The 61602-nt window shown below is 58.5% G+C and overlaps 3 protein-coding genes across 16 annotated transcripts; 2 read left to right on the top strand and 1 right to left on the bottom strand.

The window, feature by feature from the left end:
- Positions 1 to 4362: 4362 nt before the first annotated feature.
- Positions 4363 to 11222, bottom strand: HNRNPA1 (heterogeneous nuclear ribonucleoprotein A1). 8 transcript variants are annotated; one of them, XM_084500042.1, is made up of 11 exons: positions 11045 to 11222; positions 9600 to 9716; positions 9194 to 9340; positions 8051 to 8261; positions 7420 to 7512; positions 7219 to 7338; positions 6830 to 6901; positions 6450 to 6623; positions 5156 to 5360; positions 4970 to 5034; positions 4363 to 4789 (listed from the first exon to the last, which is right to left on the bottom strand). In XM_084500042.1, the coding sequence occupies exons 1-11, from the start codon at positions 11216 to 11218 to the stop codon at positions 4776 to 4778; spliced, it is 1392 nt and encodes a 463-aa protein (XP_084356168.1). In that variant the 5' UTR covers positions 11219 to 11222; the 3' UTR covers positions 4363 to 4775. The 8 variants fall into 8 exon arrangements, with proteins under 8 accessions (XP_084356168.1, XP_084356172.1, XP_084356169.1 ...); XM_084500046.1 differs by having other exon boundaries at positions 5238 to 5360; XM_084500043.1 differs by having other exon boundaries at positions 7219 to 7311.
- A 320-nt stretch (positions 11223 to 11542) lies between these two features.
- CBX5 (chromobox 5) lies at positions 11543 to 18058 on the top strand. 2 transcript variants are annotated; one of them, XM_084499827.1, is made up of 5 exons: positions 11543 to 11644; positions 16350 to 16527; positions 16655 to 16835; positions 17519 to 17616; positions 17829 to 18058. In XM_084499827.1, exons 2-5 carry the CDS (start codon positions 16391 to 16393, stop codon positions 17977 to 17979), a joined length of 567 nt encoding a protein of 188 aa, XP_084355953.1. In that variant the 5' UTR covers positions 11543 to 11644; positions 16350 to 16390; the 3' UTR covers positions 17980 to 18058. The 2 variants fall into 2 exon arrangements, with proteins under 2 accessions (XP_084355953.1, XP_084355952.1); XM_084499826.1 differs by lacking the exon at positions 11543 to 11644 and adding an exon at positions 11777 to 11867.
- A 3086-nt stretch (positions 18059 to 21144) lies between these two features.
- On the top strand, positions 21145 to 33204 carry SMUG1 (single-strand-selective monofunctional uracil-DNA glycosylase 1). 6 transcript variants are annotated; one of them, XR_014686128.1, is made up of 5 exons: positions 21145 to 21944; positions 22612 to 22731; positions 23354 to 24652; positions 24716 to 24757; positions 24796 to 24996. XR_014686128.1 is itself a non-coding variant. In XM_084499823.1 (3 exons), exons 1-3 carry the CDS (start codon positions 21153 to 21155, stop codon positions 32042 to 32044), a joined length of 918 nt encoding a protein of 305 aa, XP_084355949.1. In that variant the 5' UTR covers positions 21145 to 21152; the 3' UTR covers positions 32045 to 33204. The 6 variants fall into 6 exon arrangements, 3 of the variants coding, with proteins under 3 accessions (XP_084355949.1, XP_084355948.1, XP_084355947.1); XR_014686126.1 differs by having other exon boundaries at positions 23354 to 24404; positions 24464 to 24996; XR_014686127.1 differs by having other exon boundaries at positions 23354 to 24463; positions 24527 to 24996.
- Positions 33205 to 61602: the final 28398 nt, after the last annotated feature.

Genomic DNA, 61602 nt, shown 5'->3' with positions numbered 1-61602 from the left:
GGGGAAGCCGGAGGGATGCGGGGTGCGGCCGAGGTGAGTGGGGGGGGGCATGGGGGGGTCTGGGGGGGTTTGGGGGATATGGGGGGTCTGGGGAGGGACATGGGGGAGGCTGGGGGGGTATGGGGGGAGATGGGGAGGTTGGGGGGGTTATAGGGGGGTCTGGGGGGGGAGATGGGGGATTTGGGGGGGATATGGGGGGATCTGCGGGGGTTGGGGGGATCTGGGGGGCAACATGGGGGGTCGGGGGAGGTCATTGTAGGGTCTGGGGGGGATATGGAGGGGTCAGGGGGGTCATGGGGGGCATCTGGCAGGGTTGGGGGAGACATGGGGAGGTCTGGGGGGGATATTGGGGGGTCTGGGGGGGTCTGGGGGAGGGGGTGAGTGGTTTGGGGGGATCTTGGGGGGGTTTGGGGGGATGGAGGGAGATGGGGTTGGGGGATATTGGGGGGATGGGGGTATTGGGGGGCACTGGGGGGTTTGGGGGGATATTGGGGGGGTTTGGGGGGATGGAGGATATTGGGGGACACTGGGGGACACTGGGGGGTTTAGGGGATATTGGGGGATGAGGATTTGGGGGGGCTGGGGGGATATGGGGGTGGAGGATATTGGGGTGCTGGGGGATATTGGGGGGTTTTGGGGAATATTTGGGGGTTTTTGGGGAATATATCGGGGGCTTTGGGGGATCTTGGGGGGTTTAGGGGATATTGGGGGGCTTTTGGGGGTGTTGGGGGGATACTGGGGAGCACTGGGGGATATTGGGGGGGGCCAGGGGATTTGGGGGGTCTTGGGGACTTTGGGGGGGGCTGGAGGCTATTGGGGGGCTTTGGGGGTCCATGGAGGAAAGGGGGGGGTGCCAGGGGGTGGGGGGGCTGGGGGCGGGGCTCGGCTGGGTCGGCGCAGCCAATGGGAAGCGAGGGGGAGCCGCGCTCAGCCAATGAGAGCCAACGGGGCGGGGCCTCCCGCAGACGCTGGCGGCGCTGGGGGAGCTGGAGGGGCGGGGCTCCCTCGTGGCCCCGCCCATGGCCCCGCCCCCGCCGGGCCCGGCCGAGGTGGAGCTCACGTGGCAGGAGATCACGTGGCAGGAGATCCTGTCCCTCAGCGAGCTGCAGGTGGGCCACGCCCCCTCCCGCCAAGCCCCGCCCACCTACCGCCAGGCCACGCCCCCTCCGCGCCGCAGGGTCCTAGCGCCGACTGCCGGCCGCCCCGGGGCACCCCTGGGACCCCCCACCTCCACGTAACCCCTTGGGAGCCCCCCCGTGTTTCATGCCCTGGGACCCCCCCCAACTGCCCCTTCTGTGGTCCCCATTCGCATTTCCTCCCATTGGGAGACCCCCCCTATTAAACCCTATCTCCCCTGGGACCCCCCCCCTTGAGCTCTGCCTCCCTGGGACCCCCCCCCCATTAAACCCCATTTCCCCTGGGACCCCACCCCATTAAACCCCAATTCCCCTAGACCCCCCCCATTAAACCCCTCCTTCCCTGGGACCACCCCCCATTAACCCTCCCAGGCCCCCCTCCCATGCCCCCAGCCCCCCCCCATTAGGGAGACCCCCCACATTAAACCCCATTTCCCCTAGAACCCCCCCCATTAAACCCCTCCTCCCCCCATTAACCCCCCCAGGCCCCCCTCCCATGCCCAGAGCCCCCCTCCCATTACAAAGACCCCCCCACCCCACCCTCCCCTTCCACCCCCCACCCCCTGACCCCCCCCACCCCCCTTTCCTAACCCCCTTTTTCTCCCCCCAGGGCCTGGACGTTGCAGCAGACCCCCCTTTCGACCCCCCCTTCTACCCCATCCCCCCCCCCCACCCCTTACCCCCCACCCCCCATCCTCCCCCAACCCCCTTTCCCCCCTCCATTCCTCCCCCCTTTCCCCCATCCCCAACCCCCGGAACCCCAAACTCCCCCCACAACCCCTCAATTCCCTCCCCAACCCCCTCAACCCCTCCGGGACCCCCCCAGAGACCCCCCCAGGGACCCCCCCAGGGACCCTCGACGAGCTTTAGCCCTGGCGTTGCCCATCGGTCCCGATGCCATCGTCAACCTCCCCGTGGAGGATTTCAACGCCCTTTTGGGCCGCGCTCGCCTTTCGGCTCCGGAACTCGCCCTGGCTCGAGATATCCGCAGAAGAGGCAAAAACAAGGTTGCGGCCCAAAAATGTCGCCGGAGGAAACTGGAAGCCATCGCCGGGCTCCAGGCCGAGCTGGGGCGTTTGGGGCGCGAACGGGAACGGCTGCTGAGGGCGAGGGGCCAAGCGGAGAGGGCGCTGGGGGCCCTGCGCAGGGACCTGGCCCGCGTCTCCGCTCAGGTGCTGGGGGCGCTGAGGGATGGGGCGGGGGGCGAGGAAGGGGGGGAGGCCCAGGGGGTGCCCCCCACCCAAGGGGTCGGGGTGAATGCGGAGGGTAACGGGGGGTTGGGGGGCGGGGGGGGTGGAGGGGAGTGGGGGTGAGCGATGTGGGGTGGGCAGGGGGGTGGGGGGGGGAGGCTGGAGGCACCCTTGGGTGCTATGGGGCATCCCGTGGAGCCTAAGGACACCCTTGGGTGCTTCCTGAACCCCATGGGGAGCAGCAGGGCCCTCTGGTGCTGTCCTGCACCCCACAGACCCTGAAAGCACCCTTGGGTGCCTCTTGAACCCCATGGGGTGTGAGGACAACCAGGGGTGCCATCCTGCACCCTACAGAGCCTAGAGGCACCCTTGGGTGCCATCCTGCACCCCATGCGCCCTAAAGACACCCTTGGGTGCCTCCTGCACCCCATGGGGAACAAGGAGGACATTGGGTGCTCCTGGTGCCATCCTGCACCCCACAGACCCTAAAAACACCCCTGGGTGCCTCCTGAACCTGATGGGGTGTGAGGAGGACCATGGATGCTCCTGGTGCCACCCTGCACCCTACAGAGCCTAGAGGCACCCTTGGGTGCCCCCCTGCACCCCCTGGCTGCCAGCAGTGTCCCCGTTGTCCCCTGGGTGCCCGCGGTGTCCCCAATGCCACCAGCCAGGGGGTGAGGCCCTGGGGACACCCCCGTCACCCCGTCCCGCTGCCACCCCTGTAAATAAACCAGCTCCAAGTCCACCAGTGTGTCACCTCTGTCACCCTAGGGTGCCACATCCCTGTCACCCTGTGTCCCTGTCACCCTGTCCCTGTCACCCCGTGTCCCCAGCCCAGGGCCGGGTGTCCCCATGTCACCTCTGTCACACCCCAGTGACCCGTCCCCATTATTCTGTCGCCCCAGGGTGCCACCGACCTGCCCCCCCCACGTCTCACCCGGTGTCCCAGCACCCTGGGGTGACATTTGGGCCCTGGGGGGCTCTGAGACCCCCCCCCCATCCTCTCTGTCCCCCCCCATGTCCCACACCCCCAACCCTGTCCCTTGGGGCCCTGGATCCTGCCCCTTCTACCCCCGTCCCCTTTGTCCCTAGCTCCTGTCCCCAACTGTCCCCCCCTGTCCCCATCCCACCCCCCCCAGCAGCCACACAATGGGAGAGAATCACAAAAACGACCGGATTTTGCCAAAATTACAAAAATACCCTTTTATTTCTATATTTTACGCCCCCGACCCCCGGCACACGTCCCAGGCGCTGTGGGCTCCCGCGACGCTGCAAGGAAGGGGAGAGCCGTGAGCTGGGGGGGGGCCCTGTGTGTCCCCCCCCGTGTCCCCATGTCCCCAAATATCCCAAAATGTCCCCAAATGTCCCCAAATATCCCCCCGCTCACCTCCACCTGCGGCCCCGGGGGCTCCTGTCCCTTAGGCAGCAGATCCTACAAAAGCGAAGGGAGGCGTTAGTGGGGGGGGCTGGGGGGGTCCAAGGGGGGGGGAACGGGGTTGGGATTAATCCGTAACGAGGGGGGGGGGAAAAAGGAAAAAGCTGCTCTTACCTACAGCCGCCCTGCCCTGGCTTTGCTGCGGTGCTGCGGGGGGGGCGCGAAAATTGGGGGACAAAGATGGGGGCTGGGGGGGCGGGAGGGGGTAGAGGAGGGTGAAATGGGGGGAAAATGGGAAAAATGGGGGAAAATGGGGGGAAAAGGGGGGAAAAACAGGGGAAAAACAGGGGAAAAACAGGGGAAATGGGGGGAAAACGGGGGGAAATGGGGGGGAAAACGGGGAAAAAAGGGGGGAAATGGGGGGAAAACGGGGAAAAAAGGGGGGAAATGGGGGGAAAATGGAGGAAAAAGGGGGGAATTGGGGAAAAAGGGGGGAAAATGGGGGGAAAACAGGGGAAAAAGGGGGAAAAAGGGGGGAAAACAGGGGAAAAAGGGGGAAAAAGGGGGGAAACCGGGGGAAATGGGGGGGTCCTGAGCTAGCCTGAGCTGGGGGGGGGGTCTGCGCGCCGGGGGCTGGAGAGCAGAGGGGCTGAGACAGAGGTTAAAAAAAAAAAAGACACATTTATTCAGCGTCAGGTTGTGGTACAGTCAGCGATCGACAGCACGGGCGCGCAAATAAAACCGAGGCTCCGGGGAGAGCCCTCGTAGGAATGCTTTTTTTTTTTTTTTTCCTGTTTTTCCTGTGTTTTTTTTTTTCTCCGTTTTCTGTTTTTTTTTTTCTTTTTTTTCGTTTTTTTTTGTTTTTTTTTTTTTTTTTTTTCTTTCCACGGCACAGAAACTAAAAAGAACCCGGGGTACGATTAGTCACGAGACACAGTCCTGGTGGCCGAGGAGGCTTCTGGCTAACGCCAAGTCTTCGGGTAGCAGCCACCCCCCGGCCACAAGTGGCACTTGGCTGAGTTCACAACTTGTAACCTGCAGCTCCCTGCCCCTCCTTCTGGCTCTCCTCTCCTGCTAAGCTTTGTTTCCTGTTGGAAGGGAAGAAATTAGCAGGATTTGGGTTTTTTGGGGTTTTTAGGGTTTTTTTGGGGGGTTTTTAGTTTTTTTTTGGGGGGGGTTAGGGTTTTTTGGGGGTTTTTAGGGTGTTTTTGGGGTTTTTAGGGTGTTTTTTTGGGGTGTTTTGCAATTTTGCTCGGGGCTGTGCTCACCTGCGGGTGTTAAAACCTCCTCCCGCCGCCGTAGCTGCCGCCGCCGCTCGAGCTGCCGTAGCCGCCTGCGTGGTTTTTAGGAAAAAAAAGGGAAAAAAAAAGGGAAAAATGGGGGTTAGGGGGGGTTTCTGCACCTCTGGAGGGTGGGGGGAGCGCGCCCGGCCCCCGCCGAGGAGCCCCGCGGACCTGGGTGGTCGGAAATGCTCCAGGGAGAGCGGCGTCGGGGTGCACCCGGCCCGGGGAGCACGGAGCCCGCGGGGGGACTCACCGCCGCCGTACGGCCCCGAGCTCCGGCCCCCGAAATTGCCCCCCTTCATGGGGCCGAAGTTGGACGATTGGTTGTTGTAACTGCCGAAGTCGTTGTAGCTGCCGCCGCCGCCGAAATTGCTGCCTGAGGGGTTGTTTTGGGGATTTTTTTTGGGGGGGGAAGGAGATGGAGTCGGTTTATGGGGTTAAAGCCAACCCCAAAAGACTCGGGGAGGGGGATAATGGAGAGATCCGAGGCCAACGGAGGGGATTTAAGGGGGCTGGGGGCACCCAAGGGGGCTCAACGGGGGTTCAACAGGGGTTCTAGAGGGGCTGGGGGCACCCAAGGGGGCTCAATGGGTGTCGAGGGGGCTCAACAGGGGTTCAACAGGGGCTGGGGGGGGGCTCAATGGGGCTGAGGGCACCCAAGGGGGCTCAATGGGGGCTCAATGGGGGTTCAGTGGGGGCTGGGGGCAGCCAAGGGGGTTCAATGGGGGCCGAGGGGACTCAATGGGGGTTAAATGGGGCTGAGGGCACCCAAGGGGGCTCAATGGGGGCTGAGGGGGATTCAACGGGACCAAGGGCACCTAAAGGGGCTCAGTGGGGGCCAAGGGGACTCAATGGGGGGTTCAACATGGGCTGGGGAGGGGCTCAATGGGGGATGAGGGGAATCAATGGGGGCTGGTGGGGGGCAATGGGGCCAAGAGGGCTCAACGGGGGGGCTGAGGGGACTCAATGGGGCAAAAGGGGCTCAACGGAAGCTGGGGGGGGGATTCAATGGGGACTGCAGGGACCCAATGGGTCTGGGGGGGGGCTCAGTGGGGGCCAGGGGGGATTCAATGGGGCCAAGGGGACCCAACGGGGACAAGGGGGCTCAATGGGGGCCAACAGGGATTCAATGGGGCTGAGGGGACCCAACGGGGGCCAAGGGGGCTTAATGGAGCTGGGGGCAACTCAATAGGGGCTGGGGGTGACTCAGAGGGGCCGAGGGGCAACTCAGTAGGGGCTGAGGGGGATTCAACGGGGTCTCAACAGGGTCTCAAGAGGATTAAGGGGGCCGAGGGCGACTCAGTGGGGGCCGAGAGGTGCCCAAAAGGATTGAGGGGATCCCGGAGAGGATTTAATGGGGCCGAGGGGGGGGCCCCAAAAGGATTCAAGGGGGTCGAGGGTGACTCAGTGGGGGCTGAGGGGGGTCCCGAAGAGGATTTAATGGGGCCGAGGGTGCTGGGCTCACCTGTGCCAGCCTCCGAGAGGCCGTTCCGCACGGCGAGCGCGGGTCCCCGGGCGGGCCGACGGCCTCCGCTGCCGCCCCCGAAGCCCCCCCCGCCGTTGTTGTAACCGTCGTAGGTGCTGCTGCCACCGTAACCCCGATTGCCACCGGAATAACCGGGACCGCTGCCACCGTAACCTAAAGGAGGGGATGGGGGGAGAGAAAAAAGGGAAGAAAAAAGAAAAAAAAAAAAAGGTGCTGAGCTCCGACGGCCGCCCCGGGGGCTCCGAGGGCGGCCGGGCTCCGGGGTCGGCGGTGCGGTGGCTGCGTCGGGGAGGCCACGGGGCCTTTTGGCGTGTCCTGGGCTCGCGGCAAGCGTCGGAGAAATCCCGCTCTGGCCTTACCGTCTCCTCCAAATCCATTATAGCCGTCTCCGCCGCCGCCATAACCGCCACCGCGGCTGCCACCAAACCCACCTGAAAAGAACAGAACCGTTGGGGTTCGAGGCCGGCCCGCGGCCACGCGGGGTTAAATAGTTAGTTTTTTTAAATTTTTATGTTTTTTTTGTAGTTGCTGGAGAGGAAAAAAGGCGGGTGCCGAAATCCCTGGTGTGGAGGAGCGCGGCCGGGGAGCCGGAGCGGTGGCAGCAGCGGCGGTGTTGGCGTTTGGGCTCCGTTTTGGGGCCGAATCCGGTGCCGACGGCCGTGTCCCTGCGGCGTCCCTGCGGCTGGCGGGGGGGGCTGCCTGTGTGGCCCCCCCCCCCTCCCCGTGTCACCCACCGCGAGCCACTCACCACGGCCGCCGAAGTTTCCGCCGCGGCTGAAGTTGTCGTTGCCACCGAATCCTCCTCCGCGCCCGCCGCCGAAATTCCCGGAGCCGCTGCGACCTAAAAGAGGGGGCGGCGGGGGACAGCCTTTAGGAACAGCGCAGGCAGCGGGGTCCAGCGGCAGCTGGGGGGGATTTTGGGGGCTGGGGGGGCGAGGCGCGAGCTCACCTCTCTGGCTGGCTGAGGCGCTGGCCATCTCCTGCTTGGAGAGGGCTTTCCGCACCTCGCAGTTGTGGCCGTTCACAGTGTGGTATTTCTGGACTGAAAAGGGGGTAAATCGGGGGTGGAAATGTGAAATTTGGGGAAAAAAGGGTGAGGGTTAAAGGGGGGGAGGCTGAGGGAGGAGAGCGTAACCCTAAGGGGTCAGGCGGAGGGGTTTGAGGGTTGGAGGAGGTTGGGGGCGACCTCGTTAAGGGTTGTAATTATGGGGAGGGTGAAGGGGATGGGGCCAGGCTCCTGTCCTGACATCCCAGTGACAGGACGAGGGGCAGCGGGTGCAAGATGGGGCTCATTTCTGCTCAAAAAAGCCTCCTTTCTGCTCAAAAAACGCCCCTTTCTGCTCAAAAAACGCCCCTTTCTGCTCAAAAAACGCCCCTTTCTGCTCAAAAATTACACAAGACTTCTGCACAGGGAGCGGGGCAGAGCACGGAACAGGCTGCCCAGCGGCGCTGTGGGGTCTCCTTCTTTGGGATCACCCAAAAAAATCCCTCCTGGAGGCTCTCCCCGCGTGACCTGACCCGGGCGATCTTTTCGGATGCCTCCCACCCTAAAAGATTCGGGGTTTTTTGGGGGCACTTACTGACGATCTTGTCAACGGAGTCGTGGTCGTCGAAGGTGACGAAGGCGAAGCCCCTCTTCTTGCCGCTGCCGCGGTCCGTCATGATCTCGATGACCTCGATTTTGCCGTACTGGCCGAAATAATCCCGCAGGTGGTGCTCCTCCGTGTCCTCCTTGATGCCCCCCACGAAAATCTTCTTCACCGTCAGGTGGGCGCCGGGCCGCTGCGAGTCCTGGGGGGGGGGGATAACGGGGTGTGGGGTGGGGATGGGCAACCCAAAAGCCACCCTTGGCACCCCAAAAGCCCCCCAGGAACTCAAAAGTCACCCCAGGCATCCCAAAAGCCCTTTGAGAATCCAAAACTGCCCCCTGGGAACCCAAAACTCCTCCCTGGGAACCCAAAACTGCCCCGTGGGAACACCAAAAGCTCCAATCAGGGCACACCAAAACTCCCCCCCCCAGCACCCCAAATGTCCCCTGGGTACCACAACCCCTCCCAGGAACCCAAAAGCCCCCCCAGGAACCCCAAAAGCCCCCTGGGAACCTAAAACTCCCCCTAGGCACCCCAAAACCCACCCTGGGCACCCCAGTGCCCCTACCTGGGAACCCCAAAACACCCCTGGGCACCCAAAAGCCCCCACCTGGGCACCCCAAAACCCCCCAGGCACACCAAAACACCCACTGGAAACCCAAAAGCCCCCTGGGAGCCTAAAACTCCCCCCCAGGCACCCTAAAACCCACCCTGGGCACCCTAAGACTCTCCTAGGAATCCAAAACTCCCACTGGGCACCCCAGAATCCTCCAGCTGGGCACCCCAAAACTCTCCAGGGCACCCTAAAAGCCCCCCCAGGAACCCAAAACTCCACTTAGCCATCCCAAAACTCTCCTAGGAACCCAAAACTCTCGCTGGGCACCCCAGAAGCCTCCAGCTGGGCACCCCAAAACTCTCCAGGCCACCCCAAAAGCCCCCCCAGGTACCCAAAACTCCCCCTGGCCCCCCTTAAAGCCCCCCAGGCACCCCCAAAACTCCCCTCGGGCACCCCAAAACTCCCCTGCTGGTCACCCCAGCACATCCCAGGCTCCTCACGGAACGAGGGCAGAGCCTCACAGGGGTTTGGCAGAGCTCAGCGCCCCCCCCCACGTCCCCCCCCAGCCCCTTTCCTACCTCCCTGGACACGGCCCTCTTTGGTTCCACCACCCTGCCGTCCACTTTGTGGGGCCGGGCGTTCATGGCGGCGTCGACTTCCTCCACCGAGGAGTACGTGACGAAGCCGAAGCCTCGCGAGCGCTTGGTGTTGGGGTCCCTCATCACCTGCGGGGACACAACCGGGTGAGGAGGGGGCCGCAGCACCCCCCAGACCCCACCCCCCGTAACACACAGAGGGGGGATTTGGGGCCACGGCTCCTTCCCGTCCCTTTTTCCCCTCGTTTTTTGGGGTTTTGGGCCCGAAAATGGGATGCGCTCCGCACGGAGCTGTGTCCAACCCCCCCCCAACTCCACACCCTGTGGGGGGGGTTCCCCGAAATCGTCACCCACCCCTGGAGCCCGCGGGGGGGGCCGGGGTCCTCACCACGCAGTCGGTCAGGGTGCCCCACTGCTCGAAGTGGCTGCGCAGGCTCTCGTCTGTGGTTTCGAAGCTGAGGCCGCCGATGAAGAGCTTGCGGAGCTGCTCCGGCTCCTTCGGAGACTGCGGGGTGACAGCAATGAGGGGGGGGTTATTAAGGTGTCCCCCCCACCCTAATTTCTCATCACGGTGTACCCCAAATCCCCTCCATGGGGCTCTCCAGCAAGGCCTTGGTGCCCCCCCTATAGGATCCCTGCTAACCCCATGGAGACCCCATTGTCCCCTCCCCACCTCAAGGCTGTGCCCCCCCCCCCCAAGGGATCCCAAACAGCCCCCCCACAGCCCCTCTCTGGGCTCCTGTCTCCCTACAGCCCCTCCCTGCCCCCCCGCAGCCCCTGGGGGGGTCCTTTTGGACCCAACCCCCTTCCTCACCCCCCCCCAACCTGCCCCCACCCCCAAACACCCCAACTCCACCCCCTTATCTTCACCAACTCCCCACAAACCCCAAGCAAATCCCTGAGGGGGGGGGGCTGCACATCTCTTAACAAGACCCCAGCCCCATTTTATGCCCCAGGACCCCCAAATAACCCCAGGAGGGGGGGGCTACAAGGGCTTTATGGAGCCCCCAGCCCCACATTTATAACTCCAAACTCCCCAATAAATCCCGGGGGGGGGGGGGGGGGCTGCACAGCCTTTAGCAAGACCCCAACCCCATTCTATGCCCCAGAACCCCCAAATAACCCCCTGGGGGGGGGGGGGGGGCTGCGAGTGCTTTATGAAGCCCCCAGCCCCAATTTTTGCCCTCAAACCCTCAAATTAACCCTCGAGGGGGGGGGCGCAGAGGCTTTAACACCACTTCACACCCCAAAACCCCCAAATAACCCCGGGGGGGGCCCTGCAGAGCCTTTACAGAGCCCCCAGCCCCACTTTTTCCCCCCCAAGACCCCCCCAGGGCCCTTCCCAACCCCCAACCCCCCCCATAAAGCCCCCAACCCCCCCCCCCTTCCCCCTCCCCCCCGTTCCAGCAGGACGGGGCCGACCCCTTCCCCCCCCCCCCCCATTGTCCCCTCCCCCCCTCCCAACCCCAGGAGCCCCCCCCCCTCACCCTGCGCGCCGCGCATGCGCAGACGCCGCGCGGCCGCCATCGCCCACCCGAGCACAAAGGCGCGCACGTGGCCCCGGCGCGCGCGCGCGCCCGGGGAGGGGAGGGGGGGGGTGTGGAGGGAGGGGGGGGGGGCAGCGCGCGCGCCCCCCTCCCCTCACGCATGCGCCCTAGCGGCGGGGGGTCCTGGCGGCGCATGCGCAGCGCGCGGCGGGCGGGCGGGCCGCGCAGGCGCAGTGCGCGCGCCGGGCCCCGCGCGCCAGGCCCGGAGGGGCGGCGGGGGGCGGGGAGGCCGCGTTCGGAGCCCGGGCCGGGGTTTAAGGAAGCGGCGGGGCCGGGGAGGCCTCACCTCGGACTTGGCCATGGCGGCGGCGCGGCGCGGGGAGGGGCTGGGCGGCGGCGGGCGGCTCGGCGCGCGATGCTCCCTCTGCGAGGCGCCGACACAGAAAGGGGCCGAGCGACGCGAGCGCCGCCGCCTCACTCCGCCGCCCCCGCCGAGCGCCCGCCCCCCGGCCGCTCCCATTGGGCGGCGCCGCCCGCCCCGCGCCCCCGCGCCGCTCCCCATTGGGCGGCGGGGAAGAGAGCCGCGCTCTCATTGGCCCAGATCCGCCGCCCCGCCCGCGCCGCCGCCGCCGATTGGGCGAGCCGAGCGAGCGCCCGCCCCCGCCGCGCGCCGATTGGGCGAGCCCCCCGCGGCCCCGCCTCGCGCCGCTTTTCCCGCTTCGGCCCGGCGACTGCCTCGCTGCGCTCCGATTGGCTCCCTCCTCGCGCGTCCCGCCCCTCGCTTCCCTCTGATTGGCTATCCCGCGGGGGGCGCGCTCCCCATTGGCTGCCGCCGCCGTCCCTTAGCGCTGCCCCGCGGCGGGCCCGGCGCAGCTCGGAGGAGCCGGACGAGCTCTGCTGGGAGCGGCGGCGGCGAGCAGGGGCCGCCCGCCCGGCAGCGCCCAAGGTGCGGCGGGCTGTGCGCATGCGCGGAGCTTTACGGGAAGGGAGGGGGGGAGCGGGAGAAAGAGGAGGAGGGAGGGAGGGGAGCGCGCATGCGCGGAGCGCGGCCGGCGGCGCCTGCGCGCTGCGGGCGCTTTTGGCGGGCGGAGCGCGGAGCGGCGGCGGCGGCGCTGAGGGGCGGCGGGAGCGAGGCGGAGGGGCCCGAGCCGGAGCCGCTCCCCGGGCAGGTAGCGGCGGCGGGAGGCGGATGAATGGGGGGCAGGCCGCGGGGGCGGGACCCGCCGCTTGGATTGGCAGGCGCGCGGGCCAATGGCTGTCGAGGGGGGGCGGGAGCGAGGAGCTGGAGGGGCTCGGCCAATGGCGTGGCGGGGAGGGCGGGGCGGGGAGGGGAGCGACAGCGGGCTGGGCCAATGGGGTGGAAGGAGGGGCGGGGCTGGCAGCGCTGAGGGGCGTGAGGGGCAGCGAATGAGGGCGGGGCGGGGAGCGGAGTGGCGGCGGCGGCGGCCAATGGGAGGGGGCGGCGGGGCGCTGGGCCCGCCCCTGGGGCTCCCCTCACAGCGGGGCCTCCTCGGCCCCCTCAGTGCCCCCCCCCCACGCCCCCCCGGGCCCTTTTGGGGTTTTTGGGGGGATTTCAGCCCCTTTTGGGGTCTCTGTGAGTCCTCTGGGGGCCGGGGGGGGGTTGCTCGGGGGCTTTGTGCCCCTTCGGGGTCCCCCTGGAGGCCAGGGGGGTCCCTTGGGGCCTTGTCCTCGCTTTGGGGTCTCCCCAAGGCTGGGGGGGGGGGGCTGTGGGGGTCGCTTTAGGGTTTGGAGCCTTTTGGGGTCTCCGTGAGCCCACAGGAGGCTGTGGGGTTTGCCCTGGGGCTTGGCAGCCCAATGGGGGCTCTGTGAGCCCAATGGAGGCTGGGGGGGTCCCGGGGGGGGGGCGGGGATCACCCTTTTGGGGTCTCTCCAAGTCCAGTGGAGGCTGTGGGGTTTCCTGGGGGCTTTCCCCCTTTTTGGGGCCTCTCCAAGACCAGCAGGGGCTGTGGGGCTCCCCTGGGAGCTTTGTACCCCATTGGGGTCTCTGTGAGTCCAGTGGGGGCTGTGGGGTTTGCTGTAGGGCTTTGCCCCCCTTTAGGGTCTCTCCACAAACCCATTGGGGTCTGTGGGGTTTCCTTGGGGTGGGGGGGAAGGTTTACACCTTTGGGGTCTCTCCAAGCCCAACGGGGGCTGTGGGGTTCCCCTGGGGGCTTTGCACCCCCTTGGGGTCCCTGAGAGCCCTGTGGGGGCTGTGGGATTTGCTCTGGGGCTTTGCACCGCCTTGGGGTCTCTCCGAACCCAGTGGGGGCTGTAGGATTCCCCTGGGGGCTTTGCACCCCTTTGGGGTCCCTCTGAGCCTGGTGGGGGCTGTGGGGTCCACTTTAGGGCTTTACACCCCATTGGGGTCTCCATAAACCTCAATGAAACCTTTTAGGGTTCCCTTTGAGGCCCTGCACCTCTTTAGGGTCTCTCCAATCCCACTGCAATCCCCCCCACCCCTAAAACCCCACAGCATGACGGGTGGACACAGCACTGGGGGGCTTCGTTCCCCCTGGCACCACCTCTCCCCTTACCCCAAGGGAGGAGATTTTTTGGGGTGAAGGATCCAGCACGACCCCATTGCAAGCGTTCGGCCCTATAGGGCTGGGGGGAGCCCTGAGCGGGGTTTTTATGGGGCGATAACTCACGCCCGGCCAGGTTTGCTGCGGTTTGCTGCCCCTGTCATCGCCCATTAGGGTTTTTTGATTCTTTTACAGCTCCTAAATCCCAACAAGAGGGGCGCCCGGGGTCGGAACGGGGGGGTGCCGAGCCAGGGAGCTGGGATGAGGAGAGTTTGGGGCTGTTTTGGGGTTATTTAACCACGTTTGAGACTGTTTTGGGGTTATTCAGGACTGTTTTGGGGTTACTTAGCCACATTCGGGGCTGTTTTGGGGTTACTTAGCCATGTTCGGGGCTGTTTTGGGGTTGTTCAGGACCGTTTGGGGGTTATTTAGCCACACTCGGGACCATTTTGGGGTTATTTGGCCACGTTCAGGGATGTTTTGGGGTTATTCAGGACTGTTTTGGGGTTACTTAGCCATGTTCGGGACCATTTTGGGGTTACTTAGCTACGTTCGGGGCTGTTTTGGGGCTATTCTGCACTCTTTTGGGGCTATTTAGCTACATTCAGGATTGTTTTGGGGTTGTTCAGGACCGTTTTGGGATTATTTGGCTATGTTCAGGGCTGTTTTGGGGTTATTCGGGACCGTTTTGGGATTACTTAGCCATGTTCAGGACCATTTTGGGGTTAGTTACCCACGTTTGGGGCTGTTTTGGGGTTACTTAGCCTTGTTTGGGACCGATTTGGGGTTATTCAGGACCCTTTTGGGGTTATTCAGGACCCTTTTGGGGTTATTCAGGACCCTTTTGGGGTTATTCAGGACCCTTTTGGGGTTATTCAGGACCCTTTTGGGGTTATTCAGGACCCTTTTGGGGTTATTCAGCTACATTCAGGACTCTTTTGGGGTTATTCGGGACTCTTTTGGGGTTATTCAGCCCCAGTCCCGTTCGTTTTCCAGCTGCACCGAGCCATGACCCCAGCCTGGGGCACTGGCGCCTCTTCCCCGCCACGCGGCGGCCCCAAAAAAAGGGCAAAAAAAGACAATTTCCACGGCTCTGCCTGTGCCGATTTTGGGGTGATCCCCCCAGAAGGGGCCTTGCGGGGCCGTGGCCGTGGCTGTCTGCCCGCTGCTGCCTCCTTTGGTTTTTTTTCCCCGTTCCCATGGCCCCAAAGCCGCCTCCTCGGCCCCATAAATCACAGTGGGGCGGCCGCGGGGGCCAGCGCCGTGGCGCCAGCTCGGGGCCCCCCCCCCCGCACCTTTCTCCATCCGATTTTTTTTTGGGTTTCCCAAGGATTCTCGGGGCTTTTAAGCAAAACTCCTCGGTCCTAAAAAGGAACCCGGCTCCCGTTCCGCCTCGTGGACGTTTTGGGGTTAAAAACCGCCTTTTGGGGAGGGGGCTGCGGCCAGGCACCGCGTCCCTCGGCCACCAGAGCGGGGAAATCGAAACGAATTAAATCCCTTTTCCGCCCCGGAACGGGAAAAATGGAAAAGCCAGCGCCTCTCTTTTTGCCTCAAACCACCTCTTTTTGCCTCAAAGCGGCCCTTTTTGCCTCAAACCACCTCTTTTTGAACCAAAGTGGCTCTTTTCTTTTGTTCCTCCAGGAGAGGACTCCGACACGCGGCTTTCCCGGGAACTGCCGCCCCTGCGAGGGACACAGCACCCAAAACCGTCCCGTTTACACCCAAAACCGTCCCGTTTACACCCAAAACCATCTCGTTTACACCCAAAACCGGCCCGTTTACACCCAAAACCGCCGCCGCCAGCTCACCCCGTGGCGGGGGGGCGGCGCCGGGGTCGCTTTTCGGCACGGGGCAGGAAATTCCGAGCCGGGAATGGGGTGGCCGAGGAATTTCCTGGCTCCGAGGGGTTTTTTTGTTATTTTTGGGGCCGTTTTCTTTAAAAAAAGAGAAGCTGCAAAAAAAAAACAAAAAACAAGGTTAAAAAAATCCCTCTTGGCCCCATGCCCGGTGTGGGATGCCGGCGCACGGCTTTGCCTTAAAACCCCATTTTTTGCCCCAAGCAGGCACCTGGCCCGCGGCACGGTTTGAGCTTTGTAGGGTTTTGGCCGTTCTGCAGGGATTTTGCCCCAAAACGCCCGGCGTTGGCAGTCCTGGTGTTCGGGAGGGGGCCCCGTGGTTCCCCCCACCCCATTTTTTCCCCTTCCCTTTTTCGTTTGCCTTTAAAACTCCCCTAAAAGGTGAAATTCTGCTCTGGTTTTGGGCTTTTATCGCCGGGTTGGTGGGAAGGGGGCTTTTTTCTGAGACCGTTTCACAAATCCTCTCTGAATTTTGGGGTCCTTTTGCCCCCTTGAAGGGTTTTTAACCCCAAAACCCAGCACCTGGGGCTCTCCTTTTGCAGCCACGAAGCGCAAACCTCAGCTCCTTCAGCCTCGCCTCCTTCCCTCCAGATTTTGGGGTCATTTTTGGGGTCCCCCTTAATCCACACCCCTTCCAAAGTTTATTTCCAAGACCTTTTCACAAATCCTCTCTGAATTTTAGGGTCCTTTTGCCCCCTTGAAGCGTTTTTAGCCCCAAAACCCAGCACCTGGGGCTCTCCTTTCGCAGCCATGAAGTGCAAACCTCGGCTCCTTCGGCCTCGCCTCCCTGCAGATTTTGGGGTCATTTTTGGGGTCCCCCTAACTTGTGCCCCTTCCAAAGTTTATTTCTGAGATGTTTTCACAAATCCCGTCTGAATTTTTGGGTCCCTTTGCCCCCTTGAAAGGTTTTTAGCCCCAAAAACCAGCACCTGGGGCTCTCCTTTCGCAGCCACGAAGCGCAAACCTCGGCTCCTTCAGCCTCACCTCCCTCCCTGCAGATTTTGGGGTCATTTTTGGGGTTCCCCCTAACTTGTGCCCCTTCCAAAGTTTATTTTTGAGCCCTTTTCACAAACCCTCTTTAAATTTTGGGGTCCCTTCTCCCCTTGAAGAGCTTTTAACCCTAAAAAAACAGGATCTGGGGCTCTCCTTTCGCAGCCACGAAGCGCAAACCTCAGCTCCTTCAACCTCACCTCCCCCCTCACGGATTTCGGGATCGTTTTGGGGTCCGTTTTTGGGATTTCCCCCCCTAACTCCTTTCCCTTGCACCCCGCAGGACTTGGGTGGCGGCGGTGCGTGGGCGCCGGGTGCTGCGCTATGGGCAAGAAAAGCAAGAGGACAGCAGACAGTTCGTCCTCTGAAGACGAGGAGGAGTATGTGGTGGAGAAGGTGCTGGACCGGCGCGTGGTGAAGGGCCAGGTGGAATATCTGCTCAAGTGGAAAGGCTTCTCCGAGTAAGCACCCCCAAAACCTCCCTTTTTTGCCTTAAAACGGCTCCGAGGGCCGCCTTTCGGTGCCTTTCGCGGCGTGACGGTGGTTTTTTTTTTTGGGTTTTCTACTATTTTTTCTGGGGGGGAACAGGGAACACAACACGTGGGAGCCGGAGAAGAACCTGGACTGCCCGGAGCTGATCTCGGAATTTATGAAAAAATACAAAAAAATGAAGGAAGGAGACGGCGCCCGGCCGCGGGACAAGGCTGAGGGCGGCAAGAGGAAAGGGCTCCCCGCCGCCGATGACATCAAGGCCAAGAAGAAGAGGGAGGTGAGCGGGGCCAGGGGGGTTTTGGGGGGTTTGAGGGGGATTTGGGGGGGTTTGAGGGGGATTTTGGGGGGTTTGAAGGGGATTTGGGGGGGATTTGGGGGGCGCGGTGTCACCGCAGGGAGGACAGGAGGTGTCACCGTGGGTTTGGAGGGGATGGGGAGAGGGGTGCGGGGGTGGGACTGGCACCCGGTGTCACCAGGATTTTGGGGAGGGACACGGTGACAGGACTGTCACATAGGGTCCCTGCAGTGGGGACAGGCACCCGGTGATGGGGACAGGAATCCGGGGTCACCACGATTTTGGGGGGACACCGAGGGTCAGCATTATGGGGACAGGCACCTGGTGATGGGGACAGGCACCCGGTGTCACCACGATTTTGTGGGGACACCCAGGGTCACCACAATGGGGACAGGCACCCGGTGTCACCACGATTTTGGGGGGACACCCAGGGTCACCACAATGGGGACAGGCACCCGGTGTCACCACGATTTGGGGGGGGGACACGGTGATGGGACTGGCACCCGGTGCCCCTACACAGGACCCAGTCCCCCCCCCAGTGCCACCAGTGGCTGTCCCCAACCCCGTCACCTCGGGGCGCTGCACGCCGACCTCCCCTCCTCCCGGGAGACCGCCTGCAGTGCCGTGACCCCCAAAAAGCCGCTTTTTCCCCCCAAACCGCGCAGAGCAACGACATCGCCCGGGGCTTCGAGCGAGGGCTGGAACCCGAAAAGATCATCGGGGCCACCGACTCCTGCGGGGACCTCATGTTCCTCATGAAGTGGTGAGGCCACCGCGCCCCCCCCCGTGTCCCCTCTTGTCACCCGGCGTCCCCAAAACGGACAACGCCGCCCGCCCCGAGGCTCCTTTTGGGGCCGTTTGAGGGGAAAAAGGGATCGAAGCAACGCACGCAACGCGCGCGACCCCTGAAAGGTGCCAGCGGGCGCTGCCTCGCCCCCCCCCTTTTTTTAATTTTCTTGTCCCCCCCCCTTTCAGGAAGGACACGGACGAGGCCGACCTGGTGCTGGCCAAGGAGGCCAACCTGAAATGTCCCCAAATTGTCATCGCCTTCTACGAGGAGCGGCTGACCTGGCACGCGTACCCCGAGGACACGGACAGCAAAGAGCGCGAGGCCGCCAAGAGCTAAAGGCTCCCCCCCCCCCACCCTCCCGGGGCCCCCCCCCGCTGTACATAGCCCCCCCCGGGCAGCGTCTCGTGTCCCCCCCCCCCCCCCAAAAAAAAAAACACACAAAAAAAACCCTAAATCCCCTCCTTTTCCCTCTTTTCGTGGCCACGGGGGTGGCTCTGGCCCTCCCCGGGGCCGCCGCGGGGGGCGGTGCGTTGTGTCACCGTGTCCCCCCCCCCCCTCCCCAAAATGTGTCCCCCCCCCCCTTTTTTTCTCCTCGCTGTCACCCCCCGGGGGGGTCCCCACGTCCCCCCATGTCCCCTGTGGGGTGACAAAACCTGGTGGATGGGGAGGGGGGGGGGGGACAAAGACCCCCACGGTGTCCCCCCCCCTCCCCAAAATCCTCGTGTCCCCCCCCCCCCCTCTGGAGCTGGAGGGGAAGGGGCCGGGTTTGGGGGAGGACGGGGGGGGGTCACCAAAAAAAACCCGTTTTTGCCGTTTTTTTAACGTCGATGTTTTTAACCCCGGGGTGTCCCCACCCAGGGTGTCCCCCCCCCACCCGGGGTGTCCCCCCCCCACCTTGTCCCCGTGTCCCCCCCCCCTCCCCCCTTGTATTTGCTTCCAATAAAGGGTCACTTTTCAGGAGCGGGGTGCTTTGTCCTGGGGGGGGGGGGGGGGGGTTGGGGACATTGGGGACACTCCCAGTGCTCCCAGTTTGGCCCAGTTTGCCCATGGCGGTGGGGTCCCGTGCTCTGCACCCCCCCAAAATTTTTTTGGGGGGGAGGGGGGGGGCTCCTCGGCCGCTCCTTTGCTGCCACCTGGCGGGCACGGCGCGGTGCTGCGATTTGGGGACACGGAGGTGACATTTGGGGAGGGGGGAGGTGACACTGGGGGGACAGCTGGACCCCCCCCGGGTGCTGTCAGGGGGTGGGGGGAGGGGGGGACACGAGTGTGAGCCCCCAGGGGTGTGGGGACACGGGGGGGTGCTTGGGGACACTGCGGGCACCGGGGACAAACACGGTGCTTGGGGACACTTCTGGTGAGAGGGAGGTGGCCCTGGGGACAGGGGGGACCTGGGGGTGGTGGTGGCCTTGGGGACATTGGTGGCTTTGGGGATAACGGCCCTGGGGTCGGTGGTGGCCCTGGGGACAGTTTGGGGACAGGGGTGGCTTTGGGAATAATGGCTCTGGGGACATCAGTGGCCCTGGGGACAGGGGTGGCCTCAGGACAGGGGTGGCCATACAGCTAGGGGTGGCCTTAGGGACATTGGTGACATGGGGACAGCGGTGGCCCTGGGGATGGTGGTGGCCCTGGGGACGTTGTTGGCCTCAGGACAGTGGTGGCCTTGGGGACATTGGTGACATGGGGACAGAAGTTGTCTTGGGACAGCTTGGGGACAGGGGTGGCTTTGGGAATAACGGTGGCCGTGGGGACAATGGTGACTTGGGGACATTGGTGGCCCTGGACATGGGGGTGGCCCTGGGGACAGCAGTTGTCTCGGGACAGCTTGGGGACAGTGGTGGCCCTGGGGACATTGGTGGCCTCAGGACAGGGGTGGTCCTGGGGACATAACAATGGCTTTGGGGACCTTGGTGGCCCTCGGGCTAGTGGTGGCCCTGGGGACATTGGTGACATGGGGACAGCGGTGGCCCCTGATTTGGGGTGGCCCTGGGGACAGCTTGGGGACAGCGGTGGCTTTGGGGACAGCGGTGGCTTTGGGGACAAGGGTGACCCTGGGGCTCTTGGTGGCCCTGGGTCCCCTCCTCCGCCAGGGGTCGCCCTTGCGCCGCCGGCGCGCCACCGAGGCCCCGCCCCCTTGTGGGCGGAGCCGCTCAAAGCCCCGCCCCCCTCTCTCCCCGCGGCTCATCTCCCCCGCGGGGTGCCGCCCCCTCCCCTCCGGATTCTCCCATGGTGCCCCGGGGCAGCGGCAGACAAAGAAGCGGCGCGGACTCCAATTCCCAGCAGGCCCCGCGCGGGGGGGCGCGTCACGGGTCAGGGGGCGGGGCCAGCAGGGCGGGAGGCGGGGCCGGGCTGGTGGGGGCCTCGAGCGGCGCTCAGGTAGGCCCGGGGTGGGCGCTGGGGGGTCGTGACGTGGTGTGACGTCATGGGGGGCGGTGGGGGGGGCGCTCGGGGGTGGGGAGGGGGCTTGGGGGGCATTTGGGGGGGGCATTGGGAGCAGGTAGGGGGTTGGGGGGCAGTTAGAGGGGCATTGGGGGGGCATTGGGGCAGTTAGAGGGGCATTGGGGGTAGTTAGGGGGGCATTGGGCACGTTGGGGGCAGATGGGGGGGCTTTGGGGGTAGGTGCGGGGGGCTTGGGGGGCACCTGGGAGGGCTTTGGGGGGGTATTGGGGGCAGGTAGGGGGGTGGAAGGGCAGTTAGAGGGGCACGGGGGGCATTAGGGGAAGTTAGGGGGCGAGTGGGGGACTTTGGGGGCAGTTGGGGGGCTTTGGGGGCATTTAGAGGGGCATTAGGGGCAGTTAGGGGGGAATGGGGCACATTGGGGGCAGATGAGGGGGCTTTAGGGGCACTTAGACGGGCATGGGGGACAGGTAGAGGGGTGGGGGGGCAGATAAGGGGGTATGGGGGATGTTAGGGGGGCATTAGGGGCAGTTATGGGGGCAGGGAGGCAGGTAGGGGTGCATGGGGGGCAGTTAGAGGGGTTTTGGGGGTAGTTGGGGGCATTAGGGGCAGTTAGAGGGGTGTGGGGGGCAGGTAGCAGGGCATGGGGGGCAGTTAGAGAGACGTTGTGGACAGATGAGGGGTATGGGGGGCACGTGGAAGGGCCTGGGGGGGTATTTGAGGGGGCATTGGGGGCAGGTAGGGGGGTGGGGGGCAGTTAGAGGGGCAGGGGGGCAACTGGGGGGTATTTGGGGTAGTTAGAGGGCATTGGGGCACTTGGAGGGAGGGGGGGGGGCACTGGGAACTCCCTCAAATGAGGGGCAGGGCTCTGGGGGCAGTGTGTCACTGTGTCCCCCCCCCCATACCCATTTAATGCCCACGGGGGAGCCACAGGAGGCCCCGTACCCCCCCCATAGCCCCCTGCACCCCCTTATAACCCCCCCATAACCCTTTATATGCCCCTATAACCCCCCATAACCCTTTATATACCCCTATAACCCTCCCATAGCCCCCTTCATAACCTCCTGTACCCCCCCATAACCGCCCCCCCAGCTCTATCCCCAGGCGATGGCAGCATGGAGGTGACCCTGGGCAGCGCTGCGGGGCTGGCACCGGGGACAACAACACCGAGAGCAGCACCAGAAGTGAGAGCAGTGAGAGCAGTACCAGCAGTGACAGCAGCACCAGAATTGACAGCAGTGCCACCAGTGCCAGCAGTGGCAGAAGTGACAGCAGTGCAAGAAGTGACAGCAGCACCAGCAGTGCTAGCAGTGGCAGGAGTGACAGCAGTGCCACCAGTGCCAGAAGTGACAGCAGTGCCACCAGTGCCAGCAGCAGGAGCAGTGCCAGCAGCGCCACCAGTCCTAGCAGCGCCAGAATTGACAGCAGCGCCAGCAGTGACAGCAGCACCACAGGTGACAGCAGCGCCAGCAGTGCTAGCAGTGGCAGAAGCGAGAGCAGTGCCACCATGGCTAGCAGCGCCAGAAGTGACAGCAGTGTCAGAAGCGCCAGCAGCGCCAGAATTGCCACCAGTGCCAGCAGTGCCACCAGTGCCAGCAGCACCAGCAGTGCCAGCGGTGCCAGTAGTGACAGCAGTGCCAGCGGTGCCAGCAGTGGCAGCGGTGCCAGCGGTGCCAGCGGTACCGGAGGCTGAGGATCTGGCCGGCCGCTTCCTGCAGCTGGAGCGGGAGCAGAGCGCGCTGCTGGAGGAGCTGCCGCCCTTCGGGGCGCCCGTGAGCCACGTGTACCGCCCGCTGGACTACGCCTGGGAGCCCCACCGCCACTTCGTCCGCCGCTACTGCCGCGGCCCCAAGCGCGTCCTCTTCCTCGGCATGAACCCCGGCCCCTTCGGCATGGCGCAGAACGGGGTGCGGGTGGGGGAAACTGAGGCACTGAGGGGGGTGGAGGGGTTGGGACGGGGCTGGGAGCCCGCTGAGTGGGGTGGGAGGGGGAAACTGAGGCACGCGGGGGGCCTGGGGTGTTTGTGGGGTGGGTAGGGGGTGATTTATGGTGTCCCCATAGGGACAGAGGGCAGGGAAACTGAGGCACGGAGGAGGCTTCAGGGTGGCTGTGGCCATAGGACAGAGCCTATGGATCCTATATGTCCCCATGGAGCTGAAGGGAAGGGAAACTGAGGCACGCGGGGGACCTGGGGTGCTCTTGGGGTGGGTAGGGGGTGATTTATGGCATCCCTGTGGGGCCAGAGGGCAGGGAAACTGAGGCATGGAGGGGATTCTGGGGTGTTTTGGGGTGGTTGTAGCCACAGGCCGGTGCCTATGGATCCTATACGTGTCTGTGGGCAATAAGGGGAGGGAAACTGAGGCACGGGTGGGACCGGGGGTGCTTATGGGGTGTATAGGGGATAGTTTATGGCATCCCCATGGAGCCAGAGCTGGGGAAACCGAGGCAGCGAGCACCCCGGGGCGCTTTGGGGCAGCACCCTCCACCCTTCAGCTCCCCCAAACCCCCCATGTGGGATCACCCCCAGCACCCACGACCCCAAACCCTATATATTTTTTTTTTCCCTCCCTTTAGGTCCCTTTCGGCGAAACCCGACACGTCCGCGAGTGGCTGGGGGTCCGAGGCCGGGTAGGGAAACCCCGAAACGAGCACCCCAAACGCCCGGTGCTGGGCTGGGAATGCCGACGAGCCGAGGTGAGCGGCGCCCGCTTTTGGGGTCTCTTCCGTTCCCTTTGCCCGGACCCTCGGGGTTTTTTCCGTCACTGCTTCGTCCACAACCACTGCCCCCTCCTCTTCCTCGCCCCCAGCGGCCGTAACCTGGCCCCCGCCGAGCTGCCCCCCACCCAACGCGCCCCGCTCCTGGCCCTATGCGACCGGGCCCTGGCGCGGGCCGTGGAGCTTCTTGGGGTCGGGCTGGTGATTGGGGTCGGGGGGTACGCCCAGCAACGAGCCCGTAAGGCTTTAGGGGCCGCCGGGCTGCCCGTTAGGGTGGAGAGCATCCCGCACCCCTCGCCCCGCAGCGCCCGGGCCAACAGGGGTTGGGAGGAGGAGGCCAAAGCGAAATTGGGGGAATTGGGGGTGCTGGAGCTGCTCCAGGGAGGGGATTTGGGGGATTCTGAGGGTGAGGAGGGGGATTTAGGGGGTTCGGGGGGGGAGGAGGGGGATTTGGGGGCGGATGGGGGTGGGGAGGGGATGGGGGAGGTGGGGAGGGGGTAAAAAGCAGGGGTGTGACTTGGGTTTTGGGGTTTAGGGGGTGCTTAGGAGGAGGGGGATCTAATAGGTTTTCCTATTTAGATGGGGTTTGGGGTATCTGTAGGAGGAAACGGATCCGGGCCTCAGTTTCCCCGCTTATATGGGGTTTGGGGTTTTGTAAGAGGAGGTTGGGGACGGATCTGTGCCTCAGTTTCCCCATTTAGTTGGGGTTTTGGGGTTTCTTAGGAGGAGGTGGATTCATGCCCCAGTTTCCCCGCTTACATGGGGTTGGGGCATCCTTAGGAGGACACAGAGGATGGATCCGTGCCTCGGTTTTCCCATTAAGGTGGGTTTTGGGGTTTCTTAGGAGGAGGTGGGGTCAGATCCGGGCCTCAGTTTCCCCACTTATATAGGATTTTGGGGTTTCCTTAGCAGGAAATGGATCCGTGCCTCAGTTTCCCCATTTAGGTGGGTTTTGGGGTTTCCTTAGGATCCGTGCCCCAGTTTCCCCACTGGCAGCAGCTGTAGGGTCCCAGTCTGCAGGGCTGGGGCACGGCCCCGTTCCCAACCCCCCCCCGTGCCTCATTTTCCCCTTGCTGTGGGGCAGACCCCGATGATCCCAGTCCTCCCAGTTTAACCAGTCTGACACTAAACAGGGCTGAGATTTTGCCGGGGCCCCCGCTCCCAGCACCCACCACCCCATTCCTCAATTTCCCCTAAAGGGGGGCCCAGCGCTCGATCCCCTCCCTGCTTTGGGGCTTTTCACCCCGTTTTTTAGCTAAAATCCCCCATTTTGGGTGCACTTTTTTATTAGGGGATTGCTGGACGGTTCTCGGGGGAAACTGAGGCACGGATCAATCCCATAGGGGGCTGGGGGGGGGGGACAAGAGTGTTGAGGGGTTCTTGGGGTCCCCACACCCCCTCTGTGCCCTCCCCGTGCCTCAGTTTCCCCTTCCCCCAATAAACGCCATGTCCCGCAGCCTCCGTGTCGTTTTTGGGGTGCCACCCCCGGCTGTGGGATCTGGGGGGGCCTCCTCCCCCCCCCAAAGGGTTATTGGGGACAGGGGGATAGGGGGGACATTGGGGACACTGGGATTTGGGGGTTCATTGGGGACACCGGGATTTGGGGGACATCAGTCAATTGCCCCAAGCAGGTTTTGGGGACATTGAGGCAGGTTTTGGGGCTGTTCAGTTTTGAGGCCATTCAGGCAGATTTTTGGGGCCTTTGAGGCAGGTTTTGGGGCCATTCAGGCAGGTTTTGGGGCAGTTCATACTGTTTTGGGGGCCGTTGAGGCAGGTTTTGGGGCAGTTCAGGTGGTTTTTGGGGCTGTTGAGGCAGGTTTTGGGGCCATTCAGGCAGATTTTGGGACAGTTCAGGCAGGTTTTGGCCCCATTGAGACAGGTTCTAGGGCTGTTCAGGCAGGTTTGGGGGCCGTTTAGGAAGGCTTAGGCCCCATTCAAGCAGGTTTTGGGGCCGTTCAGGCAGGTTTTGGGGCCGTTTAGGAAGGCTTAGGCTCCATTCAAGCAGGTTTTGGGGCCGTTCAGGCAGGTTTTGGGGCTGTTCAGGTTCTGGGGCCGTTCAGGCTGTTTTTGGGGCCGTTCAGCCGCCTCGCTTTTTCCGTTTTCCTTCCTGGCCCCGCTGCATCTGGGCACGATGTGGCTGGTCCCTGATGAGTTACGGGGCATAATTAATTCAGCCCTTAATGAGTCAGCGGCCTGACGGGAATGGGGTCAGCGACTGCCTGCAGAACGGCCACCCCGAGCAGGGGGGGGGTATGGGGGATTGGGGGGGGTATGGAGGATTATGGGGGAAATGGGGGATTGGGGGAAATGGGGGATTGGGGGGGGTATAGGGGATTGGGGGGGTATGGGGGATTTGGGGGATTATGGGGGGATATGGGGGATTGGGGGGTGATATTGGGGATTGGGGCATATGGGGGATTAGAGGGGGGTATGGGGGATTGGGGGAAATATGGGGGACTGGGGGATATGAGGGATTGGGGGGGGTTGGGGGGTTATGGTGGGATATGGGGGATTGGAGGGAGTATAGGGGGGATTATGGGGGGATATGGGGGATTGGTGTGGGATATGGGGGATTAGAGGGGATATGGGGGTTTGGGGGGTTATGGGGATTTGGGATATGGGGGATTAGAAGAGGGTATGGGGGATTGGAGGGGTATGGGAAATGGGGGGAGCCCCCCACTTTCTGCAATTGTGCCTTTTTCCCTTTTTTTTCCCCCCGATTTTGGGGTCTGGGAAGGCCCCAGAGGCACCCCATGGCCGGGACTACATCCCCCATGGTGCACCGGGGCGGGCTTCTACGTCACCGCTGAGAGGCAGCATGGGAGATGTAGTCCGGGGGGGGCTCCCCCAGCACGTGGGCAAGGAGGCGGCCCCCCCAAATCCCCCCAATGCCCCCAAACCCCACAAAAAGCCCCCAAATCCCCCCAAACCCTCCCCAATCGCCCCAACCCCCCCTCTACTCACCCCAACCCCCCTAAATCCCGTCCAATGCCCCCAAAACGCCCCCAAACCTTCCCAACCCACCTGAAAATACCCCAACACCCTAAAAACTCACCCAATCCCCCCAAATCCTCCCCCAACCTCCCCTCAATGCCCCCAAATTCCCCCAAATCTCCCCAACTCACCCCAAAATCCCCCCAACCCACCCCAAATCCCCCCAACCCCAAAATCCTTTTCCCAAACTCTCCCAATGCCCCTAAACCCCCCCAAATCCCCCCAATAGCCCCAAAACTTCCCCAGTTCCCCCCAAATCCTTCCAAATCCCTCTACTCAACCCCCAACCCCCCCAAATCCTCCCCCGAAACCCCACCCAATGCCCCCGACCTCCCCCAAATCTCTCCAAATTCCTCCAAAACTCCCCCAATCCCCCCAAATCCTCCCCCTAAACCCCCCACCCCCCCCAAATCCCCGTCTACTCACCCCCAAATCCTCCCCCAAACCCCCCTCAATGTCCCCAATCCCCCCTAATCCCCCCTAAACCCCCCAACCCCACCCCAAACCCCCCCAAACTCCCTCCAAACCCCCCACATCCCCCCAAACTCCCCCTAAACCCCCTCCAATCCCCCCCAAACCCCCCTAACTCCCCCAAATCCCCCCCGAAATCCCCCAAAACCCCACCCCAAACCCCCCCAGCCCCCCGTTCCCCGCAGCATATGGCCGAAAGCTGTCCGGGGGAATTCCTGGAGCCCCAGGAATCCCTGATTTACGCCCCCCCTGACAGCTTTATGGGGTGACCGCCGCCAGCCCCGCACCACCGCCGCTGTAGGGCGGCCGGTGCCGCCGGCGGCCAGAGCTCCGAGGGCCCTAAATCACGGCGCCACTTCGGCCCTAAAAGTAATCCCGATGAATAATTTTTACGGGGAACGCCGCCCATATATCACCAGGGACCCCGGCACCCCCCCCCCCCCCCCTTTATTTTAGGGCCGGTGTCGGGTCCGACCGCCTCGCGTTCCCTAAAAAGGGTGCTGGGGTCTTCATAGTGCTTTTGGGATCGGGGTTTGGTGGTTTTCCTTGGGATTTGATGAGGGGTGGGTTGTAATGTGGGGTTGGCTGTTGTGGGATGCGGTGTTCCCGAATAAATCGGGGGGGTTTTTGGGGTGGGGAGACCCCAAGGGTGCTGCGGGGTCTACTGGGGTCTGAGGGGTGGGGGTGGGATGGGGGTGGGGTGGATATGGGATGGGTATGGGATGGGTATGGGATGGAAAAATGAATATGGGATGGTTATGGGATGGATATGGGACGGAGAGATGGGTATAGGATAAATATGGGATGTGTATGGGATGGAGAGATGGATATGGGATGGCTGTGGGATGGATGTGGGATATCCCTCATCCCAGCACCCTGCATCCCTCCTGCCCTCATCCCTTATCCTTTATCCTCACATCCCTCGTCCCTAATCCCTGCGTCCCTCATCCCGTTATTCCTTTATGTCCCCACATCCCTTATCCCTGCAGCCCTCATTCCTGCAGTCCTGCATCCTTCATCCCAATCCCTACATCCCAATCCCTACATCCCTATATCCCTACACCCCAATCCCTATATCCTACATTCCTATATCCTTCATCCCTACATCCTTTATCCCTACATCCCTCATCCCTGCATCCCAATCCCTACATCCCTCATCCCAATCCCTACATCCCTATATCCCCATCCCTATATCCCAGTCCCTACATCCCATTCCCTATATCCCCGTCCCTATATCCCAGTCCCTATATCCCAATCCCTACATCCCAGTCCCCCCACCCCTCATCCCTCCAATTTGGGGTCCTGCATCCCTCCCTCCCCCCATCCTTCCCTCCCCCGCTCCTCCCACCGCTGGGCACCGGCCCCTACTGGTCCCTACTGGGCCATACTGGGCCGTACTGGGCCATACTGGTGCGGCCGCGCGGAGCGGGCCCGGGGCCGGCTCTGCGGGGAGAAGCCGCTAGAGAGTGGCAGAGAGCCGTCCCTAAAGGGGCCGCCGAAATCCCAAAGGGATGCGGGACCGGGGCGGTGCTGTGGGGTGGGGATGGGGTGGGGATGGAAAGGGTTTGGGATGGGGCAGGGTTTGGGATGCTGCAGGATGGGAATGGTGCGGGGTTTGGGGTGCTGTGGGGTTTGGGATGGGGCAGGGTTTGGGGTGCTGTAGGGTTTGGGGTGCTGTGGGGTTTGGGATGGGGCAGGATGGGGATGGTGCAGGGTTTGGGATGCTGCGGGGTTTGGGATGTTTCATGGTTTGGGATGGTGTAGGGTTTGGGATGGTGCGGGATTGGGGATGCTGTGGGATTTGGGATGCTGCAGGATGGGGATGGTGCGGGGTTTGGGATGGTACGGGGTTTGGGATGCTGTGGGGTTTGGGGTGCTGTGGGGTTTGGGGTGCTGCAGGGTTTGGGGTGCTGCAGGATTTGGGGTGCTGTGGGGTTTGGGGTGTTTCAGGATTGGGGATGCTGTGGGATGAGGATGTTTCAGGGTTTGGGATGCTGTGGGGTTTGGGGTGCTGCGGGGTGGGGATGCTGTGGGGTTGGGGATGCTGAAAGATGGGGTTAAAATGGGATGGGGATGCTGCAGGGTTTGGGATGCTGTGGGGTTTGGGATACTGCAGGTGGGGAGGCTGTGGGGTGGGGAAGGCTGTGGGGTTGGGGAAGCTGAGGAGTTTGGGATGCTGTGGGGTTTGGGATGTTTCAGGATTTGGGATGCTGCAGGATGGGGATGCTGTGGGGTCTGGGATACTGCGGGGTTGGGGATGCTGCAGGGTTTGGGATGCTGCAGGGTAGTAATGCTGCGGGTTTGGGGACGCTGTGGGGTTGGGGACGTTGCAGGTGAGAATTCTGCAGGTTTTGGGATGCTGCCGGGTTTGGGATGCTGTGGGGTTTGGGGTGCTGTGGGGTTTGGGGTGTTTCAGGGTTTGGGATGCTGCGGGGTTGGCGATGTCCCAAACTCCGGGATGCCCCAAATGCGGGGAGGACACAACTTTGGGGTCGAGCTGTGGGGCGGCAGCTCCAGCACCGCTCCCCTGGGGGCTGGATGGCACCGCGCCCCTCTCGAGCCACATTTTGGGGAGAAAAGCGCTGAAACGCATCATTTTGCGTGCAGCACTATAGGGTGGACAGAGGGGGAACCCTGGGGGCTGGGTAACCCCAACGGGACCTTTTGGGGTTTTCTATGGGGCCGAAACAGGCTCAGCTTCTTCTGGACCCATTTCTGGGGGTAGAACTGGACAATTTGGGGCATTTTGGGACCCCCCAGACCCCAAATTTACAGAACGGTGCCCGGACACCACCCGAACCCCCCCACGGATGGGACACGCGCCCCCCTCGCCCGGTGCCGCGCCCCCTCCCCAAATTTTGGGCTCCCTTAGCCCTCTCTGCGTTTTACGCCTCCGTTAATTAGATAATTAATCTTAATTGGGTCCTTTTATTTTTTTATTGCTCGCTGCCCCCCCCCCCTTTTTTTTTTTCCCCGCGCCTTCGGTGCCTGCGTCCCAGCTGCCAGGCAACATTTTCCTAATAGAGTGTTTAAAAAGGAAAACGTGGACGTGGAAAAAAAAAAAAATAAATAAAATAAAATAAAAAATAATAAAAAAGCCAACAACAACAACCAAAAAAAAAAACCCTCTTTGAAAAATAATTTCACTTCTGTTACCGCCTAAAATAAAGCTGGAGCTGGCTCGTAAAAAAAAAAAAAAGAAAATAGCACAATCCGAGAGACAATAAAAATGTCATCTTTTACAATAAAAAACATCTCTTTTTATTATTTTTTTTTTCACTTTTTTTTTCCCTTTTCTGCTTTGCATGAGGTGCTTTTTTTTTTTTTGTTCCCCGGTTCCTGGCGGGTCAGGGAGGAAAAGGGGGAAAAGGGGTGAAAAGGAGCAGGAGTGGGGTGAGGAAGAACGGAAAAAGGGCAGGAAAAGGAAGGAAAAAAAAAACCTTTTTACCCTTAAAACCCCTTTTTAAGGGTTTTTACTTCCTGGTGGCACACCAGCCAGGTTCCTGCTGTTCCCAGGAGTGGGGTCGTGGCCCTCAGCACCCCAAAGGGACGACCCCAAAGTGCTGGGGGTGCACGGGGCAGGGTGGGACCTGCCGGGGTCCCCGTGGGCTGTGCGTGTCCCTGGGGTGGGGATGGGGGGGATTTGGGGGCTGGAGGAGGGAATTTGGGGTTGGAGAAGGGGATATGGGGCTGGAGGAGGGGATTTGGGGCTGGAGGAGCGGATTTGGGGTTGGAGAAGGGGATTTGGGGCTGGAGGAGCGGATTTGGGGCTGCAGAAGGGGATTTGGGGCTGGAGGAGCGGATTTGGGGCTGCAGGAGGGGATTTGGGGCTGGAGGAAGGGATTTGGGGCTGGAGAAGGGGATATGGGGCTGGAGGAGCGGATTTGGGGCTGGAGAGGGGGATTTGGGGCTGGAGAGGGGGATTTGGCACAGGAGAACTTGAATAGGGTCTGGAGGAGGAGATTGGGGCTGGAGAAGGGGATTTGGGGCTGGAAAGGGGGATTCGAGGCTTGAGAAGGGATTTTGGGGCTTGAGAAGGGGGTTTGGGGCTGAAGAAGGGATTTGGGGGCCAGAGAATAGAATTTGGGGCTGGAGAACAGGATTAGGGGCTGGAGACATGGGCTTTGGGCTGGAGAAGAGGATTTGGGGCTGGAAAAGGGGATTGGAGGCTTGAGAAGGGATTTGGGGGCTGAAGAAGGGAATTTGGGGCTGCGGAGGAGAACTGGGGGTTGGAGGAAGGGCCTTGAGGCTGGGTTTGGGAACAGCAGAAGGGCAGCGGGGTCTGAAGAGGGGAAATTTGGGGCTAGGGAAGGGGATCGGGGTCTGCAAATGCAGAGCTGGGGCAGGAGGAAGGATTTGGAGCCGGACCTGGGCCCAGAAGCACCCCAAAACCCCACTTTTCTCCCAAAATCGAACCCGGACGCGAGGTGGGAGCCTCTCCCCTACCCCGTGTGGGGCCGACCCCATAGCCGGCAGCAGCGGGGCCCCGCACGGATCCCGCCGCCGGGTTTTTTGTCGCCTCTTCGGAAAAGATGCGACGTCGGCACCTGTTTTTTGTTTTTTTTTTTTTTTTTTTTTTTTCTGTTTAAAAGACAAATAATCGGGTGCAGGTGTTTGCATTTCTGCATGGTCCGGGGAAAAAAAAAAAAGAGAAAAAAAAAAAAAAAAAAAAGGGCCGCCGTGATTTATAGGAGAGATCCTCGCCCATAAATCTCCCCCGCGCCGCGTATTTGTAAATGAGGCCGGGAGAGGGATTTTTGTCTTCGTTTTCCCCTTTTTCTCCCCTTTTTTTTTTTTTTTTTCTGCGTCTTCTTTTCTCCATCCCGCACCGGGCAGCGCGGGGAAACCAAGACGTGGGGATGGATCCAGCCCCCGTCCTCCATCCCATAAAACAACGAGCGATCCCATTGCAGGATCCAGCCCCAGCACTGGTCCGGACTGGGAGGACTGGGAGCAATGGGATGGAGCGGTTGGCATCCCCCAAAAAAACCCCATTGCGATGGGGTTGGAGCCAAGCCAAGGGTGGACATTGCTCCCACCCCAAAAAAAAATCAGCACCCCAAAAGGGCTTCGTTTCCCCAAGGTTTCTTCTTCCCACCGAAATACTACAGCCCTGCAGCACCACAAAAATGGGAAATCCACCCCAAAATCAGCTGGGGAGGTCTGAGACAAAAGGGATCCCGCGGAGCGGCTCAACCCCATTTCTATTTGGGATGGCGAGTTCCCTTTTTGGGATCCGGGGTGGGAACGGGGGGATTTTAAGGATTTCGCCCCATTTGGGGATGAAATTGGGTTGTGTTCTCTTGGGAATCGGTGGGGGGGGACCCAAAATCCCAAATGGGATCCCCTAGGGGCTGGATCCCGAGGGTTGTAGGGGGGGAGAAGGAGTGGGGCCGGGGGGCGAGCGGGAGGCAGCTGGAGGGAGACAAAGAGGCGGCGGCGGAGAAACAAAGAAGGGGAGCGAGGGACGGAGGCAGAGACAAAGAAAAATGAGGTGGCAGAGGGCGAGGAGGGAGCGGAGGAAGGAGCCGAGCACAACCACCCTCAGCCCCGACCGCGGCCACGCTCCGGGCCAAAATCCTCCAGAAACGGGAAAAAAAAAAAACAAAAAACACACACACAAAAAAAAAAAACCAAAAAAACGGGACCTTCGAAACCCCCGAGAGGCCGCCGAGCCCCCTCCTCTCCATCCTATTTTATTATTTTTTTTTCCCCCACCTCACCCTTTTTTCTTTTTTTTTTTTTTTATATCGGAATAATTAAGTCATCTGGATTCCTCTGATTTACCATTTCCCGTTCCCGTGATAAATTGTCATTCCAGGAGTGAGCCAGTTGGCAGATCTTTTCCCTCCGAGTTATAATTTGTCAAACTGCCACCGGATTCATGTTTTATGCTAATGCGGGCAGACTTATTGACTCGGGGTGAGTCAATGACCGGGTCATGCCTGTCCTCGGGCAAGACGGAGGTGAAAAGGGCAGGGGTGAAAGGAAGAGTGGGCCCGCACCGATTTGCTCCAAAACGGCCCCAATTTGACGGCGGCGGCGGCGGCGGCGGCGACGACGCCGAGGGAGGATGCGGGATGCGCCTTTGGGGTTTCCCCCTCCCGTCCTCCCAGCATCCCGGCCCTACGGGGGAATTGATGCTGAGATTTTGGAGGAAATCCGCTTTTTTTTTAAATATATTTATTTATTTATATTTTTTTTTCTCTTGAGAAGTTCAGCCCCGAAACGGGCCGCGTTTGGCCCCAAACGCTGGCCTCTCCCAGCGCTCCCGCAAACATCGTTTTTTTTCCCCTCTCACGGGCATTTTTATTTAGTTTTTGCCCTATTTCGGAGTATTTCCCACCCCCCCCATCCCCTATGGGGCATCCCCCTTACACCAGGGGGACCCCAGGAACAGCCTGGGGGGTTTGGGGCCCCCCCTGTTCCCCCCCAGGCCATGGGGAAGGGGCTGGGGACCCTCTGGGGGCACTGGTGGGAAAGGGGCTCCCCCCATAGGGAACCCCAAAATAGGGAGTGGAAGGGACATATAGACCACCCTATATAGGTCTATAGAGGTCTGCATCCCCTATAGGGCTGTCCCCTGTGCAGCTAGGGGACCCCACAGCATCTATAGGATCATAACTGCAGTGCCGGGGGCATGGACCCCTCTATAGGCACCCCGTACACCTGCCCTATAGGTGCCTACATGCCAGGGCCCTATATGTGCCAGCCCTGTGCTGTATTCACAGCTACATATAGGGTATATAGGGTGTTCACAGCCACCTATAGGGCTGGGAACAAACACGATCCCATATAGCCAGCTCTGCCCCCCTCACCGGAGGCATCCCACTATATACAGGCCTATACGTGCCCCCCCCTCGTGTGTCACACCAACGGGACCTATATCTATAGGTACGGGGTCATCCGCAGCCACCCCCACCCTATAGGGGTGTGTAGGAGCAGCAGGGCCCTATAGGTGCCCCGCAGCCCGCTCCATATATACGGCCCCTGTACGTGTCTATAGGCACTGGGTGGGGGGGGGGGGGAAGGTGAAGCCTGGAATGGGGGGGCTCAGCTTGGTCTGGGGGGGCTCAGCCCCATCCCAGGGGGGGGGTCACCAAATCCTGGGGGGCTCAATCAGGTCCTGGGGGGCTTTTACCAATTCCTGGGGGGCTCATCCTGGTCCTGGGGGGGGCTCATCCAGATCCTGGGAGGCTCATCCCCATCCCAAGGGGGGGGGGTCACCAAATCCTTGGGTGCTCTGCCTGATCCTGGGGGGCTCAGCTCCTTCCTGGGGGGGCTTTTCCCAAATTCTGGGGGGCTCGGCCAGGTCCTGGGGGGCTCAGTCCCATCCCGGGGGGGGGGTCACCAAATCCTGGGGCTCTCAGCCCACTCTGGGGGGGCTCTGCCCGACCTGGGGGGGCTCTGCCCGGTCTGGGGGGGCTCTGCCTGGTCCATGGGGGGGGGCTCAGCCCCCTAAAGGGGGGGGGGGGCAGCTCTCACCTCTCTGCAGCCTCTCCTCCAAACTTCGCACGCGGGTGGGCGCAGCCGGGGGCTCCGTTAGGGTGGTCCTGGGGGGTCCTGGGGGGCTCCATCGTGGGGGGGGGGCCCGGGGGGCTCCATCGGGGGTCTCAGGGGCTCCGTCGAGGGGTCCCAGGGCTCCATCGGGGGGTCTCGGGGGCTCTGTCCGGGGGTCCCGGGGGCTCCGTCGGGGGGTCCCGGGGGTTCCGCTGGGGGTCCCGGGGGGGGGGGCTCCGTGGGGGGGGGGGGACCTCGGGGTCCCGCTCGGGGTTCCGGGGGGTCCGGGGCCGATCTCCCGCGCGGGGCTCCGAGCACGGGGACGGGGCGGAGGTTTGGGGGGGGGGGGGGGGGGGAGGGGAGGGGGGGAAAGAAGGGAGCTGGGGGTGGGGGGGGGGGCGGGCAAAAAAAGGCAGAAAAGGCCAAAAAAAAAAAAAAAAAAAAAAAAATCTGAAATCGGATCCAGGGGTGGTCACGTGGGCGGAGCAGACCAATGGCAGGGCTCGACGGGACGGGCCCCCGGGGGGGGGCGTTTGGGGGGGGGGGGGGCGGCCCCGCTCGCAAGTTTCGGTGCGGAGCCGCTCGGGGAGGCGAGCGCCGGCCCCGCTCCGCTGCCCGGGACTCCCCAAAAACCCTCCCCAATTCCCCCAGCCCCGGCACCCTCAGGCTGGGACCCCCCCCCCCGGCATCGGCACCCCCGGCCCCGAGCAGCTCCGGGCCCCCCCCGGCCCCCCGAGGCCCCGCCGCGCCCCCCGGCCCATGCGCCCCGTCGGGAGCCGCGCCCGCAGGTAGGGGCCGCAGCTGCGGGGTCTGCCCGGGCTTCCCTGCTCCTCCCCTCCTCGTCTCCTTTCTCCTTCTCTCCTTTTGATTTTTTTCCCCTTCCCTTTTTCGTCTTCGCTGCCCTTTCACCGCTCCCTTTTTCTTCCTTTCCTTTCCTTTCCTTTCCTTTCCTTTCCTTTCCTTTCCTTTCCTTTCCTTTCCTTTCCTTTCCTTTCCTTTCCTTTCCTTTCCTTTCCTTTCCTTTCCTTTCCTTTCCTTTCCTTTCCTTTCCTTTCCTTTCCTTTCCTTTCCTTTCCTTTCCCCTTCCTTCCCCTTTCCATTTTTTTATTTCCTTTTCCTTTCCACTCCCCTTTTTTTTCCTCTTTTCTTTTATTTCCCTTTGCTTTCCTTACCCTTTCCCTTTTCTTTCGCTTCCCTTCCCTTCCCTTCCCTTCTTCTCTTTCTCTTTCTCTTTCTCTTTCTCTTTCTCTTTCTCTTTCTCTTTCTCTTTCTCTTTCTCTTTCTCTTTCTCTTTCTCTTTCTCTTTCTCTTTCTCTTTCTCTTTCTTTTTCTCTTTCTCTCTTTCTTTTTCTCTTTCTCTTTCTTTCTCTTTCCTCTTTCTCTCTTTCTCTTTTCCTTTTTCTCTTTCCTTCTTCCTTCCTCTCATCCTTTTCTCCCTCTCATTCTCCCATTCCCTTTCTCCCTCCCCCCTTCCCTCTGTCTTTCCCTCATCCCCTCCCCTCTATTGCCAAAAAGGGGGAGCACCAAACTTTCTCTAGACCCCCCCCGTCTCTCTCCTACCCCCCCCTTCTCCCTCCAGCTCTATCCAGAAACCACAAACCTCAGGTTTTAGGGTTCTCCCCCTTCCCCATGCACTACCAGGGCGCGGGGGGGCTCTCATTGGGGTCGGCTTCTGGGGGTGTCGGGGGGGCGATGGATGGGGCTGTGCCGGGGGGCGGCTTCCCCGCCGAGTGTCGGGGTCCTTGGGGTGCTCCGAGTGTCCCCCCCGGCCCCCTGCCCCTTCACCTCGACCCCTGGGGGGACAGCTCCCCCCCTCCCTGAGGACAGGGCCTCCTTCCCCGTTTTGGGCTGAAAAAGCGAGGAATCAGCTAAACAGAAAAATAACCAAAGGCGAGGGCTCCGCCGCGCTCTGGTATTCGAGGCACGTCGCCCTGAGCCCCGCGTTCCCGCTTCCAAGAAATATTAATCTAAATTACTATTAATAAGGGACAGCTACAAGTTAATTGGCATTACAATAATTCATTTCAATTTGTTAATATTAAATGAGCAGAGAGCACTTTTTGCTCGGGACGTGCTCGGGCTCGGGGCTGCCTCGCCAGCCCCCCCCCCCAGCCCCATGGGATGGGATGCACTGGCGATGCCGGGTGCTCCGGTGCCTTTCCACCTCCAGCTTTTGCTGTTTTTTTTTCTGTTTTTCCCCTTTTTTTTTCCCTTTTTTCCAGGAAAACACACCCTCGCCCCCTCCGCGACGCATCCAGGCCTTTGCTCCGAACCCACCGAGCCCCCCCCTTCCCCTTAGAGCCTCGCCGCCCGCCCGAGACCCTAATAAAATATTTACGCCTCGTATCCCGCTATTGATTTTATGGAAAAACGCTCCGCTGCTGGAATTCATTAGGTTTGAGTTACCCCGCTCCTCGGCTGGGTAAAAAGCCCTCTCGTCTCCCATCTGTTTGCATCCCGCGGAGCTAAACAGAGCAAAGCGGCTTGATTAATATTTACGGGGCTCTGCTTTGCTGGCTCCAAGCGGCAGCCCCTGCCCCGGCCGGGGGTGCAGGTGGTGCTGAGCCAGCGGGAAGAGGTGGGAAGAGGATGGGATGAAGGCTCCGGGTAAAGGGCAGAAGCATCGGGGTGAAGGAGAAGTCGAGGGGGCTGCGCCCTGGGATCCCCCCTTTGCCTTCAGTTCTCAATGGGTGTCCTCGCTTCTGGGGTTTATCTCCCTTTTATATCCTCCCCGGGATGAAAAGTACGCAATTTCTATCAAATTCCAACTCTTGGCCGATTTGGGGACTTTTCAAGCCAGGCTGGGACATGATGTTGCTGGAAACCAGTGCCTTTCGCAGCAAAAACCCCGTTTGCAGCAAATCTCCCCGCTCCCCGTGCAGCTGAGTTGATGTTTTTTAATGGGGTGGCGGAGGAAGGGATGGGGCTGCAACACCCCAAACTCCTGGCATCCCCTTTCCAAGGGAAAATAATAATAATAATAATAATAATAATAATAATAATAAAGCCTTGCAGGGGATTTTAGGGGGATTCCAGGCTGTTTTGGGGAGGAGGAGGAGTCAGGGGGTTATTTGGGGTGAGGGCTCAGAGAGTGGGATGCGCTGCTTTTTTTTTGCAGCACATTTGGGTCAAGAAGAAACTTTTTTTTGGCACAAGTTTTCGGCCGGATCAGCAACCAGAGCTGCACCATGGGGTGGGGGAGAGGGGGGGGATGAACCCACAGCCAGCGCATGGCAAGGGGAAGGGGCTTCTCCTCCTGGCACCCACCTCCAGGCCTTAAAAAGGCCCCAAACAGCCCCAAATAAGCAGTTTCCCCAAGAGAGGGTGCAGCGACGGGAAGCAGGGCGATGCTCCCAGTCCACACCAGTTCAACCCAGTGCGCTCCCAGCAAGCAAGGCGCTGTTGCCCGCTCCATCACCTCCGAATCCGGGAGCGTCGAGGTGAGCGGAGCGTGCGGGGACGCGTGGTGCCGGGGGGGGGGTTGGCAGGGGACAGCAGCTGCTCCCGCCTGGGGCCACCCATGGGTGCTGCTGGGTGTGGGGGGGCTGCTTCAGTGCCAAATTTCTCGCTGCCTTCCCCAAATCGCGATTCCATCGCCCAGATTGGAGTGGCATCCCAAAATTCCAGTTTTCTCTCCCAAATCATGGATGCACCCCTAAAATTTCAGCGTGTGCCCCAGGTTTCGTCCCCGAATCGCTTCCCCAAGTCACTCTCATTGCCCCAAACTGCAGCTGCGCCCCCAAATTGCGGCTGCAACCCTAAATTGCATTTGCACACACCAAACGACTGCACCCCCAGACTGCAGTTGTACGCTCAGATTGCAACTGCACCCCCGAGTTGCAATGGCACCCCCCCATTTTACAATTTCCTCCAAACCACAATTGCAGCCCCAGCTTGCAGTTGCCTTCGATTAGGGTTTGCATCCCCCAAATAGTGACCGCACCCCCAGATCCTGCAGATTGCACCCCCAGATCGTGCCTGCATCCTGCAGATGGCAATTTGAACCCCCCCAAACCGTGACCCGGGCTGCCTTCGAGCCCTGGGGGGGTCTCCTCGTGCCTTCCCCTTGGCTCGCAAGGCTGCAGCAGTGGGGTTTTGCCTCTTGCTATGTGGTCCTGGCGCCGCCGCACCTGGCTGAGCCTCTCCCAGCGGTGTAATTACTGCTTTGGAAGGGGTTCAGAGGAAAAGGCGTGCGAAGGAGGTGATTGCAGAGGCTGCAGGGGCTGAGATAAGAGCGGAAGGAGCAGGGCGTGCGCCGTGCTGCCGGGGACACCCCCAGAGCATCCACGGGGCCTGGTGGGGAGATGCCAGGAGGGAGAGAGGTGATGGGAGGAAGGCCGGGGGGATCGGTGCACCCTCTCTGCACGTCGGGAGGTGTGAGGCAGGGACCGAGCTGGAGCTGCATTGCCCCAAATCGCAGTTGCAATCCTCTGTGTTGCAGTTGCACCCCTGAATGAGCAGGGAATATCTTCCCCTACACTGCAATTGCATCCCTTGCACGAGGGAAGGCCATTATCCCCCCAAAATGCAGCTTTATCCCCCCAAATTGTAGCTTCACCCCCCCCAGATTGCAGCTTCATCCCCCCAAATTGCAGTTACATCTCCCAAATTGCAGCTTCATCCCCCAGACTGCAGCTTCATCCCCCCAAATGCGGTTACATCTCCCACATTTCAATTGCATCCCCCATACCAGGGAAAAACATCATCCCAAAACTTCAACAGCTTCCCCCCAAATTGCAATTGCGAATAAATCAGCAACGTGACACCCGGGTGCCCACTCAGGCATGGGTCCATCTGTCTGAATACATTCTTTCCCCTAAAAAACGACCCCAAAACACCCCGGCAGGAACCCCAGCAGCCCTCCAAGCTCCTGGGCAGTAGCAGCCCTCTTTGGGGTGCCCCCATTGCCCCCCCGGTCCCGGCAGGCGGCAGCACAGCGATTCCCTCCCTGCTCACACCCCTCCTGCCTTTGCATAACTCAAGGCTCTTGGCACCGGGCTCTTTAGGAGAAGGATTCTCCGGTCAGCCGCAATAATAAATAGATAAATAAACCCCTGGAAAGTCTCAGGCTAGCCGCTTAAATACATTTTATGGGGTGATTAGAACAAGAGCCGTCCGTTTGAGTGGTTTATTTGTAGCCTCGCTTTGCGCTGGCAGAGGTGTTGGAAGCGTTTCCCGTCCTCGTTAGGGGCTGACTGAGTGTTCAGCAGCAGCGCAGCCTCGGTCTATGAAAAAAAAAAAAAATCTGTTGAAAACAGACATTTCCCCCCATAAAAGTTAATTTGATGGTGTAAAAATCGCACCGATCTGCCCCGAGAGAGGCTGGCTGAGGGGGTTGGGATTTAGAAAAAAAAAAAAAAAAAAAAAAAAAATCCCCCGAATACACCCAGCTCCCCGAGAGAGCCCCGGCGTGCGGTGGGGACGGCTCCATCACTCCTAAAGCATCCTCGACAAATGGGTCCCCCGCCGGGAGCCGCTCCCTGTGCGCACCCCGAGCGGCTCCCAGCCGCCTGCTCCGCCGGCCCGGCGCCGACGTCATGCCTGCTGCTTCGCTTAATTTGTCCCCGCTGCAGCTCTGCTCTCTCTTCCCGGCTGCTAATGAGAGAAACGACTCGCCGGCCTCGTTGGAGCAACCTTGGCCCGATTTGCAAGCGCGGTTCTGCTCCAGCGTCTTGCTGCGAGTCGGAGCGTCCTCGCTTTCCTGTGGTAAACCAGGATTTAGGAAGTTTCCAGCTGGGTTGTAAAGCAACCATCCCGTTTGGGGGGCTGGTTTTCATCCTCGTCACAGTTAGAGGGGAGGCGATAATTGCCCTTGGATGTCTCCATGTCCCAAGTCCACAGCCCTTTGCACAAAAGTTCCTTTTTTCTCACTTTACCCCAACATCCTTAGGAACTGAGCACCGTGTTTGGGCACCAGACAGCAGCCTTGGCAGTGGGAACAAGAAGCCAAACCCTTGAGAGTGAGGAGTGAGTCCTGTCGGCATGGTGGGACAGCAGTTGGGTGGCCAGGGACCAGCCCACCTCACACCATGACTTTGTTGTTGAGTTGGGACCCAACCCACTGGTTGAGCTCGGCCATAACCCAACAGTTGACCTTGGCCATAACCCATTGGTTGAGCGTGGCCAAAACCCAATGGTTGAGCATGGCCATAACCCAATGGTTGAGCTTCGCCATAACCCAACAGTTGAGTTTGGCCAAAACCCAATGGTTGCGTTTGGCCATAACACGATGGCTGAGCTTTACCATAACCCATTTGGTTGAGCTTTTACCATAACCCATTGGTTGAGCTTGGCCATAACCCAATGGTTGAGCTTCGCCATGGCTCTGCCAACCCCACCTTGGACTCAGCCACCCCAAGGAAACAAAAAGGTTTGGCCACCGTGGAACACAAACCCACATTTCCCACATTTCCCACATTTCCCCTTTCCCAAGGACTTGCCAAGTGGATTTTCACCATTTCACTTACCTAAACCCTGCAGCCAGCAAAGCATCTTTGTGGTTACATCACACCGAGTCTCCTGCCTCTGTCCATCTCATCCCTTCCCCATGTCCACCCTGAGTGTTTCCCCTGGGCTTGCACCTCATTTCCCACCTGGAGCCCCCAGCCCTGCTCCCGTTGTCCCCTCCATGCCCCCCTGCCCCGACCCCGTTCTCTCTCTGTTTCTTTGGGCTGGAGCAAGCCCAAGCTCTGCCCCCGTGCTAACCACGGGCTCCTTCCCAGCTCCACGAAAGAATTACAATACCTTCCTCCCCTGCCTTTCTGTATTTATTCCCACTCCCTGGAAAGGCGCAGCAAACTCTGCTTCACCCCAAGCCCTCGCTGGAGTTCAGAGGATGCGAGGACACAGCCTGCCCTCCTCTCCTCCAGCCAAATACTGTCCTCAGGGCTACGGGGGGAGAAGCAACCATAAATTCCCCGTATTTACACAAGGAGACGGAGCGCGGGGCTGGGCGGTGGTAATGCATTTTGCACAGGGTGAGAATATCGCCTTTGTGCTCCCGAGGCTGCCCGGCGCAGGCTGGGCTCCCTCCGGGGCTATCCGTCAGCTCGGGCTTTCTCTCTTTGCCTTATTTATTTGTTTGGCATCTCAAAGGGCGGCTGGCGGGGCTGGGAATCGTCTGGGGCTGCCCGATGCTGGGAAATCTCGGGGTCTGACGATCTTGGGGTGTTCGGGAGGATTCCGGATACGTTTGGATCCTTTTTGCTCCCTGTTCCCGTTCCCAAACCTGGGAGTCACAAGAATGCACAGAAACGGTGAGATTTTTTCAATTTCTCCTTGGTGCAATGCAGCCACAAGGAGCAGCCCAGGTGCTTTTTATAGATTTATTTTTTTTTATAGACCCATTTTCCCCATTCTTGGGGTCCCCTCCCATCCCAGCATCACTGCCCATGTCCTGGCATCTTCTCATTGTCCACCCTTGTGTGGTGCCCCCGGCCACACTGTGGTTTTCTGCATAGAAAGGGCCTCCAAGCATGGGGCAATGGCACCAGGGTGCTGGTCCCTCAGGTTAATTAAAGCTAAGGCTAATTAAAGATAGTAATGAGTTTCTACAGATGAGTCTATCTTCAGGGCCTCTTAAAAGGAGGAAAAGAGGATCCCCGGGTGCCAAGCTGAGCTCTCCTCATCCATTCATGCAAATCAGGGCAAAACATTTCATTGCTGCTCATTTTGGGGCTTAACCCAGGCCAGATCTGACCTTTTAAAAATAAAAATAAAAATAAAAAAGAATCTTTGAGATTTCACTGAAACCATCATAGCCAAACCCATTTTCCAAAGGTAATTCCCATGCAGAAATATTTTCCCGTGGTGTTTTCCACATCCAGCATCATCCCAGCGGGTACCGTGCCCCATTCCCACAGGGATTCTGAGGAAAATGTACCCACAACGTGGCCACGGGTGGGTGTTTGCACAACAGCATCACGAGGGCCAGACATCGGGTCCCTCCACGCTCACCCTTTCAGGGGACTTTTGCCTTGCCCAAGGGATTTGCCCAGCATCCTGCATACCAGGGGGGGGCTCTGACCTGGCTGGGGCTGGTTTCTGAACCCTCCCCGCCAGCCCGAGGTAGGAAACCTTAAGGAAACAAGCCAAGCGTGGTCAGAGCACCGGTGCTGGAGGCAGGCGGCCGTGGATCAGTGTATTTATGGCCGCAGGCAGTCCATTCATCTGCAAAAGCCTTATAAAGAATCCCTAGCAATCACCTACAAGCAGTGCTGCTTGTTAATGGGTATTAGCTGTGACCTCGAGATTTATGTCCCGCTCCCCGCAGGATTGCCGAGCCTCTGCAAAGCAGGGCAGGGACGCACGGGGAGCCGGCGTCGCCGTCCGTCAGTCCGTCAGTCTGGCTGAAAATCACAGCCCGGGGGCAGAGCCGGCAGCGGGGGTCTTCTCCAAGCTGGGGGTCTCCTCTCCTGGGGGTAGGGCGCCTTGGCACCCCAAGAGCACCAGGGATTTCTTCTGGTTGGTGTGAGTGGGTGATGGAGAGATGGTGAGATGGGGACAGATGGATGGAGAAGTGGCACGTCACCTTCCTCCGGGAGCAGAGACCTCCAGCAGTCGCACAATCACCCCGATACCCAAAAGCAGCCATGCGTGGGGAGCGTGGGGTCCCCCATCCCGAAGCACCCCTCTCCCATCCGTGGCACCATGGGCACACAGGGGTCCCCTCCTCCCGATTCACAGGGAGCCCAGCACCCATGGGAGCGCATCCCAAGGCTGCATCCTCTGCATCTTGCTGAGCAAGGCGGGAGGAGGAGAGGATGCTGGCGCCAAGTCCTGCCACACGGACCTTTGCTTAGGGCCAGAGAATGGAAGCAAATTGCAAAGCATCAGGAAAAGAAAAAAAAAATAAACCACCACGTCTCCTCGTCCATCCGCTCGTGGGAGCAGACAGACTCCTGTCATATTAATATGAGCCAGCCTGGGAAGAGGAGAGGGAACATCTTTATCTCTTCCATTAGGTGATACCTTGTCCTCTCTCTCTTTTATGGCTCACGACTGCTTTGCTCCTCTCCGCAATTCCCCCTTTGTTCAGCGCCGCCAGCGGGTCCGCGCGCTGCAGCGGCTGCGCGGCAAGAAAAGCCACTGAAGCATCTCGAAATATAATTAGAAATCTAAATATGACACCGCTGTTGCACTCCGAGACCTGGCACCATAAAACACCCGGGCTGTGATCTGTAAAAGCCGCGGCGAGCCGCGCCGTGCCGGCCAGCACAGGATATACACCCCGCCACCCCGACGGCTGAAGTTCATGATTGCTTAAAGATTACCCGGGAGTTTTCAATTACCTCCTATTAATGTATTTACTCGGCGTATCTTTTATCAAGCTAAAAGTTGTTTTATTTTTTGCTCGGAGATGCCTTGACTTTCCTAAATGGCACATATTTCAATATTAAAGCCGCTTACTATCATCGCGGGCGTGAGCGATGCCTGCGAGGCGAGGCGGCTGTGCCCGGCGTCTCCCGGCGTTTAATTAAGTGGGTGTTCAGCTTCGCCCAGAGCCATTCGTTAGGGACGGTCATTGATGAAGCCGGTGAGTGAAGGAGGCTCCGGGAAGGGCCTCCGGTAGAGGCGAGGCAGCACAACGGGGTGGGAGGCTCCGTCCCCTCCTCATCCTCCCCAGCACGCTGTGAGTAGCCACTTTCCCTGCCTCAGTTTCCCCTTTTGAAGCACAGCTGAGCCCCTGCCCTGTGTTTCTCCAGAGGTTGCCCCACTTTGGTGCAATCTGGGATGCAAGCGCTGGGTTCTCTCTGCTTTGAGCTGAAATGAGTTGAATTCTACCCAAATGGAGGAGCCCGTCCTGCCGGGGCTGGGCTGTGGGGTGGTGTCTCTTTGGGGTTTGTAGGGAGGCTGATGGGGGCAGTTTTGGGTTAGGGGAGAAAGTCCTCAAAGGTCTCCTAAGATGCGCTGCCCATCCCAGGGCCCTTTTCCATCATCCCAGCAGATGGATTTGGTGATTTCACATGAAACCCATGAGTTTCCCGTTGCCTCCTCCCTGGGCACCAACCACACCAAGCAGCCACACACGAGAGCCTTCCCCCACCCATCGGGGCCTCGTGTTTTTGTGCTGAAACCCAGCGGCTGCACCAGCATCAGAGCAATCTGGGGACCAGACCAGCCCCAAAATCCCCTCCAGCTCAGAGCAGGGGGTCCCAAGAAAGGATTTTCCATCATCCCCCACCCTTAGGCTTGATGCTGAGTCCCTGCTGGTCACACAGTCATTTTGGGGCAATTCACTGAAAAAAAAGGGGCTGAGGACAACATGTGGCTGGCAGCGATGTGCGGAGCTGCTGAGGAACGAGCTGTTGAAAGCCGAAATGGTTCTGGTGCAGATTCATCCAGAAAGAATCCAAGCAGAGTGAATATCTGGACGGGGCCGGGAGCCGTTTCCATTTCGGAGCCATTTTTCATTGCATTGTGGCGGCATTTTTGAGCCTTTTATCAAGTACAGAGAAGAGAGAACAAGTCCGAGGCAGAACCGAGCGATTTCACCACTGAGCCGCGGGGAGGAGGTCCTCTGTGCTGGCTTTCCCTTGGCTTCCTTTTTTCAGGGTTTTGTTTGCCCATAGGAAACTCATTTTTTTTTTTTTTTTCTGTGCTTGCTCCACTCTGATATTTTTTCCTCTGGCACGGGGCATGGTGCCCCAGCCCTTTCTTGCCTGGCCAAGTCCTGCCGTGCTTCTGCCACACTCCGTTGGCCAAGCCTTCGTGGAGGTCTCAAAGCTGATGCCTCGGTGGCAGCGTAAATCCACACGTGGATGCCTGCAGAGGTGCCCAGCTCCTTGTAGAGCCCGTCGGGATGTAGCCAGGCTGGAGATGTTGCTGTTGCCCAGAAGATCCCAGTGGTGCTTCCATGGGTTTGGCCGAAGCTGAGGAGCCCAGTGGTGCGCCCATGGGTGGGTGCAGCTCAGGTGGAAGCGTCCCAAGGGAGGTGGCTGTGTGGGTGGGCCTGCTGGGGACTTTATCCCACCATGGGACCCATCCCACTATGGGTCTCATCCCACCACATGTCCCACCATGGGACTCATCCCACCATGGGCCTCAACCCACCACAGGACCTCTCCCACCATGGGAACCATCCCACCATGAGACCCATCCCAGCACCCTCCCAAGGGCCAGGTGAGTCCCAGTCCAAAAACCCTGAGAAACCTCCAACATCACCCTTCCTTCTCCTTTGGGGAGAAAAAACACAGATGATTACACCACCAGCACCACCAAAAAAAAAAAAAAAAAAAAAAAAAGATAATTACCCACCACACACACACACAAAGGAGAAACCAAAAAGACGTTGCTGGTTTTTAAATGCCACAAAACTGCACAAGAGACAGATTCTTCTCTCATTTCTAAATGATGAATTGAACAAAGAAATGATCTGCAAGAATGGGAATCTCAGTATCACTTCCAAGTAAAACAATCATCAGAAAATCAAAATACGGTATTTTCTTTTTCTTTTTCTTTTTCTTTTTCTTTTTCTTTTTCTTTTTCTTTTTCTTTTTCTTTTTCTTTTTCTTTTTCTTTTTCTTTTTCTTTTTCTTTTTCTTTTTCTTTTTCTTTTTCTTTTTCTTTTTCTTTTCCTTTTCCTTTTCCTTTTCCTTTTCCTTTTCCTTTTCCTTTTCCTTTTCCTTTTCCTTTTCCTTTTCCTTTTCCTTTTCCTTTTTCTTTTTCTTTTTCTTTTCCTTTTCCTTTTTCTTTTCCTTTTCCTGTTTCCTTTACCTTTTTTTCTTTTCCCTCCCGACCAGCTGCTCTCTGTCCCAGCCCCAGCTCAGCCCTGATGCGTGGGATGCAGACTCTCCTAGGCCAGCAGCCAGTCCCAGGCTCTCAGTGTTGCTCTGGGCCCTTTTCTCACTTTTTTTCTCTTAATTTCCTTCTGTAGGATTCATTCCTACAGGATCTGTTCCTATACGATACATTTCTATAGGATCTATTTCTCTACAGTGCTACAGCTTCTGTACCTCTAGGATCCATTCCTAAAGAGTTCATCCCTATAGGATCCTTTTCTCTAGGATGCATAGCTACAGGATCTAGTTCCCATTCCTTTAGAATCTATTCCTATGAGATCCATTAACCTGGGATCCATTGCTAGAGATTCTGTACCTCTAACATCCATTCCTAAAGCACCCCTTCCAATAGGATCTGTTTCCCCAGGATACATTCCTAGAGGATCTGTTCCTATAGGACACGTTCCCACAGGATCTGTTCCCATAGGATCCATGTCAATAGGATCTGTCCCTGTAGGATCCAGGATGCACTTCTCTAAGCCCCGTTCCTATGAGATCTCTTCCTATGAAATCTGTTCCTATGGGATCTGTTCCTGTAGGACCTGTTACACCAAGTGCATTCCTTTAGGATCTGTTCTCCCTTCCCGTGCTTGTCCCTGGGGTCTTCAATTCCTGCTGATGGGGCTCAGGCTGAGTTTAGGGAGGTGACACTGACCAGGGACAGGTTTGGGACCAGCAGGCAGGGTTTCAGCCCACTCTGACCCCTTGCTAAAAAAAAACAAATGCTGTCCCGGGAGCATGGCCAGGCCTGTGAGCAGAGCGCTCTGCAAAGATCCAGACGTGATTGCTGCTGCTGTTATTATCTTTATTTAAGGGCTGCAGACACCCCGAGGGAATATTGCTGTCCTGGTGCCATAATATTTAAAAAATGCGTTGGTGTTTACTGTTCAATAGTGTTGACTCTTCAGCTGGGAGTAGCTTCCACTTCTAAGTGATAACCTTTCTTTTTTATGGCAATAATTATGCTAACGATAACATTATTAAACTGCATGGGAATAACCCCTAAATCAAAGCAGAAAGTTGCCCCTTCAAGAAAATCGCAGTCCATCGGATACTTCTGTCCCTGGGTAAATCGATCAATTGAAGAAGTCAACGTTTTCCCTCCCCCCCCCCCCGCCAATGACTGCAAATTCGGCGGATATATATTTTTTAAGAAGATTATTTATGGTTTATTTTAGACACCAGATCATTTGGCGCTTGTTTCATCAATTTGTCACTGTTTTTATTGTCACCAATTGCCCATAACTGGAGTGCATTTAAAATGTCATTGATCTTGATATTATGGTGTCATAATATGACAGTAATAGTTGTATCTTGTACAGAAAGCCCACTTCCTAAGATTGATGGCTTTCACCATACCAATTATATTCTGTCCATCTAAGTGATAAAGAGAGCGTTGGAGGCATTCAATAGATAAATTAGATATCTTTTCAATTATTCCCTTTATTTTATAGGGTCACGTGCCTGATTAACAACTTTTTACTTCTGTTATTAGCCAGTGAATTTTCGATGCTCACTCCACGTGTTTTAATTCTGTGGATATAATGAAAGATGTTGAGGGCTTTGTGCCGGGCTCCGTAATTGTCTCCAATCCTTCTTGCTGGAGAGTCTCGCTCTCCCTGGAAGTCCGTGAGTGTTTCACTCCTTTTTTTTCCCCAACATTCAAAAAAAAAAAACTTAATTTTGCTGTAATCTGCCCTGAGCTGTGAGCTCAGCTGGGTCTGGATGGTGTTTGCCAGCAAGGCTTTGCTCCATGGGCTCTCCGTTGACTGTAGGGTGAGTTTTGGGATGTGGAGTGCCCTGTGCCAGAGCATCCCCAAAGTTGTGTGCTTGGCCCATGGAAGGATGTGGTGGTTTTGGGTGCTCTTTGGTCATTTCTCTCTGTCCACAAGTTTTGGGGACTTTGTTGCTGGTCACTGCTCCCACCAGCCCACCCAGGAGATGCTCCAAGGACCACCTCAAGGACCTGGCTCTGGAGCGGTCATGGGGCAGTGAGATGGCTCTTGGCTGCCTGCAGCTCCCACGGGCACCCGTCCCATCCCAAACACGGCTTTCTGGTGGGCTCTGGACGTGCCAAGCTCCATCCATTGATTTTGCAGGGACCCTGAGCACCCACCTAGGTGGGACCTCATCTCCTAAGCGGCCAAAATGACTCCAGGTGATGACTGGGCTGGTGGCAAAAGTCCCAACACGGCCCTGACCACATTCCTGCCCCCCACCGGGCTGGGACAACAAGGTCTGTGATCCGTAACACATCAGGTCCCCAGAAAGCACTTTTTTTTTTCCACATTTTTCTTCCTCTGGAGCCAGCCTGGCCCAAGGATGATCCCCTCCAGCACGGTGTCGCCTGCGTCCCCGTGAAGACGTCAATCCATGGAGGCGGATGGAAATATTGCGGTGGCAAGGGGGGGTCTGCATCTCCCCCCGCCACGCAGTTCCTCATCCTGACCTGCGACACACACAAAGAACAATTCAGGTGGAGTTCCCGTGCGGAGATTTATGGCGTCCGGGGAGGCACATGTGATTTGATACCAAAGCATGAATCAAAGCGGGACAGCCTGGATGTATTTACATTTGTACCGCACACGCATGAATATTGCAAGGAGAATACAAAGTCACCCAGGCGGCGGTTGGCGGAGAATTGCAGCCTGTGGGCTTTGAGGGTTACAGCGGGGGGCAGCTCGGTGTCTTTGTGGGTGTGGAAGGAATTAAAAAAAAGGACAATATTGAGAGTAAAGTTGGTCGTGTTTGTGCTGTAGGGATTCTCCTGTCCAGGCCAGGGGATATATCTGAGAGGGAAATGTTCAGATTTAATAGTGGCTGTGGATGGAGAAGCCACCCCTAGCCTCGTGTCCTCTTGGGGGCAGGTTGTCTCTACTTTGATATCCTAAATCCCCACCTGTGCAAAACCCAGTGTCAGGAGCAGGACTCAGCTCTGCTTCAGGCTCTGCAAAGCTGAGCTCATTGCCTGGCTTCGCTCCTTGCTACCCAGCTCTTCTCCAAGGGGAATGTGCTCCTTCTCCACGGTCTGTGCTGAGCTGGACACCCCATGGTGGCCTTTGCCACCAGCTTGTCCCCATCTCCACCACCCACAGGGGCTTGGGGAGGAACTGGGGAGCCATGGGCTGGGGGATTCCAGCTTAAAGAGGGGGCACGGGGGAAGGAAAAGGGTCCAGGGTGTGCGTCAGGCCACCAGAGCACCTTCCCCAGCAAGGGTGCACAGAAGGATGGAGGTTGTCACTTTTGGGCCCATTCTACCAAGAAATGGCCCATCCCAGATGAGAACACCCAACCCATGGCCACGACCTCGCATGGACGTTTTTGTTCTCCATCAGGGCTTTCCAGAAAGGCTCGCCCCCCCACTTCTGACGAATGAACTTTTAATGGAGAAAAATAGACTGCCCGGTTTTAAGTGAGGCATTCGGGTGAAGCTGATGATTTAAACAACTTTAAGTCCATTAAACAAAAGGGGAACTTGGATCTTACAGTCCTCATTCATTCTGAGAAGCGTCTGGCCTGGGATAAACATGACATTAAGTAGCCATCTGAGCATTGCTAAAACATACATATGCCTTTGTAATAAAATGTTTTTAAGATATAATAATGGTTACCTTGAGAGTGGTTCGTGCTAGAACCATTTAAAATCCCTCTGCTGAAATACTTCAAGAGGTGCCCATCAACTAATGGAAACCAGACATTTAGGAGATGTGAAGATATTGGCAATATTTGGGCCTTTTCTTTTTTTTTTTTTTGGAGGAGATGGGGGTACAGGGAGCTGTGCCAGCCCCCAGATTTTTCTCTCCTTTGGTCCCAGTGGATGGAGCTGAAAGCCAAGTGCGTCCAGCGAGGGCCTTGTATCTCCAGCACTGACAAGCAGAAAGAGAGGCGTTAGCCCAGCGGGCAGCGTGTTTCCATCAGACACACCTGAAGGCAGTCCATCAGAATCTCAGGGGATGCTAAAGTAGCTCTTAGGATAATTATAAAATGTTCAAAATTCCTCCTTTGTTCATTATTTTGGGGCTTCCTAACAAGTTACCAGGAGCCTTGTGATGAAGGCACCAGGTCCTGCCTGGATGAAAGGCAGGAGTCCCAGTTTTGCCCAAGGAGATAAAGTTTCTCCTCCTCTCATCTGTAGAAAACTGAGCAATAAGCCCTCAAAATCAAGGAAACTCAGATCAGGAATTTAAAGAAAAGATTATGATTTTAATGCCCAGGCTCAATGAAGCACAGAAACATTTGCCTGACTTTAAGTGCGTGCTTAGCACCCTGCAGGAGCCTGGAGCTGCAGGAACACCAGTTTTCCTCCCCAGTTTGTCCACTGGAGGAGCAGAGCAGGGAGGCGGCGAGCCAAGGGTCCAGCAAAGAGCTCAGCAAGATTTATGGGAGGGGAAGGGACCCGCTTTCTTTTCTGTGATTAATAAGGAGAAGACAAGAAACCTCCTCGAAGCCCCGGTGGAGGCATTTCCCCTCTCGGTGTCCGGTTTGATGGGGTCACTTCGAGCCAAATTCCAGCACGATCGCTGCTGTAGATACCATTTCCTCGGAGGGTCCCATCCTGCTCGGGGTCCCCTGTGGTTCCCATCCCCTCCCATGGATCGGGGGCAGCGGAGACACCCGGGCTGGAAGATCTTCTCCCTCCGTCCTGCTCCAGGACGCGGTGACCCTGCTGAGATGTTTGGGGGTCACGCTGTAGATGGCAGTGGTGCGGTGACATTGCCTGGGAGGAAGCCGGGTGAAATCGGGGTCTGCCGAGGCAGGTCCCAAATGGGAACGGCCGGGAGGGGAGGAACTCTGTGCTGGAGCCCGTGCTTTCAGCGTTACGCCATCGTCTGCAGAGGGGGAGACCGAAATGGGGTCAGATTCCCAGCTCGGGTGGGGAAACGCCTGGCTGGTTCCCAGGGTCTCGCCCTAAATGAGAACAGGGAGACGAAAGGGGCTGGAATCAGGGCTGGAAAAAATGATTAAAAGGTTCAAAATCCCTCAGGACGTCATATTTACCATCACCGGGACCTTCTCCCCCAGGACAGGAGGTGTGCTGACGGTCTCAGGTGCCAGCAGAGCCCCGCAGATGCTCCAAGAGTGATTTTCCTGGTTGTTCCTCCTGCAGCGTGGCTGCATCACTCACAGCCCTGCCCTTGCACATCGCTTGGTCTTGCATTTCACCCTGGGATGTGTCACAAAAAACCCTCTCAGGGCGGCCACAACTCACGTGGGTGGCAGGCTGGCAGCCCAGCATACGGCTCCAGCACGGAGTGGGCGATTTGCTGGCTGTGAGCAGAACGGAGCCCGAACGGGGACACGGGGCTGTAATTCTTACCTTGGGGTCACCTGCCAGCCCTCCTCCCCGGTGGCGTATAGATCAGCTGGAGGCGTGAATTTAAAGCGGGCGAGATAAATTACATTAAACCCGCGCATGGAGCTGCTCGTTCAAAAGGCAGCCAGCCTTAATTCGGTTTAGCTTTGCGAATTAAGCTAAAGTGAATTAAACCAACTCTAATTCTGAATAAGTGTCCAGAAAGGGGCTTTATGTGCTCTAGCTAATCCACTTTCAAAGTTGATTTGGATTAATGCTGATGAATGTCCCCTTATAGATATGTCTCAGTGCCGCCGGGCTTGCCCGGCTGCCAACGCGCCTCGCGGCGAGGATTTACAACACACTGGTGCTGAACCCGCCTCCCTCGTGTCCTGCTCCAGCATCACGAGCTCGTTCGTCCTTCCAGGGGATGCTGAGGCTGAGGTTCAGCTGCTTTCTTAAAGGACAGGATCTGTCTGGCTTCACCACCCAACCAGCGTTGGGTTTAGCCAAATGTTCCCTTCCTGTGGGGTGGATGGAAGGAGACAAGATGGATTTTGGGCACTGAATTTGAGGTTTCCCTTTCCCGGTGCAGGATTCCTGGTGGATTTGCAATGAGCACTTCAATTAAGTCCTGAGGGTGCTTGTCTCTCTCCATTGACCGTAGAGAGATTTGGGGCATGAAGTTCCTAATTTAGGCACATCTACTAAATGACTAATGTTACGCAGATGAAAAGTGCCCACACAACTGATGAATATTATTTATTATGAATGTTATGAAATATCGTCATATGAAAGGATCATAATATGAACTGATCAAATATTCTGAAGGCAGGCAGTACAAGGACCATGGCTGCCTCCCAGCCTTCGTGATACCACGGCTGCTTGTGCAAGCAGGGAGTGATTGGAAAGGCCAATGAATCACTGACCAAGAGGCTTGTCCACACTTCTGACAGCCCACCCGAGACCATGGAGCAACCAAACCCCGAATGTCCTCACCTCCTGCCAAAAAGAGCCTGGCAAACCTTCTCAGAAGAACACATCCCCTTGACTTTGTCCTTTCAGAGTCCACTGACGCATTAACAGCTAATCCTGTGGCTGCCGGCTTCATTTCTCTTGCAGAACAGCCAATTGGCAATGGATCAATACAGCAGAAAGTTAGCAGGATGGTAGCTAAGTAAATTATTTCCCTTCGGGAGGCAACGTGAAGATGGCTGAGAGCAGAGCACCTTGCTGTCCCACAGCCTGCAGATGGGGCTGGTGTAGAGCAAGCTTTGGGGTGGTGGAGGCTGGTAGGCTTGCTGTCTCCCTACTGTGACCTTGCACGTGGCTAAAGAATGAGCAGATTGGGTGAAAAAGGTGAAAATTAGCTCAGCAAATCCCCATCCCAACAGAGGGCTGTTGGAGCCTGCCTGGCACCACATCCACGCGGGTTGGGCATTGCTCATTAAAGCAAGGGTGGACAGAAGCAAGGGGAGGACAGAACATTTTTTTTTTTTCCAGCACTAGTGGTGGATTTTGCTTGCTCAAATAGAAAATATTGGCATGGATCAGTTGCCTTGTCTCCTCCCAAAGTCAATGGAGAAAGGCGGAGCACTCTAGGTTGGGTCCTGAGCATCCCTTTGGAGGATGAGCAAGCAAGCACCCACCTCTCCCCAGAAGGGGGACAGAAGGGGGAGGCCAGACACTGCCTTTGTAGCCATGGGATTTGGGATGAAGCCAACCTGGAGGCCCTTCTGCCAGCTTTGGGGGGCCTCGGGTTGGGTCCTGTGCTGGGGATGTACCTGATAGGGAACATGCAGGCAAGCAAATCTGAATTAACTAAGGGTTTGAGTTTAAAGTGCATTAATTTAAAGTGCATTTGAAGTGCATGCAAAATGCATGCAAAGTGCACTTTGGTAGGGATGAAAGTGCTCCTCAGTCAATGGAAGGTAATTTACTGCCGCTCCCCCGGCGTTTCGGTCAGGATCCATCTCTCTTTACCGTAGACGCCCGCAGGTCCGCAAGCTTCTCGTCTCAGCTTGGGGAGGGAGAAAAGCATCTCCCTCGGCATGGGCAATTCCCCGCCGCCCCCCGCGGCTTACGGGATGCAGCAAATGGCTTCCTGCAGCCGCCCCTCTTCCCCCATTGCCTTTGGGAAGAGGACGGGCAACGCATCGCAAGGGAGCGAGCAACCGGGAGCCGGGGAGAGCATCCCACCCCCGGGCTGAACACGGCACAAACCAGACGCCGTCCTCCCTGCCTCCCAGCCCTGCCTCCCCCCAGCACCGGCTTTGTTTGCAGGGGAAGGCTGATGGTTTTATAGGTCCCACAAAGCTGTACCGGGAAGCTGCCAGGGGCTGCCGGCTCCGAGAAGCTCGGCCGGAGCCGTGGAGCATCACATAACATAAAGGGCAGCCCACCGAGCACCATTAATACCAAGGGCTGAGTGCCAAGGGCTGGGCTTTTAAGCTCAAACAGCTGAGCTTGGAAGGAGTCCTCTCCTAAAAATGTACGGGATGGAGCACACCAAAGTCCTGCCGAAATCCCCTGGGTTGGGTCTGTCTTTGTGGCAAACCGGGGGGAAGCCACCTCTTCTCTTTGTTTTTGTTTGTGTTTTGTTTTGTGTTTTTTTTTCACTAAGAAATTTTTAAGGGGAACTTGGGTTTTGGAAGGGAAAAGCCAGCAGACGTGAGCACCCCAAATGCCCAGGCAAAGCCCTGGAATCAGCAGCGTTGACGTGCAAAGCCAGGGTGCATTAAAAGGATGAGCAAAAGCAGGGAGGAGGGGGGATAAATTCAGCACGGCGCTTCCCACGCTGCTGTAACCAAACCCCTGCTCTTCCAGGGTGAGAAAAAGTGTGGAAAATAGTTGAGCTCTCCTAAACCCAAGCACGTCAGCGTGAAACTCAATAATCCTCGAGCAGGGCTGAGTCCTCGAGCGCAGGGCAGGGGCGAGCCAGGGCCGTGAGCTCCTTACCAGGGCTTGCCAGCGGAGCGAGCAAAACCAATTACCATAATGAGCAGCAAGGCTTTTTTAGAAAGGATCTCGGGCTTCCAGCTCGAGGTTTTAAATCAATCTCTTCCTAGTGAAGGCCAGGCAGATGAGCACGACCGAGGAGGCTGTCGCCGTTTAACGAGCTCTCACCTCTCAGCAGGGCCGCGGTGACACGGTGGTGGGTGATGGGGATGGAGGGGGCTGGTTGCGAGCCCTCTGTTTTGGGGTGAACGGAGAATTTGCATCATCTGGCTCCGTGCAATCCCTTGGGATGTGTTTTTGTACATTCCCCTTCCAGCTGGAATTGCATCTGACACCAGCTCGCTCCGTGGGAAGGGGTTGGGTCACTTTGGGGTGTTTTCCTGGAAATTCCTGATTTGTGCCGATTCTCTCCACTGACTCCAGAGGGAGCCTGGGTGAGCCACGATGAGGGGTTTATACCCAAAATGACCTCCACCAAGGCCAGGGATGCACCGAGGCTCCTACATCGCCATCCCAAAGCATCCCTCCCATGGACACTGCAGGAGGGATGTATCGGTGGCTCATACCCTGACCGAGCACCGCCACCTGCAATTACCAATCCCAACCTCATTAGCAGGACACATTCACCTTGTTTGGGGCGGTCGTTCCCCTCCAGCAGCGGGAGGTGATGACATCCATCCTCTGTCTTTTTGTAAGGGCACCCCAAAAGGTGCCCAAGGCACAAGGGGCAGCAGCAGGCGCTGCACCGCGCTTGCAGGGCTGCCGGCACCCACGTCCCCGCCTCGAGCCCCAGAAGTCTATTTATTACTCGCAGCGATTAATAAGCGAGAGAAGGGGAGGCAGACGAGCATTTCTGCTGCCTGTTGCTAATTAGTGCGCTGCTCGGAGGAGCGGGAGACGGGGAGACGGAGGCTGCAGGGAGCTCGTTCGCCCACGACGCTTAATGAAAGCAGCACAACCCTTCGCGTTATTTAATTTAATAGGAGAATTAATATCTGGATGGAGGGCGATCGCCTCTGCTCTGCAGACGGGGGGACGGACGCAACATCCATCTTGCTTTATTCCGAAAAGCGTCTCAAAGGCGATTTGATTACACGGTAATAGGCGGGTTTTGGTGGTGTCGGTGGTGTTGGTTTTGGGGTCGGTTTTTCCCTTTTCGGCTCGGTGGGGTGGAGGCCTCCGTCCTTCCATCGCCCAACAAATGAAATCCGCGCCTAACCCTTCACCCAGCGCAATCCGCTGATAAAGTCCCCCAATCTTAATTCAATCTGTAAAGATTAGGCCAGCAATAAGAAGCATCAGAGGGCTGACGTCCGCGGAGTCTCCCCGGGGCGGGTGACAAATGGCTTTGTGACAGTAATCGCAAAATTAGAATCTGCATCGCAATCCCCTCCGCTCGCATCCCGCCGCCGCGCCGCGCTCCTCCCCAGAAGCCGGTGCAAAGAAAGGTCACGCAGCGGCACCGAGCGCCTTGCATGCTAATGCACGGGGAGGATTTCGGGTTAAAAAAAAAAAAAAAAAAAGAAAGAAAGAAAAAAAGAAAAAAAAAAAAAAAGCGGGTGTTTATTTATTTATTGTCCATTGTTCTCGCGCGGCGCTGGGAGAGGGCTGCTGGCGCGCTGCGGAGCGTTCAAGACAGCGTCTCTTGCTCGATGCACCCGTGGCTGGAGCGGGGGTGAGCGGGTTTCCAGCTGGGGATTTCCAGCGTGCTGGGGGCAGCCGGTCCCCGGGGCATTTCCAATCTAATAATGATGAAGGCAAATGGCTGGGCCATGCGCCCTGGTGTAGCAACGAGGCCAAACCACGCTGCCCACCCCGGCTCCCACCGGGCTCCTGAGCTCTGAATCACACGAAATCCGGTCCTGGTTGTGCCCAGCATGGTGAACCAGGGTGATGCTTTGCACCGACACGTGTCTATCACCCCAGCCTGCTCCCACCTTTTTGGCTGCAAATTCACAGCTGCATTAAATCCGTGCAAAGCCGCACGTTGCACGCCTGCGCAAAGCCACCTGCCCTTCACCTCACGCGTGCAAGGGTGTGCAAGGGGCCTCCTGCACCCTCCTGAGGGCTGCGGGAAGAAGCCCAGGAGGGGACGGAGCTGGGGCGGCCCCACTCGTCTCGTTAGCGCGGGGCGAGGCTGCCTGGAAGCTCTCATTACTGGAACGCCGCGAGCGCGAGTCCCGCTTGACCTTTCCGCCGTACGAGGTGCAATTGAGTTAGCGCCGAGTTGTGATTTAATTCCCGGAATGGAGTTGTAATTCGCTTACAGCAGCCATTTTCCGGGCGCGCTCAAGCAGCCGGCGAGCTCCCGGCTCCTCCGGGGTGCCGGCATTTCACGGCAGCAAGCAGGGTGCTCGTCCCCCCCAGCTTTGGCTTTGGCTTTGGCAAGCATCAAGGATGCAGATCTGTCCCTTGCAAAAACACGCCTTGCACAGAGCCACCCTAAATATACACATGGGTGTGCTCACGAATTAGGAAAACACCTGCATAAGGGAAAAAACACCTCTGCACCACGCCAGGGCATGTGCACACACGTCTAGTAGCATTTAGCCCTCATCCGTACTCCAACACACACGGGAGATGAATGCTCTTCTCCTAAAGGAGAGAAAAATGCACCGAATCTGCAATTGGACGGGATTTGCACTTTCTCTCCTCATTTTTCACCCTTGCAGTGGTTGCTCTTGCTTGCACCAGGTTCCTTGAAGGGGACTGGGACATCTCTGTGTCTGAGCGTGGTGCCAGCCACCCGCTTGCGCCCCAAAGTTTGGCACCCAAGAGGATGAAGTCCTCCCCCGAATGGAATAATAACCGGCTCATTGCAATGCTGGGTAAATCATCTCGGAGGCCATGAGAGGGGCAATAAAATAGATTTGGAAATTGTGTCCTTGTCCCTGTGCAGGATGCAGGATGTGGGATATGGATGCGGGATGAGGGATGTGGGATGAGAGATGTGGGATGAGAGATGTGGGATGTGGATGCAGGATGTGGATGTGGGATGAAGGATATGGGATGAGGGATGGGAGATGTGGGATGCGGGATGCAGGATGAGGGATGGGAGACGTGGGATGCGGGATGCGGATGCTCCTGGGTGCTCAGGAGCGGGATGCAGGCGCGGGGAGGAGATGCTGCGGGGAGGAGGCGGCATTGTGCGGGGCTGGAGCGGGCGGGCGGCTGCATACAAACCGGGAGATGAAAAGGGTGAGAGGCCTCGCCAAGCGAGGGCTGTCCGGGTGATTAATGGGGGTGAGCGCAGGGTGAGGCCCCTCCTTCCCGAGAGCCACAAGATGGCAAAGTGATTCTAAGAACAAGAGAGCAGTGTTCGCCGAGAAAGCAGCCCAGAGAGCCTCCTGGAAAAAAGAAAATACACTTTATTCCCAGCAGCTTGGAGAGCCAGAGGTTCCTCTCCTCCTTGGCTTGTTGGTTCTTTTGTTTGTTTGGGGTGGGATTTTTTGTTGTTGGTGGTGTTTTGTTTTGTTTTTTTTGGTTGATTCTTTTTTTTTCCTTAAACTATTTTAATAAAAATAAATAAGTGCGACGAGGACGTGTAAATGGCAGTGAGAATTGCAACGTGCTGCCAGGTCAAAGCCGCCTGGGAGCTGCCGTATATTTACATCTCTATTTGCTGAGGAAACAATAACCCACGGGGAGGAAGAGGGGAGGCGCCGGCGGAGTGGGTGCAGCACAACACGGCTTTGGGGGGGGCTGCTGCAAGGGGCCCCCACCCTCCAAAGACAGAAAAAAAATAAAAAATTAAAAATTAAAAAAAGAATAATTAAAAAAAATGGGACCCACAAGCGATTTTTGCAAAGCATCCCAAACCTGCTCGTTTCTCTCCCTTTTGCTCCAGCACGGTGCCGATGCCAGATTTTGGCTTCTCTTTCTGAATAGCTGCATCTCCGGGGGGGGGGATGGAGGTGGGCAGGGGGGGTAGCGCTGCAGAGCTGCCCCCAAACCTGCCCCAATTCCTGTCCCCAAAAGGGATGGAGCAAGGTGGGAAGCCGGCGCTGTTGCCCGTGGCCACGTCTCGCCCAGCTCGAACCTGCCAAATGCGCGGTGCTGTTGGGTGCTCAGCGATGGGGTTCTCTTAAATGACATAATAGGGCCACTGCAATTTTCCCAGCCCCGTTCCCATAGCAGGAGGCCTCCCCCCCAGGCAGACCCTCGCCAGCTCCCCCCCAGGCACAGGACGCGCCATCAAATCTCTGGGGCTGGGGCTGAGCAACCCTGGGGGCTCCCCAGCTGATTTAAACCCCTCATTTTTGGGGAAAAGCATCAGAGCGCACCAAAGATGGGTCGGGATGCCGAGCCCCCCCCCCCCCCAAGACCTGGGGCTGCTCTTCCTCCCTCCTGCTTTTCCTTCCTCCTTTCTTTCTTTATTGCCACCTCTCCCCATCCATCTCGCCGTCCCACCGTGCCTTCTTTAATACGCAGCTAACCAAAGTGACAGCAAAATATAATGCCTGCCACCTCACGAATTGAGATGCAGGAGTTATGCCGAGGGCTCGGAGCCGGGATTAAAGCTCGCCTCCAGCCCGGGCGCGTTGTTTTTAGGGAAATTAACGGAGGTTAAGAAACCATGGGAGGCGTCGCGGGGGGAGCCGGGCGTTTTGGTGGTGATGCCGAGGGGGCTGCGGGGCTGGGGAGGGTGCTGAGGATGGGGTGCAAGGCAGCATCGCCGTGCCCCGGGGCTGTGGGTGCTTTAGGGTCTGGTGTCCCTAGGAGAAGGGACCTTCCAGGACCTCAATGACTTATCCCAAATGCTGCCGAAATGCAGAGAGAAAAGCTATAGGAGGCCTATAGGAGACCTATAGGGGGTCTATAGGAGACCTACAGGAGATGCTGAGTGATGGGAGGTATGGGGAGGGTTAGGGGGGTGGTAGGGGATGGGTGACCATGGGGTTAGCTCCTGTCTGAGTTGGGGGGTCCTGGGTGGGCTCAGGGGGTGAACAAGGGGACCCCCACCCTCCTTCACACCCGTAGGTGAACCCACCCCAGCAGCATCCTCGGCAGGGTGACATCCCCCTGAGCCCCATCCCTGATGGGTGACACTGCCTGGGGGGCCCAACCGAGCCCCCTCTGCGGCTGCACATCCATACGGCCCACAAGGAGGGTAAGGAAAACAAAATATATTAAAACATAGAAAATATATAGAAAAAGTATAGAAACAGGGCCCTACAGAATTACAGACATCCGGAAACGGGGACATACAGACCCCCCCCCACGTCTGTGGCTCCATCCCCAGAAATCACCCCACACCCCCACACACAGCTCTGTCCCCGAGGCACGTCTCCGCAGCCGGCACGTATATAAGGCTGCCTCCTTGCAGGGTGGTATAGCGACGCTGTGCTTTTGGGGCTGGCTGCAGGAACCCACACAACCTCCCTGGGCACCGCTCGCTGCTCGCAGGAGCCGCACACGCACCTCTATAGGCGTAGATACGTATGGAGGCACGTATAGAGGCAGGCACATATAGAGAGAGACGCGTAGATATGGAGGCACGTACTTAGAGGGTTATGTATATATAGAGGCACGTACGTATGGAGGTACATATAGAAGAGAAAGGCACATGTAGAGAGAGGCACGTACATATAGAGACACATATAGAAGAAAAAGGCACATATAGAGAGAGACAGGTACATATGGAGGCACATATAGAAGAGAAAGGCACATATATAGAGAGACAGGTACATATGGAGGCACATATAGAAGAGAAAGGCACACACAGAGACACAGAGAGAGACATACACATGGAGGCATACGCACACAGAGGCATATATAGAAGAGAAAGGCACGTATAGAGAGAGGCACGTACATACAGAGGCGCATATATATGGAGGCACATATATATGGAGGCACATACATGTAGAGGCACATGCATAGAGGGCCATGTACATATAGAGGCACGTGCAGATAGAGGCATAGAGAGAGGCACATGCATATGGAGGCGCATATAGAGAGAGGCACACACATATGGAGGCACGTATAGAGGTACATACACATGGAGGCACGTATAGAGGCGTGTATATAGGGCAGCACACACATACGGAGGTGACAACGTATACAGGGACCCAGCTGTTGCGCTGGGTGCCAACCACCAGACCCAGGCAGCAATGGGGGGGCCGCATCCTGCACCAGGCCTGGGGAAAATGGGGGGGGGGACCCGGCGAGGTGGCCGCGCACCTGCACGCCGCTCGGCGCCGAGCCACCGCTTCGTTAGCTCGGAGCATAAATTAGACGTGTGCACACACACACACACACGCACACACACACACACGGGTGCGCGCACACGCATGCACACGCGCGTGCGCTGGCCCAGAAAGCGATTAGCTGCGGCTCGAATTTGCATCTGATTAACATTCCCACAAGGGTTATCCTACAGCCCAGCGCGGGCGGGGGCTCGCTGCACAAACCCATTTACGGCGCCGAAAAAAAAAAAAAAAAGAACCACAAAATTTTGGCTGATGCAGGAGGATGAGGCCGGGCTGGGGGGGGGGGGGGGAGAAGAGGCTGGGGGAGGAAGAGAAGGGGGCTCCAGGGGAATGTAAGGGGGGGGAAACGGCGTCAGGATCTGGCCCCGAGCAGTGGGAGACGCATTGGGAAGCGAGTCACGTCGAGTAATTTATGGTTGATGCTTCTGCGGGAGTTTAAGACCTCGATGCCTTCCATAAACTATTTTACTTGTTTAAAACCCACGGTGGCAGGGGATCGGAAGGAATTCGGGGGTGGGGGGGAGGTTTATTTGGAATTCCCTTGGAAAATAGGGCTGGGGGGATGTTGCCCTTGCCCAAAGCCATTATTTGGGGGGAATTTGGGGGGATTTTTGCACCCCATCTCCTACCGCCGGTACCTGCGCGGAGCCAGGACCCCCCATCCGGGCTGCGCTTGAAGAGCAAAGCAATGGGGATGAGGGGGGGGCACAGCCCCCGAGTCTCATTCTCAATTAGAAAGCCTTTTACACTCTCGAAACGCAGCAGTTGAGAGAGCGAGCGAGCGAGAGAGGCATTTCCAATAGTCACACTTGTCAAGTGAGACCATCTTTTAGCCCTCAGGAACAGCAAATCCCCGTGAACTCTGGGTGAACCAAGATTGAAGCCATAAATCAGCCCTACAAAAGCCTGCTGTTGGATGCGGGTGCCGGGCTCCTACCTTTAACGCTTTCGCGGGCGAAGGAAGGAGGAAAGGAGGGGGGGGGGAATGCAAAAAAATATATATATATAATATACCGATAGCAAAAGTTCAAATTATCTGGGTGAGGTGAGAGGAAGAGGAGGGAGGGGGATGAATCTCTTCCCAGGGTGAAATGAAGCCTCTGAGCCCCTCAGTGGGGTGGGGTTGGGGATTTTTTGGGGTGCTGGGGTGGGAAGGGGGGGGGTGTAGCTTGGAGAGGAGGAGGTGGGGGGTGGGAGGAAGGAAAGGGGTGGAAGGGGAGATGGAGGAGAAAAAAGCATTGATTAGTGAAAGGAAATAGCTGGCGTAATGGATCTGGAGGAGAGGTCTCTTTTGCGGAGGGGCCATCGATCCGCTAATGGGAGAAAGAAAATGGGAGAGAGAAAAATATATAAAAAGCCTATTAAGAAATACCCGGGAGTGGTGCACGGCATACAGATGGGCCCTGGGCGAGCCCCGTGGCTATTTGGGACACGCGTGTCCGTGCTCACACGTGTCTGTGTTCACGCGTGTCCGTGCACACGCGTGTCCCTGCGCACACGCCAAGGAGGGTTTCGCTCCTTTCAACACCCAGCTTCCCCCCTTCCCAAAAATCAACCCTCCCTGCTCAGCATCCCTCCTGCTCTTGGGGCCAAAAAATCAACCAAAACCAGGGAACTACCACCCAGCTCGGCCCCAGCCACGAGG

The sequence above is a fragment of the Aythya ferina genome (assembly GCF_964211825.1).
Source record: "Aythya ferina genome assembly, chromosome: 28".
Taxonomy (NCBI): Eukaryota; Metazoa; Chordata; class Aves; order Anseriformes; family Anatidae; genus Aythya; species Aythya ferina.
The sequence above is the reverse complement of the archived record's forward strand: the minus strand, read 5'-3'. Positions and strand labels throughout refer to the sequence as shown.

Excerpts from the sequence above, each read along its gene's own strand:
- CBX5 (XM_084499827.1), top strand. The coding sequence starts at position 16,391 with ATGGGCAAGAAAAGCAAGAGGACAGCAGACAGTTCGTCCTCTGAAGAC. Across the intron at positions 16,528-16,654 it reads AAGTGGAAAGGCTTCTCCGA|GGAACACAACACGTGGGAGC; the intron begins GTAAGCACCCCC and ends GGGGGGGAACAG. Across the intron at positions 16,836-17,518 it reads AGGCCAAGAAGAAGAGGGAG|AGCAACGACATCGCCCGGGG; the intron begins GTGAGCGGGGCC and ends CAAACCGCGCAG.
- HNRNPA1 (XM_084500042.1), bottom strand. The coding sequence starts at position 11,218 with ATGGGAGCGGCCGGGGGGCGGGCGCTCGGCGGGGGCGGCGGAGTGAGG. Across the intron at positions 7,339-7,419 it reads CGCCTCAGCCAGCCAGAGAG|GCTGTCCCCCGCCGCCCCCT; the intron begins GTGAGCTCGCGC and ends CTGTTCCTAAAG. Across the intron at positions 6,624-6,829 it reads TAATGGATTTGGAGGAGACG|GTTACGGTGGCAGCGGTCCC; the intron begins GTAAGGCCAGAG and ends CCCCTCCTTTAG.
- SMUG1 (XM_084499822.1), top strand. The coding sequence starts at position 21,153 with ATGGAGGTGACCCTGGGCAGCGCTGCGGGGCTGGCACCGGGGACAACA. Across the intron at positions 21,945-22,611 it reads TCGGCATGGCGCAGAACGGG|GTCCCTTTCGGCGAAACCCG; the intron begins GTGCGGGTGGGG and ends CCCTCCCTTTAG. Across the intron at positions 22,732-23,475 it reads GGGAATGCCGACGAGCCGAG|GAGGAGGTGGATTCATGCCC; the intron begins GTGAGCGGCGCC and ends GGGGTTTCTTAG.